The 72,089-nt window shown below is 36.8% G+C and overlaps 1 long non-coding RNA gene across 1 annotated transcript; it reads right to left on the bottom strand.

Annotated features, from left to right (window-relative positions):
- Positions 1-23,958: 23,958 nt before the first annotated feature.
- On the bottom strand, positions 23,959-57,619 carry LOC129525566 (uncharacterized). The gene is made up of 3 exons (XR_010129182.1): positions 52,874-57,619; positions 33,228-33,345; positions 23,959-25,304 (listed from the first exon to the last, which is right to left on the bottom strand). It is a non-coding gene; the product is annotated as an uncharacterized lncRNA (long non-coding RNA).
- Between the last annotated feature and the right edge of the window lie 14,470 nt (positions 57,620-72,089).

Below are 72,089 nucleotides of genomic sequence, written 5' to 3'. Positions count from 1 at the left end.
AAAAGAGACAAATATCCCATGCAGAAACAACAACAACAACAATTATGTAGCTGTCCCACTCTCAAGGAGGTGGAGTTAAACTCCATACATTTGGGATGATGTGCGCTGTGACTCCTTCCAAAGAGCATAACAAGGAAAAAATGAAAATATGGTAACTTGAGAATGGCAAAATCTGACAAACTCTCTCTCAGCCAGGTGATTAAGGTCAACATTAATAGTGATAAGCTATGTTGATAGTATGTACCCTTGCTATGATGTGATAAAAATTACACTTTTCCTCTGTGATCTTCTCCCCAAAAACCTATAATCCCAGTTTAATTATACAAACTCAAGACAAATCTCATTTGAAGGGTATTTTATAAAATATCTGACCAAGGTGCCTCAAAACTGTCAAGGTCATAAAAAACCCATCTAAGAAATCATCATAGCCAAGAGAACATTAATGAGTTATGACAACATATATGGAAAAGAAAAAGTACATTAAATACAAACTAAGAAAAACTAAAGTGTGGACTTTAGTAATAATGTACCTATATTTGTTCATTAATTGTAACGAATGTATCATACTAATATAAGACATTAACAGTAGGAGAAACTGGGGGACGGGGTTATGGGAACTCTCTGTACAATCTTTACAATATTTTTTGAGCCTAAAACTATTCTTTAAAATACTGTAGACAGTCCTATATATCTGCAGTTTCAACCAACTGCTCATCAAAAATATTGTATTTGTGTGACGCAGCACCCGTGCATACTGAGGTTCAATGTTTTGTATCTACAGGTTCCTCATGGCAGACTGCAGGACTTGAGTATCCATGAATTTTAGTATCTACTGGAGTCCTGAAACCAATTTTCCATGAAGAACAAGGGATAATTGCATTTTTAAAATGTGAATTGAAGTAGTTTCTCACCTATCATAAGCACATCAGGAAAAAAGTGTCTATTAACCCAATAAGTTATAGAGAACTAGCCTCAAATTAAGCAAATGTAAGACTCCCATGGTTTTTACAATTACAGTTCTCTCATTCACGTTAAAAAGTACAAATCCACCCTCTGAAGGCCATGTAAAATCTCTGTTAATTATCTATAGCTTTAGTCATTTCTCATACCATCTCTCAATTAGTGTAATTTCTAAAAGGAGGTAGATTAAAACTGAGGAAACCAGCAAATGGCATTCTAGGATCACATAGTTAAAATCTGGAAATGTTAAAACCAAAAGTTTGATGTCTGATAGCAGGCCTAGGCATCTTCAAAATTTTGGCCACTTCTACAGGTGATACAGATTGTCACACACATCATCAATAGGTGAAGAGTCTCAGTCATAGAAGGACTGCAGACTCATTTGTTAATTATCTGTGGATAACGAACATATTTTCTGTTTGGGGGATAATTTCAAAATCAAATATTTTCTTCTGTTGTCTTCATAAATCAATAAGATATTCTAAAATTTTAATATTTCAGCATCTAACCAATATCTTTCAGTCTTGCATCTTTACCTGGCAGAAGCATAAAATTATTTGATAGATGATATCTCTTATTTAGAAGATGAAAAGAAAGAAGAGTCACTATACTAAAACTGTACCTCAGGAACTTAATTAACTTTTAGCATATTTTCTTGTAAGAAACAAAACATTTTATGGTTAAACAGCACACATACAGAAAATACAAATGTTCACATTAACAAATTATCTTTATTACCAATATTAAACCACCACTCAAGTGAAAAAATGTTTAAAACATCAACAACATTGCAGACATCGTCAGCATGCATCTTCCCACTCATAAGTCTTCCTTTCCTCAAAAAAAATTGCTATCTTGAATTTTATGTTGATCAACTGTTTTTGTTAATAGTTACATTAGCTATTTGTATGTCACTAAGCTTAAGGATTAGTATTTTTGAAATATGTATTTTAGCTGGTTTTTCATTACAATTCTTCAGAAAACATTGTCTTTTGGATTCACCTATATTGTTGTGTGCATCTGAAGTTTATTACTTTCTTTGCTGTATAGAATTTTATTGTATGAGAATACCACTATTTAATAATTCTACTATAAAAGGACATATGGTTTGTTTACAGTTTGGGTGTTATGAATAAATTATATGTTTTATCTGTGTTTTCGTGTCTATAAATAGAAGTAGAATAGCCAAGTTACTGAGATGCATACATTCAATATTAACAAAAAACAACAAAGAATTTTCCAAAATGATTATACTTATTTACAATAACATCAGCATTGTTCATGAAAATTCTCACTGATGTGCAGCTTTGCCAAAATTTATCATCAGTCTTTTTCATTTTTAGCCATTCTGATATGTGTATACTGGTATCATATATGATTTTTATCTCCATTTCTCTAATTACTACTGAGGTTGAACAAATTTTCATTTGGCTATTTGGATATCCTCCTGTAAATTGGCTTTACATTCTTTTACCCATTTTTCTACTCTGTCCTCTCATTCATTTGTAGAAATTATGGATAAGGGTTTTGTGACAATTATATATTTTGCAAGTACTTTCTCTCACTATATAGTTTGTCGTTTCACTCAACAATGACATTTGATAAACAGAAGGTCTCAGTTTTATTACAGTCAAATTTACCAATCTTCTACTTTATTAATCTTCTTTATTCTTAGCACTTTATGTATTTTGTTTAAGAAAATTTTTCCAGCTGCAAGGTCATGGAGATAGTCTTCATTCATCTTCTGAAAACTTTGTTGTTTTGCCTTTAACAATTGGAATTGATTTTTGTATACAGTGGGAGATAGGAATCGAGTTTCATTTTTTTTCAGGTGGATATCCAATTATTCCAGCATTTTTATTGAAAAGATAGTCCCTTCCAAACTGCTATGCATTTCAACTTTTGTCATAAATCAAATGTTCATATGGCACTAGTCTGACTCTAGGGTGGTCTCTCTTCCATTCTACTATTCATTTGTTCTCTCATTGTGAGCATATCATGCTGGCTTAAGTTTTATAGATTTTTATTGAGTCGTGGTATCTACTAGAATAGCAATCTCTTGCATTTTTTCTTCTTTACTTTGGCTATATACACGTATGTGTACGTGTGTGCGTGTGTATGTGTGTGTATGTATCTTAGAATAATCTTGTCATGTTTCACTAAAAACTTCTAATAGGAATTTGGCCAGGGTGACCATTCTAGAGAAAACTGATACCATTTAATGTCTTCCAATCCATGAAAAGGATATATTTCTCTTTTACCTAGGTTTTATTTGACTTTTCTCAATAATGTTTTATATTACAAAGATAGTAAAAAAAAAATTCTATAATCATTCAACTAGTGAAATTTTAGCTATAAAAAAGGCTTTGCATTTCTCTTGAATAATCAACATATCCAAAGAAAAAGGAGCACTATGATTTTTAAGAAAAACATATTGTGACACAACAGTTTTTACCTATAAAGTTGTTATTCTTGTGGGAAAATAAAATATTCATGAATATTTAATGCCCTGAAATGATTACCCTTATATTTTATTTAGAACATTTCTTACAGATTTTCTAGCTGATTGAAATAGAAAACAAGATCAAGAACTAAGGGGAAATAAAGTCAAAATGAAAAAGAACTAATATGGAGCACTGAAGTCAATTAAACATGTGAACATAGGTACACACAATCACTAGTAATACCAGTTTAAAAAATAGAAGACAAGATCTTGAATATAATTCTTGAAATGTAAAATGTTTTTGGTAAACAATATTTATTTTAATAATAAATCACATCTAGTAATAACAGCTCTTCTAGGTATGTAAGTAAAGAGGAAAGACATAGTAAGTAAAGGCAAGACAAATTTCTCTACCTGCATATGGGTAACTAACAACTTTCAGTATAAAAGGAATGCTTCTGCTTTCAATCTTAAAGTACAATGCTGATGCTTAATTTGAGATATAAGTATCAGATTTTGAAACATTACAAAATTGTTTTTGATATGTTATTCTAAAACTTATTCTAAGAATAGATGTCTTAGTAACTGCAATCTGCAGTCCTTTAAAAAACATCAAAACCAATGTGAGGTTTGTTTTAGCCATGGCAGATGTTTTCTTTTATTGAGATATTAAATTTTACTGCATAATTTTTTGAAATGCTTTTTCAAACTGTCGATTATTTGATATAGTCTTTGCATTCATAGATATTCTCATACTGAACCATCCCACCATAGTTAAAACAAACTTCATATTGGTTGTGTTGTTTTTTGAGTGAACTGCAAATTTCAATTACTAACATTTTGAGATTTTTGCCTAAATATTTATGCATGTGATTTATCAAATTATTATCATATATTTGTGTTGTATTTGTTAGGGTTTTTAAATAACAGTAGATAGTTTGCAAGGGAATAATTTTCTTCATCGTAAAGTTAAGTATTCAGCACAGAAAATGCCTTTGCCTTCCATTTCTATGGAGAATGAAGTCACTTTTAGATAACTTTCTCACTTTCCTATTTATCTAATTTTTCTCCATGTATAAGTTTAGTAATTTATAATTTCCTAGAAATAATGTATACAGTGTGAAAGACTGAGTTGACTGTGGTTAACAACTAAACATGTAAGAGATGAGCAGAAGCAAACGGGAGATGAGAAATGAAGGATGTGAAGTTAGAAATAATAAGTAATCTAAGGATATAGATGTTTTATCCCTATGAAACAAAGAATCACAATAATATCAATACTTCTAAACACTTGGAGCTATTTTTCTTTTTTTTTTTTCTTTTTTGAGACGGAGTCTTGCTCTGTCACCCAGGCTGGAGTGCAGTGGCGAGATCTCGGCTCACTGCAAGCTCCCCCTCCCGGGTTCACGCCATTCTCCTGACTCAGCCTCCCGAGTAGCTGGGACTATAGGCACCCGCCACCACGCCTGGCTAATTTTTTGTATTTTTAGTACAAACGGGGTTTCACTGTGTTAGCCAGGATGGTCTCGATCTCCTGACCTCATGATCCTCCCGCCTCGGCCTCACAAAGTGCTAGGATTACAGGCATGAGCCACCGTGCCCGGCCATCTGGAGCTACTTTTACGTGCCAGCGACTAAGTAGGGTAGCCATTAATTATTGTTCAGGCAGTATAGTGCACAATTCCAGGGCACCATTTACATTGCATTCTATATCAAAGATGCTTCTGGAATTGTATAAGGCAAAGCCTGAGTGTCAAAAAACAGTGGCCCTCCCTTAAGCACTTTGTATATTAACACATGTAACCCTCAGAACAGCCCTAAGAAGTAACCATTATTACTATCCCACTTTACAAATAAGGAAACAAGAGGCAGATAGTAGGTACTTTGCCAACATTCCCACGGCTAGATGCAGTAGAGCCAGGCTTTAGTCAGCTCCAGACCACCATGCTACTACATAGAAAATAAAGTTTTGTTGAATTGAACCAATCTGTACAGAATTAAAAGTAAATTTTTCTATGGGGTAAGAGAAAAGGAATAAATGAGTTTGGGACAGGACGATGGGAAAGACTCAGTGAAAGGAGTAATAGAAAACTGCATCTTGAAGGAATTAGTCGAATTATAATAGATAAAGAGGCAGGGGAGGGCTCCTCAGATGGATGGAACAATGGGCATAAAGAATGTCAACATCTACTTTTACCTATGAGAGCCTGTGACCGAAAAGATACGTGGAAAGCAAGATGGGGGAATCACTGTCATCTATTCATACGTGAGCAAACTTGGAAGTACTGGCTACATGAAAGTAATTTGTAAAAAGGGCTTCAGAAATCTCAAAACAGAAACATAGTATAGATAATAACAACATTAAATTGCCTTAAAGAATTTTGCTGTGGTGTGGACTGTTGACTAGGAGGACTGGAAAAAGGTCCATCTATTCTCACTGTGGCCCATCAGTTCCAACAGGAAAAGGAGGGGGCTCTCATGGAAATTACAAATATGATGTGACAAACTGATAATACTTTTTTTTTTTTTTGAGGTGGAGTCTTGTTTTGTCACCAGGCTGGAGTGCAGTGGTGCAATCTCAGCTCACTGCAACCTCCGCCTCCAGGGTTCAAGCGATTCCTCTGCATCAGCTTCCCAAGTAGCTGGGGTTACAGGCACGTGCCACCACACTCGGCTAATTTTTTATATTTTAGTAGAGACGGGGTTTTACCATGTTGGCCAAGGTGGTCTCGATTTCCTGACCTCGTGATCTGCCCACCTCAGCCTCCCAAAGTGCTTGGATTACAGGCATGAGCCACCGCACCTGGCCAATGCTATCATTTTTTAAAGTAAATTAGTCTCCTAGGAGAAACGCGAACCAGGTGCAACCATTTTCAATATTCTCGGCTGAACCTCATACAGCATGGTGCCCACATTCTTCGTGACAAAAGTTAACAGAAGGAAACCTTGTTTTCCAAAATTGACAAGCATTTACAAACACTGGCACTGCATTGTTATGAATAAACAACAGTAAACGCACAGGAAGTGACAGTGTCACTCTCCACCACCGAGGCCCTAAGATCCTCACTACATCTGTATCTCATTTCTTGATCCAGAGCTGCAATGCCATAGGCCACCTGTTTCAGGCACACTCCTAAAGCCAGGTGAAATGGGAGAACAACAAGATTGAAAGCTTGCATAATATTCATTTATTTTCATAATTAGTGGATGGGATAAAAGGATAAACTGGAAACTCCTGTGACCTGGAGAAACTACTTGAAACTTCATAATTGGCATATACAAAGCTCTCCAGGATTTTAAGGAATTATGGACTATAACATGTATAAGGAAATGAAATGAGATTTTCACTCAGCTCTGTGGGAGTTTTATGTTCCCTCCTAAGCTGTATTCTACAAGTCTTTACATTCCACGTCACACATAAGTGAGCAAATTTATCCTGTCTTTTGAAATATATGCATGTATTTCAGCCCATATAGGGTGAGAATCTGGATTTTTAAGTGTAAGTTTGCCTTTATCCAACTCACCTCTGGTTCCAAATCTCCATTTCCACTGATGTCTCAATGTCCAATGTCATTCCATATCCTTATATCCTTTTCTATCCTTCTAAACTTTTTTGTTTGTTTGTTTTGAGATGGAGTCTCACTCTGCCACTCAGGCTGGAGTGCAGTGGCGCAATCTCAGCTCACTGCAACCTCCACCTCCCGGGTTCAAGCAATTCTCCTGCCACAGCCTCCCGAGTAGCTGGGATTACAGGCACGCACCACTATGCCAGGCTAATTTTTTGTATTTTTTGTAGAGACGGGGTTTCACCATGTTGGTCAGGCTGGCCTCTAACTCCTAACCTCATGATCTGCCCGCCTCGGCCTCCCAAAGTGCTGGGATTACAGGTGTGAGCCACCACGCCTGGCCTATCCTTCTAAATTCTTATTTTCCATGCTACTTTGCCTCATACATTGGTTCCTTTAATCTCCAAAGTATTACAGTCTGAAAACTGCATAGATAATAGAATTGACTGAGAGCTTGAGCACAGGAGGCATGCACATCACAGCACACGAGGCACAAAACTCTTCCAGCTCTTCTCACACATCCGTGATACTAGACAGATTCCCACCATGGAAAAATTGCAGAAGTCTTCTATTCACAATCACTACAGGCTTCAACGTCCTGCCATTTGAGATCTCTTTCCCTCATGATCCTCCACTTTATTCCTCCACTTGTTTACTCCCGTCACTGTGTGATTACATTAGGCTCACCTGGATAATCCAAGATACCCTTCCTGTTTAAGGTTTTAAGGCGTGTGGTTTTTGCTGTTGTTGTTTTTTCAATTAGCAGCATTAATTCCATTTGCAACCTTAATTGCCCTTTACCAGGTAGCCTAAAATGTGTAAAGGTTCCAGGGATTCAAATGTAGAGATCTTTAGCGAGCTACTCGTCTCCTATCACAGTGGATATCCTTTTGGTATGTTGCTGGATTCAGTTTGCTAGTATTTTGTTGAGGATTTGTGAATCTATATTCACAACTGACATTGGCCGGTAGTTTTCTTATGATGTCTTTATCTGTTTTTTTCTAAGTTCTTAAGGTGGAAGTTTACAAAATTGCTTCGAGAATTTTCTTCTGTCTAAATATATGTGTTTAATGCTATTTGTTCATGTTATTGTTGCTGCTGCTGTTTGTTTAGTGACTTTCCTGAACTATGTTTCTGAAGTCTATGTTCTTTGTACCGTGGGGCTATCGAAGTTTCTGCTCAGCTTACTGGTCAAATACTGACTGAACGTAAATTTCTTTAAAAGCCTGTAACCAATAAGCTCCCAGCTTTTACCAAAGGGCTGTCTGTGTATCCGGTGGGGCATGGCTTCAACACTCAAGCCCAGCAGTTTAACACTCTGCCTTAGCTTTTTTTGTCTCGCTCTGTCACCCAGGCTGGAGTGCAGTGGCATGATCTCAGCTCACTGCAACCTCTGCCTCATGTGTTCAAGTGATTCTCCTGCCTTAGCCTCCCAAGTAGCTGGGATTACAGGTGTGTGCCACCATGCCCGGCTCATTTTTTTTGTATTTTTAGTAGAGACATGGTTTCACCATGTTGGCCAGGCTGGTCTCGAACTCCTGACCTCAGGTGATCCACCAGCCTCAGCCTCCCAAAGTGCTGGGATTATAACCATGAGCCACCATGCCCAGCCAGCTTTTATCTTTTTTTTTTTTTTTTTGCCTCAGGGGTCTTTACTCTGGTTTGGGCACAAGTTAATAACGTGGCCAGCACTTAATTGTAAACTGCAGGGCTACACTATCTTTTTTTTTTTTTAATTATGCTTTAGTTCTGGGATACATGTGCAGAACATGCAGGTTTGTTACACACATATACACGTGCTATAGTGGTTTGCTGCACCCATCAACTTGTCGTCTACATTAGGTATTTCTCCTAATGCTATCCCTCCTCTTGACCCCCAACAGGCCTCAATGTGTGACGTTCCCCTCCCTGTGCCCATATGTTCTCATTGTTCATCTCCCACTTATGAGTGAGAACATGCGGTGTTTGGTTTTCTATTCCTGGGTTAGTTTGCTGAGAATGATGGTTTCCAGCTTCATCTGTGTCCCTGCAAAGGACATGAACTCATTCTTTTTTATAGCTGCATAGTATAAGAAAATGTGGCACATATACAGCTTTTACTTATTACTTGTGGAGAGTTTAAGGCCTTCTTGGGTCTTTCTTGAGTATGCACATAGCCCTATGCAAAAACATGTCTCTGCATGTGAGGGCCCTTCTAGATTCCCAGGAAAATGTCAGATCTTTCCAAAGCTTTAATAGATGGGTCCAATAAGCTTTTAAAAAAGTGTTTTGGTCAACTCATCCTTTCACTACCTCGAGCAATTGCCACAAATTATTTCAACACATATCCCTGGGCAAAAGTGTGTTTATACTGAAAGAGCTGTAACACAGGTCAAATACAGACAAGCATTGGGAGTAGGATTTTCCAAGGAATTGCCAGACAGGTCAAATAATAACAGTTAAGAATGGGGCTTTGTAGGAATTCCAACCCCAAATACATTCTCCAGTGGCTGCTAGACTGCTGGTTTTCAAGATAATTACAAGGCTGTTGATTTTCAAGGCTACCACAGATGGGAAGAGGAAGATGGGGATAGGGTAAGTTGAAACATCACAAAACTTAATGTTTTTACTAAGAATAAGTCTTTTTTTTTTTTTTTTTTTTTTTTTTTTGAGATGGAACCTGGCTTTGTCACCCAGGCTGGAGTACAGTGGCACAATCTCGGCTCACTGCAACCTCTGCCTCCCAGGTTCAAGCAATTCTTCTGATTCTCCTGCTTCAGCCTTCTGAGTAGCTGGGATTACAGGCACCCACCACCATGCCTGGCTAATTTTTCTATTTTTAGTAGAGACAGGGTTTCACCATGTTGGTTAGGCTGGTCCTGAACTCCCAAGCTCAAGTGATCCACCTGCCTCAGCCTCCCAAAGTGCTGGGATTACAGGCATGAGCCACTCCACCCAGCCCATTTTTCTTGAATAAATGTTCACAAATTATTATAAGCCTTGGTTTCTTAAAACACTGATTTTTGTTAACTTTTTCTAGTGTTCTCATTGCTTTTTATAAGAGAATTTTTTGAAAGTTCTTATGCCACTATTTTCATTGCTGTCACTTAATGTTTTCTATTGAGATACTAGACATTGGCACGCTGTAATATAAAATTAATTTTAAGAAGGTTTTAGTTTTTTTTATGAAATCCTTGTGGGGAGCATATAGAAATTGAGCTGGATAATAGTACAATTAAGTTTATTCATAGTTAGATAACTTAATATAATCAATGAGTTGATTAATAAATTGGTTTAGAACTAAAGAGAAGTCTCCAGTGGCTTGGTTTTTGCTTTCATAATTGAGGAGCTTCTGAACAATTTGGGTAAATACATAGAATATTTTTTAAATCAAACATTCAAAAGTAATTTTGATGGATTTTATTTTTTAATATTTTGATAGGCTGAAACATTCAGCAAAATAAATGTATAATAGCAAGACCCAATATAAAGTCCTGCATTTGTATTTTTTAAATTAATTATATCCTGCATTTTAGTGGAAGCAAATTTAATAGCAATTTGTAATGGAGAAAGAAGAGAAAAAAATTAAAAAGGAAGAAAAGAAAAATAGTTTTAGTTGACCACCAAAATGCTATGTCCTAATAATACAGCAAGTTATGGCCGATGCACACACATACACATCAACTGCTCTCAGAAACACTGATTAGTAATTAATTCAAAAGATGTTTGTTGAGCCCATGATATATGCAATCTACTCTGTTAGATACTATTGACATGAGGATTTATGAGAAAAATCTTGGCTTTGTGCTCAATGAGATCACCATTTAAAGAGATAAATGAAAACAAATCATAAAAAATGCAACAAGTATTATATCACAGATCATCACAAAATGGTAAGGGAACACTCAAATAGCAAGATTAATTCTGTTTGAAAGGAATAGTCTGGGTAAGTACACTTTAACTGGCACGCAAGGGTTTGAAGATCATTCCAGGGACTGAAAATAAATTGCATGTACTGAGCATTTACATGGGTTTGGTCCTGGAGTAAACAATAAAAACAGAGCAGTCATGTCTTCCCTTGAATACCATGATCTAGTGAGTCACCCCCACCCCCAGCAGAAAGAGCTTTCTAATCCCCTCCAAGTAAAAATTAACTGAAGGGTGTTATTTATTAAATCAGCAAATTACTTCTGCTGATAACTTTTCCTAGTTTCACACTGGTGACAGGTAAAACTTCAATTCACTCTGTGACAAGTTCTATGGAAATATAGTTGGGTATTATTCAGTGAATTAGAGACGAGCAAAAAGGGTTACAGTCATATGCAACTACTCATAAAACGCTAATACGAAGCTAGTATAGTCATCAGACTTTTAATTAAAGCTTTGAAAGTAGTTCTACCTCGATAATATGTTGGATTCCTCTGAACTTATTACACAAGCGTTTTTCCAGTGAATTGCTACAGCAGCTCTGAGCACTGAACATGATTTATAATATCACAGATTGGATGACAGATAATGGTGGAAGCTAAAGATAATAAATAATTATTGGTACCATCTGGACTCACTGAAAAACATCCTTTTAAAAAGTGCATTTCAGAGCTCTACAAAAATAGAATTTGTGCAAAGAAAACAAAAATGTTAAATTTAAATTAGATGGGAGCAAAGATAGTAATTAAGAATTCACAGGGGAACATAGATCTAATTTAGAAGCAATTGACACAAAATTATTCATAAAACAGGATGGTTTTTCAGATTATCATCTACATTGATGAACTAGAATAAGCTCTCTATTAATCTCTTCATGTCAAAGCCAGTAAATGCCACGTAATCTAAGCTCTGGGGTCACCCTGATAGTTTTTCCAATTTTCAACTGAAAAATCTGGTTACTATTGACATTGAGGCACATTAAATTCACTGTGAAAAATACAACAATTATATATGCATACAGGCTATTTATTCTGTTCAGGTCTTTCTGCATCAACGGGGAATGAGTTAATCATACAAAAATGTTAGTGGATGGCTTTTTAAAGATATTAGATTTGGTGATCCTTCTAAACCTGTAACAGCATTTTTTTTCCTTGGCGCCTAGCTCCTTTCTGAGAAGGGAGAGGGAACAGGCTAGAATACCTATACCTATTTCTGTCTGTGTTTCTCGTAGAAGCAGCTCACAGAACGGAATTCCAAGAAAACAGTTTTAAGGGCGGTAGTCACCACAAGTGCATGTAAATATTTGCTAAGTGCCTATAAAATACAACACACACATTTTACACACAGCACTTTACCCTATTTTATTCAACTGACAACACATGCTCAAAGAGAATACTATCTCCATCTTCCAGATAAGAAAGCTGACTTGCCCAAACTCAGATCTGTTTATACTATTTCTACAGCATCATGCAATAAATGAAGAGCTACAGGAGCAGTTAAATGGAGTCACTTGAAAATACAGGAGCTAGACCAGATTGGAAGCTGGAGAGCTGCAAATCTCATGGAACAATCAGGATACACTGTGTGTGTAAGGATAGGATTCACGAGCACTGTTTCTTTCCTTTTACAGATGCTTGGCAGTCTCCCAATAACATGAACTTAAAGTGGGAGGTCTATGTTGAACAGCTGCCATGATCATATGTTGACAAATTTGTTACCTAATAAATCTTTATTTTACTTCTCTGAGAAGCTGCTGCAATTCAGTAAATATCTTCATTGCAGTAGCTTGATTAGAAGACACCAACACCTGAAGAAGCAGAGATACCTTTTTATTATGATAAAATGACTTTGCTACTTTGCTAGCCATTGATCAGATTATTGTTACTGTGTGTTTAAAACCCACAACTTGTTTGTCCCTGCTAACATACCAAAACATTTTTATTCACAGTTTACTTCAGATCACTGAGCATGAACTGAGATTGTTTGTCATCAATGAGAAAGAGATAAGGAAATTAGCAGACCTGTCAGCATGAAAACTAAGATAGGTTTGTTTCACCTAGAATATGGATAAACACAAAATATGCCTTGCTCTGAATTTCCATAACTTATTTACATGCAAACAAATCTCAAGTGTGTGGGGAGGGGTTGAGGGAAGGAATATGTATCCAGCCCAAATTCTCCCCAGGAGTTTAGACAAGTGCTTACTGAAAATTCTCTTTAATATCCTATGTGAATCACAATCTTGATGCACTAAAAGCTGAATTTATTTTCTTCCCTTTCTTCCTATCCAACCCCATTGCAAACACCCTTGCCTCTTAGTAACTAACACTAGTAATTTCAGGCATAACTCTGAAATTTATCCTTAACTACACTTCTCCCTCTCCCTGAACCCTGTACCTCCAAAATCCTTTTAGGTTTATGCCAATCCCTTATTTCAACCCAAAATATTTCTTCAGACTGTCTACTTCTCTCCATCTCCATTACTACCCTAACTTGGCCACCTTCATCTCTTAGTGGACTTTTCAACAATCTCCTGACAGTTCCTCCCACCGAAAATGATCCTTTGAAGGTCCTCTTCAAGGAGAACTACAAACCACTGCTCAAGGAAATAAAAGAGGATACAAACAAATGGAAGAACATTCCATGCTCATGGGTAGGAAGAATCAATATTGTGAAAATGGCCATACTGCCCAAGGTAATTTATAGATTCAATGCCATCCCCATCAAGCTACCAATGACTTCCTTCACAGAATTGGAAAAAACTACTTTCAAGTTCATATGGAACCAAAAAAGAGCCCGCATCACCAAGTCAATCCTAAGCCAAAAGAACAAAGCTGGAGGCATCACACTACCTGACTTCAAACTATACTACAAGTCTACAGTAACCAAAACAGCATGGTACTGGTACCAAAACAGAGACATAGATCAATGGAACAGAACAGAGCCCTCAGTAATAACGCCGCATATCTACAACTATCTGATCTTTGACAAACCTGAGAAAAACAAGCAATGGGGAAAGGATTCCCTGTTTAATAAATGGTGCTGGGAAAACTGGCTAGCCATATGTAGAAAGCTGAAACTGGATCCCTTCCTTACACCTTATACAAAAATTAATTCATGATGGATTAAAGACTTAAATGTTAGACCTAAAACCATAAAAACTGTAAAACAAAACCTAGGCATTACTATTCAGGACATAGGCATGGGCAAGGACTTCATGTCTAAAACACCAAAAGCAATGGCAACAAAAGCCAAAATTGACAAATGGGATCTAATTAAACTAAAGAGCTTCTGCACAGCAAAAGAAACTACCATCAGAGTGAACAGGCAACTTACAAAATGGGAGAAAATTTTCACAACCTACTCATCTGACAAAGGGCTAATATCCAGAATCTACAATGAACTCAAACAAATTTACAAGAAAAAAACAAACAACCCCATCAAAAAGTGGGCAAAGGACATGAACAGACACTTCTTAAAAGAAGACGTTTATGCAGCCAACAGACACATGAAAAAATGCTCACCATCACTGGCCATTAGAGAAATGCAAATCAAAACCACAATGAGATACCATCTCACACCAGTTAGAATGGCAATCATTAAAAAGTCAGGAAACAACAGGTACTGGAAAGGATGTGGAGAAACAGGAACACTTTTACACTGTTGGTGGGACTGTAAACTAGTTCAACCATTGTGGAAGTCAGTGTGGCGATTCCTCAGGGATCTAGAACTAGAAATACCATTTGACCCAGCCATCCCATTACTGGGTATATACCCAAAGGACTATAAATCATGCTGCTATAAAGACACATGCACACATATGTTTACTGCGGCACTATTCACAATAGCAAAGACTTGGAACCAACCCAAATGTCCAACAATGATAGACTGGATTAAGAAAATGTGGCACATATACACCATGGAATACTATGCAGCCATAAAAAATGATGAGTTCACGTCCTTTGTAGGGACATGGATGAAATTGGAAGTCATCATTCTCAGTAAACTATCGCAAGAACAAAAAACCAAACACCGCATATTCTCACTCATAGGTGGGAATTGAACAATGAGAACACATGGACACAGGAAGGGGAACATCACACTCTAGGGACAGTTGTGGGGTGGGGGGAGGGGGGAGGGATAGCATTAGGAGATATACCTAATGCTAAATGACGAGTTAATGAGTGCAGCACAACAGCATGTCACATGTATACATATGTAACTAACCTGCACATTGTGCACATGTACCCTAAAACTTAAAGTATAACAATTTTAAAAAAATGTTAATACAATTAGATTGTTCTCAAGCTTAACACCCTTCTATAGCTTCCTGCTACTGTTATCATGAAGAAAATAATCTTCCTAACATTGTACCTCATATGTCATGAATCACTCAGAGATACTCCAGCCATTCAGATCACCTTTCAGTTCCTTGCTCCAAGTTCTTTCTGGCACCAAGGCTGTCATCCATCTGTCCATTCTAGTTAACAGCTTCATCCCACTGTTTCAACCTAGACATGACTTTCCCCAAAAGATTCTCCCTAACCTGTGTCCTCCCCTCCCTGCCATCATCAGATTTTCTTAGCTTTTGCTAAAATGCACCTAGCCCTCCGTGTATCTTAGCCATTATCACATTATATTGTAATTCTTCAATTGTCTCTTCTACTAGATAATAAGTTCTAGAAGGAGAAGGACAATGACTGGATTAATCACTGTTCTATCCCCTGTTTCTAATGTAATGCCTAATACTCAGTGAATGTTTAATTAATATTTGCTGAATAATTCAATGAATAGGTATTACTTGGCAGGCAAGGTATAAAGGAATCTAATCACATCGGACACTTTCAATATTTGGCTCTCCCTGCCTACAGAATTAAGCTAAACTCCTTAGCATGATCTGCAAGACCCCTTCAATTTGATTCCAACATTTTGGTATCATCTCCTATGATTTGCTTATTGGTCTGTTGAGAGTTCCCCAAACAAGAATTCCTTTTGGTTTCATAGTTCTGTTCCTTTCATCCCTAGTATTGAAATATCTTTTTTTACTGATATAGGAGTTAAGGAGAAATTATTTAGGCAGATAGTGAGGGTATGGGAGTCCTTGGTATGGTCTTCCTTTTAATGAAAAGCAGCCCTCAAATCATTTTCTTTTCTAACAAAGAGCAGCCTGTAAAATCGAGCTGCAGACATAGACAAGCAAGCTAGAAGCTTGCATGGGTGAATGCCAGCAGTTGTGCCAACAGGAAAAGGCTACCTGGGACTAGGCATGTTCAAAATGGTGGCTCCATCTTCCCTTTTCCTTTCCAACCACACATGCGGTAGGGAGCAGACAACATGGTGCCTGCCAAGTGGAAAGCCCCTTTGCATAATAAAAAGATCAGGGTGGGGTGGCCAGCTTCCCCAAGGGCTAATTAAACATCACATTTGGTCCAACCAATCTGTGGTTCCTATGTAAATCAGACACCACCTTTCAAGCCTGTCTATAAAATCCGGTGCACTCCACCACAGGCCAGAATTCCATTCAAGTGTCCCTCTCTCTCGCAAGAGAGAGTTGTTTTCCTTTCTCTTTCTTTTCCTTATTAAACTTCCTCTCTTAAACTCACTCCTTGTGTGTGTCCCGTGTCCTTAATTTTCTTGGCACGAAGCAAAGAACCTCAGCTATTACCACAGAGAATGTCACCGCTTCATTACCTTTTAACCTTCTAAATCTACTTAGTTTTCAATGTTCAATTCAATTTCCATTGCTTCTCTGGAGCTGTTTGTAAGCCCCTCAGAAAGACAATCTTGTCTTACACTCAATATGCCAAATACAAACCTCTGAAAAAGCGTTTCTCATTCTCTTGTAATCTGTTGCTTATGCATCTTATTTACCAGACTCCTGGAAAAGGAATGATACTCTCTCTGAAACGCCCCCGCCTCCATAGCCCCCAGAACATGGTGGACACTTTGTTAATTTATGCTAAGGAATAAACTTCCCACCTATGATCATTCACTGTTGTTTTTGAACTTGCACTTGAACTTTCAGTTTCAAAAGACAATAATCTTACTATATTTGTTCTTCAAATTTAAGGTAATCTAACAGGTATCTTAGGTTATTGTGCACAGCACGTTAAGTAATTAATCAACTCAACACTTGAAGCCTGAAAGGACAACCATACTCTAAACACCATTAAAATGTTTCTTACTCATCTCCTATATACATACTATGTTAAGCTTAGTCCTAGAATTTGTATTACCACTCTAGTACGTAATATCAGATTTAGTAATAGAATCTACTGTCAACTACCTAACTTTACCACTGCATGAAAATTTAAAACTTGTCATTAGCATTGCTCTTTTGTAGATTAGAAAGATGGATCATTTTTCTGCTGGCTTAATTTACCAAGATTCAAAGAAAATTGCTCTTTCTTCATTTTTCTTGTGTTAGTACCAATTATTATGAAATATATTGCCAGAAAGTAGTAATTGAGGTAGAAAACTCACATTTGAAATGTTTCTGTCAAGTAAGCAAACATGTCTGTCAAGTAAAAGTTGTGTGAAATTTCTGTCACACAACTTATTTTGCAACTTTTCCTGTATGTGTGTGTATATATTAGTAAATATGTCACATGACTTTTTAAATACACTCCACCCCCCCCCCCAAATATATTCTGATCTTCCCATTCTGGCCACATCATGGCAATACCAGTTACTGCACTTACCTCATGCTACAAGCAACTGTGAAACAGGACAAAAAATATAAAGCAAATATTTTCAGATACTGGATAGCTGGCAGCTTCGGACTCTAATACTTGAGAGAAGGAAAATGTGTCAGCCCCACTACCATCACTACATTCTTTTTGCTTTCTGCCACTTACAGGACTTCTATGCTAGGCACTGCAGTCTCACTGAGCTGAAGAGGCGAAGATAAGAGTCTACATCTAATGAAGTTGCTGGAATTTAGGGCTGTAAAGTGGGAGAAGTTTGGATGGGTGGCGGGATTTTATGTGTAGTTTAACCACACATCAAGATCAAGAATTGAATTTAGCTAGACTCTGTGGTGACAAGAATGATTGCTGCAAAGGTGAGAGCCAAACAGAAATTTTAATAAAATTTAAATCCCAACAGCACTGGGAAGTGTTAGAATTCCAGCCAAAGTGAAAAGAGCTTTCTGAGCACGCCAGGCATTCAGTTGATGGCAGAAAGGCCACATTTTAGGATTAAAGATTATTTTCGAGAGCTGTTGTTCTCAAAGTGAGTTCCCCAGCTTCTAATGGGTCACTAGAAGCTTGGGGGATACACAAAGTCACCATAATATTTTCATAATAATACTAACACATTATTCCCTTTTCTCCCATGTTAACACTTATACTGATGAAGGAGAATAACAAGTGATTAGAACTTCTCACAATTTAAAACCAACCTCAGCACCAAAATCTGCTAATAGCATTATATTCCTTACTGCAATGAAATAACAGTACAAAATTATTATTATTATCATCACTATATACATTTTTTCAGTTCAACATAAGAATATTCTTGATGAAGCAGTATAATTTCTTAATTGTATTGAATTTTGGTGCTAGGCATATGTATTTTATTAACAGTCTTTGTATACGCACAGAGCACTTCTGCTACATGCCAAAATACAGTAGCTATCTGAAGAAAAAGCATTCAGACAATAATTTGATTTGGAAGTTCACCTAAATGTTGTTTTTAAAGAACACCATTTTTACTTGAAGGAATAATTAACCAAATAGTTGATTATTCCGATTTAGATACTTTGTAGATGTTTTCTCAGAACTTTATAAAGTAAGCCTGTATCTTCAGGAAAACAACTGATAGTATTTGTAGTCAATAAGAAATACTCAGCTTTCAAGTAAAAATTATAATTTAGGAAAACTTGTATCTGCTTCCATAAGCATGACAATTTCCCATACTTAATGATTTTTCTAATGACACTGGTGAATATAAATTTCTGATATTATAGAATAAAATGTGTTAACATTTGGAAGACCTTTATAACTCATGAACCAACGTTTACCAAATTATCAATACACAGTGTTACAAAATCCTGTATGGGGGAAAAAGCTATTAAAACTACAAGACAGCCCAGTGGATTTTAACATGTCAGAAAACCAAAAGGTGTTGATATGGTTTCATATTCCATTTTGTAACCAACTTCTAAGAAATTACTACTTGTGATGTTTTGGTTGGTATCAAAGGGAAAATCTTCATTTATATGGAAAAGCTATTAAAATTCTCATCACTTTTCAAACTACATATCTGTATGAGTCTGGATTTTTTTTTTCACATATGATAACCAAGGCAACAAATCGATTGCAAAACTAGATAGACCACTGTTTTCCATAGAGCCAGATATTAAATTAGTTTTCAAAAGAGACCAATGCTACTTTCCCCACTAAATTTTTGCTTTGGAAAATATAGTTACTTTTCATTAAACTATTTGTTAACATTTAATGCATTTATTGCTGTTATGTTTAATATATTTGTAATGAAGTATTTCTAAATTTCTCAGTTTTAATTTCTAACACAGTACATATTGGTAGAGATAACTCGCATAAAAAAGCTCTTTCAAATGCTCAGTAAATTTTAAGAGACTAAAGGGATCCTAACACTAAAATGTTTGAGAACTGCTGCCCTCAAGTAAGGTACATGTCCTAGAATTAATGATAAAATGGAAACATATATTGTCTAATGGGGAATAAAACCAAGCTTTTCGGATCAAGATAATTTACCAATAATTTTAACAGCCTTTCAGAGCAAAGCCCAATAACTTTTAAAGGAAGACAACATAAGGTAGACACGCATATTTTAGTCTACAGTGTCCAGCATAAAATAAAAAATTACACAATCTAAGAAGCGGGAGAAGGGGCCAATTACCAAGAAGAATGGCAGCAATAGAAACAGACTAAGAAGACTAAGATGTTGGAATTAGAAGTCAAGAACTTTAAAAGATCTATCTAAACATAGTCAATAACTGAGACAAAAGAGACCTAATTAGTGAATAAGAGGGAAATATCAGCAGAGTAAGAGAAACCATAAAAAGAAACAAATGAAACTATTGTGGAAAAGTACAATATCTAAATTTTTAAAATAGATGGCTTTAATAATAGATTAACGATGGCAGAAGAGAAGGTCTATAAATATGAAGGCAGATTAGTAGAAATCATCCTACCAGAAGAAGAGAGGGGAAAAAATAGAAACACGAAAGGAACAAAGTGTCACTGTAGACAATAAAGGTGGTTTAATTACCCACAACTGGAGTCTTGAAAGTAAAGAAAAGCTGGAATGGAGCAGGAAAAAAAAAAAAAAAAAAAATCAAGGTTGCACTTGCCAAAATTTCCCAAATTTGATGAAAATACAATAATCTATGGATCTTACAAGCAGAAAACCACACTTTATTCATGTCATAAACAAACTGCTGAAAACCGAAGATAAAGAACAGAGTAAATCATAAAAGCAGCCTAAGCAAGGGAACACGTGTATATTACAATCAGGAGAACAATGACAAGAATAACAAATAATTCCTCATTAAGGAGGAAGAAAGGAAGCCAGAATAAAATTAATGGCATCTTTACAGCAACAAAGAAAATGAGAAAAAAACACTGTGGAGCCTAAATTCTAATGAAAATATCCCTCAAAAAAAGATGAAATAACATATTTTAAGGCAAATAAATAAAAGCTAAGAACACTTTTCATCAGAAGATATTCTAAAAGAAGGTCTTCAAACTGAAAGGGAAAGACACAAGATGGAAATTCAGATCTGAAGGAAAGAAGACAGTGCCAAAAATTATAGATGTGGGTAATTTAAAGACAATATTATTTTACTTAATTTTTTAAAAGAAAATTGGTTGTTAAGAGTAAAAATAACATCGTGCTATAGGGTTCATATGTATGTAAAAATAAAGTATATTACAAAAATATTATTAGTTTGGGTAGGTATATTTATGCTACTCAGTGTTCTTATATTTTAAGTGGTGAGGTACAATAGTAACTCTAAATAGATTATGATTTTTAAAAGAGTGCATGTTATAATATTTAGAGTAATTACTAAAAAGGTAATAAGAGGAATAGATTATAAGTTAAAATGTAATAAAGATATTGAGATAGAATATTTAAAAGCATTCAATTAAAACAAAGGCAAAAAAGGCAGCAGAAAAATTGACACAGAATGATGACAGACAAATAAAACTATCAATAATTAAATAAACACAAAAGGTAGAAATAGACTGAATACAATAATCAAGACCTAACTATATGCTGTCCAAAAAAACCTGCACTTTAAATATAAGGACACAAAAGATAAAAGGATGGAAAAACATATATTATTAGATCTTTAGAAAGCTGGTAAGCATATATTAACATCAAAAAAAAAACTTAAGCAAGGAGTACTTGCAGTGATTTTTTTAAAAGAGATATCATAATGATAAAAGAGTTAATTCATCAGCAAAACATAACAATCCCGAATATGTATACATCAGAGCTTCAAAATATATAAAGCAAATGTGACTTAAATAAAAAAAGAGATTGCCAAATCCATAAGTTCATGATTATAACACTCCTGATGAGCAATTGATAGAGGTAGAAAAAAGGATCAAGAGGATTTCAAAGATTCATATATTACTAACCAAATTCATCTAATTGACATTTATAGAACACTAAAACAACTTTTACTTTTCAAGTTAACATGGCATATTCACAAAGAAAGACTGTACTCTGACCCATAAAACATGTATCAATACATTTTAAAGTATTAAAAATCTATGGAAAAAAATTCTGACACTAAAGAACTAAATTAGAAACAAATAATAACATACCTAGAAAGCTTCAAATATTGGAACATTAAACAACATAATATTAAGTCGATAATTGCTTAGAGAGGAAATTAAAAATTAGGCAAATATTTGGGTTTATTTCTGAGTTCTCTATTCTGTTCCATTGGTCTATGTGCCTATTTTTACATCAGTACCACACTGTTTGGTGACTATGGCCTTACAGTATAGTTTGAAATCAGGTAGTGTGATGCTTCCAGATTTGTTCTTTTTGCTTAGTCTTGCTTTGGCTATGCAGGCTCTTTCTTGGTTCCACATGAATTTTAGAATTGTTTTTTCTAACTCTGTGAAGAATGATGGTGGTATTTTGATGGGAATTGCATTGAATTTGCAGATTGCTTTTGGCAGTTTGGTCATTTTCACAATATTGATTCTACCCATCCATGAGCATGGGATGTGTTTCCATTTGTTTGTGTCTTCCATGATTTATTTCAGCAGTGTTCTGTAGTTTTCCTTGTAGAGGTCTTTCACCTCCTTGGTTAGGTATATTTCTAAGTATTTTATTATTTTTTTTTGCAGCTTTTGTAAAAGGGGTTGAGTTCTTGATTTGATTGTCTGCTTAGTCACTGTTGGTGTATAGAAGAGCTACTGTTTTGTGCATATTAATCTTGTATTAATTAATTAATATTAATCTTGTATTAATCTTGTATCCCAAAACTTTGCAAATTCTTTTATCAGTTCTAGGAGCTTGCTGGAGGAGTCCTTAGGGTTTTCAAGGTAAACGAGCATATCGTCAGCAAACAAGAACAGTATGACTTCTTCTTTACCGATTTAGATACCCTTTATTTCTTTCTCTTGTCCAATTGCTCTGGCTAGGAGTTCCAGTACTACGTTGAAGAGGAGTGGTGAGAGTGGGTATCCTTGTCTTGTTCCCCTTCTCAGAGGGAATGCTTTCAACTTTTCCCCATTCAGTATTATGTTGGCTGTGGGTTTCTCATAGACGGTTTTTATTATATTAAGGTATGTCCCTTATATGCCAACTTTGTTGAGGGTTTTAATCATAAAGGGATGCTGGATTTTGTCAAATGCTTTTTCTGCATCTATTAAAGCTCAACATGGATTAAGGACTTAAACCTAAGACCTGAAACTATAAAAATTCTAGAAGATAACATTGGAAAAACCCTTCTAGACTTTGGCTTAGGTAAAGATTTCATGACCCAATACCCCAAGGCAAATGCAATAAAATATGGTGCAGTATATACTGTTCAGGTGTTGGGTGCACCAAAATCTCACAGATCACCACTAAAGAACTTACTCATGTAACCAAATACCACCTGCACTCTAATAACTTATGGAAAAATAAAATAAGAAAAATTTAAAAAAGGAAAAATTGGGAAAATATTTGTTGACATACTGAACATGCACCATATCAAATTTATGAAATACACCTAAGGAAGTACTTAAATAAGTTTAGTTTCAATGCTTATTTATTCAACACAAAGGTCTAAAAATGTGTTTCCACATTAATAAGTGAGAAAAAAAACAAACATAAAGGGGGTAGAAAAAAAGAAAATAACAGCAGAGATCAATAAAATACAAAATTCATAACAAAGAAAAAAACAAACATCATTCTTTTAGAAACATTAGTGCAATCAATATACCCCTGTGAGACTAACTAGAAAAAAAAGAGAAAACACAAAATAAGAATTTAGAGAAGAACATCATTACACATACAAAGGATATTGAAGAAGTATTATGAACAATATTCTGCCAAAGCTTAGAAGAAATAAATTCATGGAAACACTAAACTATCAAAATTAACACAAGAATAAATAAAATCTGAATAACCCTACATATACTAAGGAAATTGCATTTATTAAGACAAAAACTAAAAAAAAAAGACACACCAAGTCCAGGAAATTAATATTTTGCTATTTAATTGTATCAGTTATTCAGGAAAAAAAATAATAATATTTACCTTACAGAAGTCCTTTCAAAATAAAGCAAGACAGTTGTGTTTTGTGCAATATTATGCAATAAATAAACCTAAACATAAAAGTTTAATTTTGGAGTCTTTTCTAAGATACCAAACCCTAACATATCAATGGCATTTGGTAAACAGAGATTTCTGAGAGATGATCAAAAAAGCTTGAATCAGTTATTAATTGGCGTTTATTCCAATTAAAACTTCTGCTCACCAAAATACACCATTAAAAAAGCCAAAATGTAAGCCTTACACTTGGAGAAAACATTCAGATACTTGTATCTGACAGAATATGGAAAAAATTTCTACAAATCAATAAAAAAAAAACACAGGCCAATGTTTTAAATGGGTAAAACATTTGAACAGATAACCTGACAAAAGAAAATATCCAAATTATTAATAAGAACATTAAAAGGTTCTTGAACTCTGTTGACAGGAAAACCCAAATTAAACTATAATATGATACTATTTCACACTCACTATTATAGCTAAAATCAAAAAGGCCCACAACACCAAGTATTGGTAAGAATAGGGAGTAAGTGGAGACTCATTCATTGCAAATAAGAAATTAAAATGGTAAAGGCACTTTGAAAAACTGTTTGGCACTTTCTTATAAAGTTAAATATGCATCAACTCTATAGGCAAGGCACTTACCTTATGTTGCCAATAATTAAAAACTCTCAAATGTTTATCAATAAGAATATGAATAAACAAATGAAATACTAAGAACATAAATGAATTTCAAACCCAATATATTGATCAAAAATCCAGACACAAAGGAGTAGATACTATATAATTTCATTTATACAGTACAAGAGCAGGCAAAACTTAAGTACAGTAAGAAAAAGCAGAATGGTGGTTTTCTACGGAGCACTAGAAAATCTTCCAGAATGGGAATGCTCTACCTAGACTGAAATACTTGTTACATAAACATACACATTTGTCAAACTCTACATATTGTACATTTATCATTGTCTTGTACAGAGATTTCACTTCAGTAAGAAAATTACCTTCCTGCAAGAAGCGTCCTTTAGTTGATTCTACCCAACTCTAAATGGACAACCTGAAATTATCAGTTCCTAGTTCAATTTGCAGCTCTGCTAGAACTTAAAATTATGCTTTTGTGTGGTTTATATATGTTTTCTCATGTATGAAATTATATAATTGGAGCACATGGCTTTATAGTATAACTTGCAGATATAAAATTTTATATGTCTATACTTATTTCGATTCAAAAATTGAATAACCCAGGTCATTTTTTGATTGAAAAGTTGAATTGAAAGTTCCCACAGTGTCAGGGTCGATCATATATGCTTTTAAATTTCCATAATACTTCTCCCAAATAAGGTTTTTGTAAAGGAATCAATAATGAAGTTCGATTACAGTAGATTGTGCATTTTCATTTGCCTTTTACACAGCATCAAGATGGTGTCGACAAGAGAAATAAGGAGGGGAAAAAGAAATATATCCAAGTCAGGGATGGAAAACCAGGTTTTATATCGGATATAGTGTAACAACTTACCACTTTAATGAAAGATATTTTTCCATGATCTTGTTGATTTCAGGAAATATTTAGAAATATTCCAAAATTATCTTTTTAACACTGGTATCAAGTCCTGAAGGTTTCTGAGGCATACTTGATCAAAGTGTATATCTCTGTAAATGTTTGCCTGCCCAAAAACAATTCAGCATAATGTTAATTCTATGAGATTCAGTGTGAACCTAAATTGCAATTTTGCATCAGTTTAATTTCAATTACTGTATTCAGGACAGCATAAATAATCCTATTTACACATTTAATTCAAGTGTACATAATACACTGTAGAAAAAAATAAAATTTGATAGAGGAAATAAATTATCTTATGTTTAAACACAAAATTGAATAGGATCCTCATATTTTGAGAGCTGGGTTTTTTTTTTTTTTTTTTTTTTTTGGCCTCTAGATATATCCTGGTTGCTTTTTAGTGAGAAAAGGGCAATCTATCTGCATATCTCCTGTATTTTTGTAGAGCTCCATTAACTGCATGCCTAGAATCATTTTGATACATTTTGATATGAACACTTAAAGAATGAAATGGAGGATTTTTGCTTTATTTTAACTTGGAGACTATTCTTAAGATATTGGTATGCTCTTTCTAAATAAGTTCTAATTAGATTTCTTCCTTAGCACTTTGGATGTTCTCATAATTAGTAGGGTCTGCCTTCAACCAACCAATGAAGAAAGTATGAAAGCTCTTTAACGTTCCCAGCCTCCCAAGCCTGCTGTCTCCTTGTGATTCCTTTCCTTTTTCTAAATGAACCACTTTCTCCTTTTCAGGAATTCAAGATTTTTCTACTACTTCCTGGTATTAAAATACAATAAAAAATCTTCAGTAAAATACAAAGCAATAAAGCATACATCACCCAAGATGTATCATATGATTCTCTATCTCATTATCCTGCCATATACTTCTCCCCAGCACATTTCTGTTTGTTTATTGCATGCTTCTCACACTAGTACATTGTTTTATCTTTCAACTGTTTGTGCCAGTATATACAATGGAAATTAACTTTTGGATATTAAATCTGTGAGCAGAAAATTTGCTATATTCATGTATTAATTGTAATAGTTTATCTGTAGATTTTTAACTATGTATGCATTCGTAGTGTCTGAATAATGAATTTTATTTCTTCCTTTTCAATCTTTGTAACAATTTTTCCTTGCCTTATTGTACCACCCTCAATCATCTAGTAAAATGCTCAGTAGTAGTGCTGATTGATATGCTTGTTTCATTCCTGTTCTCATAAAAAATCTTCCGCTTACCTTTACATGGATACCCTTTATCATATTAAGTATAGAGAAGTCTGTGATATCACAAGCTTAGCCAAGATAACTTTCAGTAAGAGTCACTTTTAATAACAATCATACCATCTCTAGCTTAGGAAAGAGGCTATCTGCCTAATTTTTCAAAGACTAGATAAAGTTCTGAAAACTGTAAGTCATCTTTTTCTATATTTTTTATTATAGTCTAATGTGTCTGAGACATCAATTTTATTTCTAAATCAATTCCATTCAAAGTTCTTGGCTAAAAGTATTGGGAGAGACTTGCCTTAATCTGTCAGTCCATCATAGGATGGAAATTCACTTCTTTTTCTGTTAAAAGGTAGCTGAGCTCTTCTCCAGAGTTGTGTATCACTAAATAAGTCTAATGACACTTTGTAAATCAGCCAAATACTGTGAACTGACAATAAAATTATTTGAATAGGAAATAGCCTATGCTTTACTAAGGAAATAATACGACTAAGGAAATGGTATATAAGAAATGTGTAGCCACGTACTCTTGAGAAAAATGGTGTAATGATAGGATCATTTCTCCAACTTTTATATCCTACCACAGGCAATGGCCTATCAGCTTTCATGTTTCTCATTAATGGATGTGAATGAAAGGAACCAAGTGATCAATGTACTTTTGTTCACTTCAGTAACCAGAGTAATTCAGAGTGGCTCCGAAAGACAATCATAAAGACTTAATATATTCTTTCTTTACAATTTTTATTTAAAGCTACAGCATGGAAATTTGGCCTATAATAATCAAGAGAAAAATAATTACTCTCTCCAGGGCTCTATGTCAATTTTTCATCTAAATATGGATTTTTATTAATGTTCATTATAATTTCACATAAGCATGAAGAAACTAACATTTTATTGCAATTTTCAAGGGAGAGAAAGTAAAAACTAGTGTCTTATTCCAAATGACCTAAGAGGTACTATGAGGAAAAAGTCATTTTCTAAAACTATGCACTTATTCTCCAGCTTCCAAATTCATGACCTGGAAGCGCAGGTAGTCAGTAAAGGCTGAATAATAATGATGATGTTACATGTCAAAGAAAAGTTACTGAATTAAAGATCATACATAAAAATGTGTGTGTGTGTGTGTGTGTGGCTTGTATAAGAATATTTTATCAGATGTAGGCTCTAAATAATCAGATGAGATCTTGTCTAAGAGGAAAAGCTCATATTTTTACTTATTTTATTCACAATACAGTTTCTTTGAAAAAAAATCTCTATCAAAATCATCTACCATGTGGAATACATTCATAGTCAGAGCAGACTTTCAGGCTAAAAAAAATGCAGTACTAACAAACATTTTCACTAATAGGTTGAATCTAAGGAATATATTTAGTTTCTGAATGAAAATGGCTTATTTAGCAAATGCTTGCCAGCAGGTGCCCATTCAACTCATAAGCAACGGAGTTGAAATAAAAACTAATTTTCTGAACCCAAGTTCAAATTAAATGCATTAAATTACTCAGCCTTTGCAAAAATCCTGACTTCTTGAAAACACAATGAAATTAGTTTACTTAAATAAAGAAATAACATATTTATTTATAGTCACTGTTTTGAATCCACTCCTCCCAGGCCACTCCTAATTTTAGGGGGTAAAGTCAATAGCAGTTTCAGGGACTTTTCTATTCACAGTGATAATAAAAGAATGGACCTGGGGCACAATGGCTATCTGTACTACTGCTGTTACAGACAGCGCAGTCAAACTCTCTTAACTCTTACCCTACTGCTAAGAGGTCAAGTCCCAGTTTACTGAGAATTTGACAATGCCACCATCACTCTACCCCCAACTTTCTTAACTATCTCTCACATAACTATCACCTCTACCCCTAGCCCCACCACCCAACTTATGGTTTCTCATAGATTCACAGAAAGCAAAATTTGTATTCTCAACCACCTGTGGGTCAACACCTAAACAGGAGCGTTGTAATTTCACCAAAAGGATGCTTTCTATAATAACTTTATTTCCATCAGTTATAAAAAAAAAAGTATGGGATGAAAACAACAGAACAATAGACAACTTCACTTGTGGACACCAAAATTTGATTTTCATCCATTTCCATGTGTCTCATAATTAAACAAAAAAAAATTCCAACCATAGAAAGCACAAAAGCCAATCTTTCTCTGAGGGATTACGAAAACAGGCAGCAAGCCAAAGTTAGCTATCAGGCTTCAATTTGCCAAACCCTGCTCCAGAGAACAGATTGGAGATAAACAAATGATGAATCAGATAATCCATGTAAAAGACTACCACAGAAATCCACATAGCAGATAATGGTAGCTTGAACTCATGTTTTGCTATAGGGATAGAGACAAGTAAATGAAATTTGGGTATATTTCAGATAAAACCGATAAGACATGGTAATGTATTAACTATAAGTACACCATATTCTGCACTCTTTCTGATGACGATTCACATTTAGAAATAAGATAAAATTTCTTAGAACACTAAAGAATTTTAAGTATTTTGTTTTATTTTGTTTGCAAATTACCCATGATACCTCTGGGCTTGAAACTAGGGCCATGTTTCTCTTTTTTTGTTTTCCTATTTTAAAATTAGAGCTATAAGAGGTTTTTAGACAATTGACATATTTATAAGACAAATAAAACATACTACATTTTTAAACATGGTTTAAAATGTTTCCATGAGTTTCATAAACTAAATTTGTAAATAGGATCAAACATTAATTAAAAGCCCACTCGAGGTCCCCCTTTCACACAGAAAATATTGTTCAGAGCTACTTTGATTTTTACAATTTAATCTTCAATCTGTTAAAGACAAAATTTTTAAAATCTAGGTATCTTTTAGGTTTAATTTGCAGATATGATTAGTCTTTATAAATATAACAAATGTTACAGCCATCTTTTCTGTTATAAACCATATAGATTTAGGATTAGTATTAGAGAGAATAGGCTGGGTTGGGGAAGGTCTCACAAGGAAGATGTCATTTGGGTCTGGAAGGCTCAGAGGTATTTGTCTGTCAAAGAAGGACAAGGGAAAGCCTTGGAATTAGAGAAAATAGGCTAAGAAAATGTGTTGAGTTATAAGAATATGCCACATTGGGGAATTTTCTAGTCCTGCAATGGGAAGAACTATAAAAGAATGAGATATGAAAGAGAATATTGAACTTGATTATAGAGTGCTTTCTTTAAAGCCATGCCAAGAAACTTGTATAGTTCTCTTAGTTTTAGTCAAGTTTAAAGTGTGGAGATACACTAAATACAAATAAGGAAAGAAAAACTCTTCCTTCCCTAACTATCTACTCTGGTAAGCTAAAAATTCAGAAAGCTCATAGCCTGCCTGAAGGCAATAATAAAATAGGACAAAAAATACCATTAAGACCTTATTATAGCCAGTTAGGACCTTATTTCATGGGATGAAAATGCAGCATTAAAGCTTTACCAGAACAATCTATAATGCTGCTCTTTTTAATTCCATTTAATGCTTTTCTGACTATTTCAAAAAATAAACTAGCTGACCGATTCATGATACCAGTTGTCGTAATTTGTAATATCAACACATTGGCTCTGCATAAAACATCCCCCAACCCAAACTGAGCAGAGGGGTTCATACTGAGGAGTCATGGAAAATACGAGAGACGTGAACCAGTGCATTACGTTTAGCTGTGCACTTTTTCAAAATGTCTCGATATTGACCAAGAAGATCTCACCTGGTAGTCCTGTCACCCTTACAGCAGTTTCTGTTCAGAGTGTTTGGATATATAGGAGCCTGTGCTTATGCATTTGGCCCCAGAGATTCTGCTAAAAACTACACACCCTGTTGCTCAAAGAACAGCAACTAAACATCAAAGACAAAAAGATAACTTTGAACTTACAGATACCTGTGCTATGGATAAAGAATTCTGACCATGCCATAACTGCTCAAAGAGCATATAAATTACTCTCAAAATAATCAAAATTTAACTATATAGATAATGACAATACTGACCGTAAAATTAAGCAATCCTAGCAGTGAATAAGAACAGAATATAGGATATAGGACAGTATCATGTGTCGTAAACATAGAAATAAGTTCAGGGTAGCATATGTAATCTTAGCACTTGGAATAAATCTCTGGACAGGAAGCCTTAATACTGTTCCTCTTGAGCTTTCTATGTGTTGTCCCATTCAAGGTTAACACTCAAATTTTTAAAATCTAGAAACACACCTCTCTTCTCATACACACACACACACATAAATCCCTTCAATATTTAGTTGTCCTTCATATAGACTATGAAATTTAAAACAGACATTTATCAGCAAGAAAGATGGAAAAACAGCGTGTGTTCAAGTCACGAACAAGCATTCTCAATTTTATTGTTCCTAAATGTCAAGTAAAGGGACTAATTGGAAAGGAATGACTAGTGATGATGCAAAGAAGCCAGGAAGATTTGTGGGGCGCAGAGAGATAAGCACAGCTCTGTCAAATAAATTATTTAGGGAGTGAAGTGTTAACAATTTCATATTTCAGAAAAGGAGTATCTTGACCATTGACAGAAGGGAGAAAAATTCGGAATCTAGAAATAAAAATAAATTTCTAGGTTTCACCTTGGTCATATATACTCCAAATTCTAACTACAAAGGCCAATATATGCATTTTTGTAATGTCCTGTATTTTCAAATATTGCTTTCTGTTATGCTCTCCGAATGCATATTTTTAAGATTCCATGGTAAACTTCCCCTTCTTTTTGTATGTTTTGTTTTTCAATACATTATAATGATTTGCAACAAAATAAAGGCCTGTTTTCCAGAGTATAATAAATTCAGTATCAAATAAATATGTACCTATTCCAAAACTATGTTCCAGGAAGCTATAAACTGGGTCTTAATATACTATATGGATTACACACAAGAAGTTGCAATGCATACTAGAGTAGTGATTCTCAACTGGTGGGACAGCTGGGGAAGAGCAATAACATTCTCTAGCAAAGGAGATTTTCCAAACGTGAGTGTACACACACATATACACACACACACACACACACGAAATTAGGGAACATAGCCTCACTGTCAGTCCTTTCAAGTCTGCTGACTAAACACCTCCAGGGCAAAGTAATTCCTCCTTTTTATGAACAGCTTTAGTAATTACCAAAAGAATTACATGTTATATGCTCATATGCCCCTTTTCAAGGCTCAATATTGATACTATTTCTACATTATGGGTCTACTTGGAATGAGATCATTCTTTCTTTTACATGACTGTATCAGAAATTTTAAGAGAACAATCAGAGTGCAACAACTGCCAATTCCATCCAGTTTATTCCTTAAATATGTTAAAGGACATCAAATTATTTCTCAAAGAAGCATGGAAAATAACTTTTGAGATCTGTATCAGTCAGAGATCAGCCAAAGAAGCAGCAGATTGATCGATCTATCTACCTATATGCATATTTATATATCTATCTCTCTGTGTATATGTGTATATATCTATAGATTTAAAGAGAGATTTGACCTTATGTAATTGTGGAAGCTGGTTACGCAGTGCCTGCAAGGCTCATGCATCTATATTTGATGGAGGAGTCTGAAGTATACATATAAGGTAGTAAGAAAGCAAAGACAGACATTGAGTAAAGGACTAAATAACTCCCTCTGCGAGGATGTCTTGGAATCCACAAAGATGTACTGGAACGTCTATTGGTGTCTTGTGATCTCTAAGTTTTCAACTTCGATGATGGGTTGATCTTCAGGGGAAGGTCGCATCCTTCATCATGTTGCTAACCATGGACCTGGCCTAGAAGTCAGAGGAGCTAAAAGAGGAAATCCAGCAGGAGCTGAAGGAGCTTGGTCCAGCTGCTGCCCATGCCAACAAGGTAAGCCAGCAGATAAGTCTCAATGTAGCTTATGGCTGGTGCTTCACTTCCACCTGCCAAACCTCTCCCAAAACGTCTAGTGGCCCATACTGACCAGAAACAGTTCTGGAAAGGGAGCTGTCAGAAAATAGTTCCAGCTGAGCAAGACTGAAACAATACAAACCCACCATATTGTTTAGCCATTTTTGTCATTAAATAAAAGCATACATTCCTCATACTGAAATAATTATGCATCTATCTTCTTGCTGATTTTTACAAAAGGAATAAAAATTATTTCATGGATCTTGAATGCTGCATATTCCACAAATGGCCCCTGTGTGCAATATGAGTGTCCCCAACTCACAGAGTAGCATGAGGGACAAGGAGACCTAGAGGAGACCATGAAGATCATGTATTCATTTTACTGTGTCTGTTTTATAGTTAAAGAAACAGACTCAGCAAGGTTAGTGGGTGGAATCAGATACACAATCTTTCTCAGGCAAGAGCCGGAGCTAGAAGCCATATCTCCTTTCCATCAGTCTGGTGTTTTTATATATAATTCATATATTTGTGTAATTTATAAACAATAAATGTAAAAATAATATTATTGCTCAATATTGTTATTATTCACACTGCCATTTTTCTTTTCCTTTCACTTGGGAAAAAGCAGAGGTTGAATTTTAAGATTGCCTTTACACAGTCTCCAAATCTATGATTCTCTTAACTTCCTCTATAATAGCTTCTTCTTCAAGACTTCATAAGTTTCTGTTTTCTGTGTATTTCATTTCTACAGTTATTTGAATTTATCAGCTAAATTGACGCAAGCATTTCTGTTTTTAAATCCATACTGAGAATGAATTAGAGTCAACAAAAGCAGTATGCTTTATTGTTTATCTACAGAGGGTCTACTTTCCGATTCAGATAGAAGTTCAGCTTTCTATTGCTTTAGGCATAAAATTAAATTGGAAAGCAATACACACCTTAATTAAGTGATCTATAGTCATTCTCTTCTATGAACTATTTCAGCACCAACAGTGTTTTCTGCTGTATAAGCTGCATCACCATCCTTGTTCAATGTAGTCTTGATTGAAGAACTACCTAAACTTGACAATTAATGCAGACAGACATAAATGTGTGAGTAAATAAGATAACATCTAGGAGAGAGGAGAAATCTTATATACAAAACAAACTATAACCAATGTGCTTTTGTTATAATAATATAAGAAGATCCTTATCAGTGTTCGCTGTTTTGTTTCTAAATCCACTCTTGTCCCTGTCTACCAACATTTAAAAAATTGGTTGATAGTGTGCTGCAATTGCAAAGGTGAAATGAATAGATTAGGAGTTGCACAGCTGTTTATGGTTTTGGTTTATAGCTCTGGGACATCCCATTCTGGAGACATTCCGTTCCAGTTCATTTTAACAGTAATTAGAAGTACCCCCATAACGAGGAGTTTGCTGTTGAAAACAACTTCATTAGTTTGAGTGATTTTATTGGTTTCCTTTAGGGTGAGGAACTAGCACTAATAGTTGTAATTTAATAGGAAAATTACTGAAGCAAGAAAGATTCCACTGAATCTTAAATAAGGCATTAGACAGGAGTTTCCTTTCCAAATAATGAAATATAAGACTACCGCCTCTACCTTTAAAATTCCTATGTAAATGCATATAAATTAGCATGAAAGGACTATTTGACTTAAAAGCCTTAATATTGCTTAAATGAAACATTGAGTTCTCATACCAAAAAATACAGGTGAAATTGACATAAATTGAAAATGCTTGTGTCCATGTAAGGCATTTTTCTTCACACTTTATTTAAAGTGAGGTAGAGTCAACACAGTTGGCCTTCGTGGAAGGAATTTATTTTCCTTTGGATAAAGAGGTTAATTCACTTTTCTAAGCTTGTTCTTTTCTCTTGTTTCCATCCTATCCCCTCCCGTTATTCCCCTCACACATCATCTCCCTAAGTAGCGGCATTTTCTTTGTCACAAGAAGGATTAATGGGACAATATTATCACCTCTGGTACACACATGATTCTCTATCTACAGAACACTTTATAATCATTTAGGAATCCTTCCTCCCACTTCCAGTGAAATATGACTCAGCATTACTTTCGGTGTTTTAGAGATGACAAAATAGAAATTTATGCAAGATTTTAAAGCAGATTAGCAACAGCTTAGTAATCTGAGATGTAAGTGTCTATCCTTCTTCTCGGAGACTGTATTTTGACACTTCCATCATTTGGAAATAATGATCTTTTACCATAAAAAAGTTTTAATATTTCAAAATGTGTGGAATTTATAATGGCTGGGTGCTAAAACAAAGAAGCAAATATAAGATAAAATGTATATTTTGGCTTCAAGCTGATTGTTCGGTTACAAAATGATAGGCTTCTCATGTCTGGGCAAAGATATGCCTCAAAATCTATGAATTGTACATCCACAGAGTAGGAACTACATCTGTCATGATGACTTCTGCAGCCCAAATACACTGACTTTTATAGCTCGAATACATGACACAGTGCTTGACAATGGGGAATTTTCCATTGAAAACTGGTTGAACAAATGTTGGGCCAAAAAATAATATATAAAACAAAAAATGGTTACCCTACTGACCTTTAGAAACTAAAGTTTCTTTCACATTGTTGAAGAGTTTGATGTCTATGAACATTCTTCCCACTTTGTTTCTACAAATCACTTCTCTTTATACCAACCAATTTTCAGCTTCTCCATCCCACCTCACCTATCCATCCTGCAGAGCTGAAAAATAACAGACTCTCTCAACTACTCTTTTTCATTTCTACTGGGTGATTTCTCACTTTTAAATTTCTCAGGTCTTGGATTAACAAGCGTCACTGACAATAGGTGAGAATCCAAGGAAAACATTTTAGATTGAATGACTTAAATTTGAAAAAAAGGAAAACATAGGGAAAAGAGTGGGTATTGGGAGGGAACTAAAACCCTCCCTAAAGAAGTGGGTGGATGCATGTTCTCACTTATAAGTGGGAGCTGAGCAATGGGAACACATGGACACAGGGAGGGGAACAACGCACAGTGGGGCCTGTCAGAGGAGTTGGGGAAGGAGAGCATCAGGATAAACAGCTAAGGTGCATGTGGGGCTTAATACCTAGGCGATGGGTTGATAAGTGCAGCAAACCACCATGGCACAAGTTTACCTATGGAACAATCTGCACATCCTACACATGTACCCCAGAATGTCAAATAAATTTTTTTAATAAAAGTGGGTGGAGATTTGGAGTCATGCCAAAAACTAAAGAGAGGAGAATAGAAAGACAGAATTGGAGGCCAATCAGAAGAAGACACATTTTGTGAAGATATTAATTCCTTAAATATTTCCTCCGTGAAATGCTGGGTGAAGGATTATGTTTTCTATAACTTCAACTATTTAATGTCATGTTGTAATCCTCTTTGAAATTGACACATCTTAAATAAAGACTTCATAAAATTTCAAATACTTTTACACAACCTATTACAATAGTTCCAACATGTTCAAAAGAGGAAGATTGTAAACGGGAAAGGAAGACTTGCCCACCCCCAAGTCTACAATGGCCTCAATGGAAAAAGGATATCATCCTCAAAATTAGTCTAAGAAACAAGTGTTAGTCAACACCCTGGAAAAGGCAGTCCTCAACATAACTGGAAGAATTTCTCCAGTGTGTACAACACAAAAGAACTAATAGATATTCCTAGTTATAACTTCAAAAAAAATGATATCCCCCACCTCTGTGAAAATGGTGGCACTGTGTAGACCACATGAAAGAAGAAAGTTTCAAGTCTGAAGACAGAAGAGCTAAGAGAATTCACCAGCGGCATTCTATTTATTCACAAAACAGGAGATTGTGTATGCAACGATAATAGTAATAACAATCTCACCTCAGTATGTAATTTAACATGGCCTAATGTAAACTAAGAATATGTTTATCAAAAAAATAGACAATTGTGTGCAGTAAGTGGCTCACAGTAAGTTCATGTGGCTGTTGAATAATATAATTCTACCCTTAATTGCTGAACCACTAAAGGTTAGGTAGTAAATGTATAATTCATTGTCACACCAGACATTACAGAGCATGAACCTAAAATAAATGCCATACAAATTCAGACATTGTGAAACCGTATTTCAAGTGGTCAGTATGGTAGGCCTGTGTATTTATACATGTGTAAGAATCCAAGAAGTTTAATAATAAAAAAGTACTAAAACTTTTCATTTCCTGTCATTCCTCAGATTAACCAATAATTCCAAAATTCCTTCCAATTCCATAGATGAAATAGACTAGTCAGTTATTGCTACAATAATGTAGCATAATGAATTACCCCCAAAACATACTAACATAGAATAACTGCACATTTATTTCTTATGCACAAGTCTACAGGTCACCTGGAGTTTGGCTGTTCTAAACTGAACAGAGAGGGCTTGTTTCCAAGCTATGAATTGGGTCCAGATTAGCTCCATGTGTCTGTCGTCTTCACTTGGCAAGTGGTGACCTGAGTCATATTCTTCTCATGGTAAAGATCAGGAGCCCAAGACAACAAGCCCAACCTTGCAAGCCCTTTTAAGCTCCCATGCATGTTTCATTTTCTAACATGTCATTGAACAAAGCAAGTGACATGACCAAGCCCAAAATCAATGTGGCAGAGAAGTATATGCCTTCCATAAAGTGAACTTTTCCTGATTAATAACTTGATATCCCAAAGTGAGGGAAGAATTTAGTCTGGTGCAAAAACCTGTGTTTCTAGCTCAATAACTGAGGACACATGCAACTGCAGGAAAAGAAGGATCTTTGAAAATATCAGAGAGCAATTTTACTCAAAATAGGCCTACTTCGCTTCAGAAACATCCAAGAACATTTAGAGTAAAGGTTATAACAAAGAGTAAGTAAAATAAAATTTGGGCTAATTCAATGCATATGCAATGAGCACTCTAGTATGTGTCAAGCACTGCACCAGGCCCTGAGGAAAAAACAAATGCACAGAAACTTCTCTATGAAACCGAGAACCCAAGAGAACAGTGAATTGTGATTTAAGGTCTGGGGCCTAAAGGGGCAAATAACATGTCTCAAAGAGTAAACGAGATCTAGTGGCAGCATCAACATTAATTCTACTTGGCTCTCATAGCAGAATCAGGAGTCAAGGATGCACACCTTTGCAATAGGATAGGTGTGAGACTATGGAAGGACATGGAATATGGCCTTTGTTACTGTAAGAAGCTCCCACACACAAGCCTTTGAGCCACCAAGAGAGATTTGAGGAGGCTACAGTTCCAGGAATTTGTGGTTGCATGAGGCCCTGTTTCACTTCCCACTGGGGAACAATGACAATACCCGTTGTTTATTTTAATTTATATCCAAAAACCATTTCTAATAATTGACTTGAAAAAGATTTCAGGACAGCTTTATTAGGAGAAAACTAGAAGAGAATGTTTATCATAAACATTTAAGCAATTCGTAATCATTAAGCAATTTTCCTAGGCACAGCATGAGTTTGCTGCACTAAACCAAAGGCTCGTTTCCTGGATCCTATGTAATAATGCCTTTATCATTGTCACCATCATCATCATTACTACTGACATTTTCAAAGTACCAGAAACTGTACAAAGTGCCTGACCTATATTACCTCATTAAATTCCGAGACAACCATATGAAAACAGGTATTAATTATATTTTATGACGAAGCTGTGTCTCAAAGTAACTTGTCTGAGATTATACAGCTGATAACAGGAAAGTCGTACTTTAAACTCAGGTTTAGTCTGATACCAAAACGTTAGATTTTAATACTTATTAGACATAATGTGAACATATATGATACAATTTTGCTTGCTATTGCTTGTACTTGGTTGTTTGACCAAGGCATCAGATCAAGCTTTGACTAAATCGGCACCACACTTCAGTCGGGGGAGTGAGAGTTAATGTACTCTCTTAATTTAACATCTGATGCTAACAGAGGTTTTAAGACTATTCAATGGACAGTGAATCCACTTAAAACAATGACCACTGTTTTTCACTGATCAAAGAATATGTTGTGATGATTTACACAGGTGTCATCATGTGTTTTAGTGTACAATAAAAGTCAAGTCAATATTCTATTGAACAGCTCATTTTGATGGCTATCTCAATAATATGAATTTCTCAGCCCCTTCAATGGATGTAAAATACCAGAATAAACTGAAATAGGCCAAAACTCTAACATACAAAGAAAGTAAAGAAATTATACCCAAATAATATGTAATAAAGATTATACAAGGTAGGATTTTGCTATTTTAATAGTAAAGCTAGGCTTGAAAAGAAAAAAAAAAACTCGGAAGAATGATCTTTGATTTTTGCCCAAAAGAAGAAAATAAGAGAAATATGCAGGTCTCCTTTCGGCAAATCCTTTGAGCCTTGCAAGTACACACAAAATGTGATAATTCATGTCCGACATGAAAAGAACTGGTTCAAGAGTAGAATTTTAATTGTTTTACTCAGGCAGCAAATAATTAACATCTTTACTCCAAAAATACAATCAGTACATTACCAAAAAATTTTTTAAATTACCCATTACATTGATTTTTAATGCTTACAGAAGTTTCAGTAATAATTCTGCTATTCGCAGAATTATTCACTCATGATTCTGCTATTTGCCACTTGTCTTCTTTTTCTTTACCATTCCTTTCTTAGCCAACCTCTTATCACCATAGGCATAACTGTTACTTGAACTTCTGATCCATTTTTTCACATTTATCTTTCCAATAAACATATTTTCTGAGTTTAACCCTCAGGTATGCTCTTCCTGGTGTCTCCCCCAAATCTTATTGTTCCTTTCAGGACCACTAACCAACAACTGTAATCGTCTCATATCTCTTTCTGCCTTTTTTTCATACATAGGTTTTCCCAGTGACAATTTTTCTTGCCAACCTGGATAAATTCCACTACCATCTAGATCAAGTATCAAGGAAATCTTTTTCTATATCACTTTTCTTATTGTCTATGGATTTTCTTGACCTAAATAACTTAAAGCTACTTTAAAGTGAATTTTTCTCATCACTATACTTCTTCCCACATACAAGCTATAAACAGAAAACAAATGATCCTAGACATTCTTACAATCACAGGGTTTTAGGTTCACCATTTATAACTTTCTGTATTAATCAAAACTTATTCAGTGGCAAATGACAGATATTCAGACCATCTTAATAAAAAAAAAAAAAATGTATGGTATTGTTTAGCTGAGACATAAGGAGAGCTGGCTTCAGAAAAGGCTGGAACCAGAGTTCAAAAGATGACTTAAGGGAGCTCCCTCTCTTTGTCCATTTTCTATTTTTTTAATTGTTTTTTGTTTTCTTGTTTTTTGGGACAGGGTCTCACTCTCTCACCCAGGCTGGAGTGCAGTGGTACAATCACAAATCTTTGCAACCTCAACCTCCTTGGCTCAAGCAATCCTTCCACCTCAGCCTCCTGAGTAGCTGGGACTCTAGGAACATGCTACCATGCCTGGCTAATTAAAAAACAAAGTTGCAGAAACAGGGTCTCACTACATTGCCCAGGCTGTTTTCAAACTCTTGGGCTCAAGTGATCCTCCCACCTTGGCCTCCCAAAGTACTGGAATTACAGGCATGAGCCACTATGCCCAGCCTCTTTCTCCATTTTTAAGCTCTACTTCACTCTCTATGTTGGAATTCTTTGCTCTGACTACAGATGGATTTCATTTATGCAGCTAATGAAGATGGTCATCAGTAGTTCTTAATTTCCATTATTTATATTAACAAAAGGAAATAGAGGTTTATTTTCTAATTATTATCAGTCTGCTTGGGTCAGTGCTCACATTTTGGACTAATTTCTATTATCAAAGACACAAGACATTATAACTGGCCAATCTTAGGATCCATGCCTGGTGAGGGCAGAGGAGATATTAACTGACAATCTCATTATACTTATGGAATGGGGCTTACCAGATTCTCCACAAAAGAAATGCTGAGTTTACAAAAACCTATGTTTCCTCACTACACTGCACCTTAAGCAGCCAAGCATCTATGTACATTCCTTCCTATAAATATAGAATATTCCTGTCTATAAAAATAAACTATCACCCACAAAAGGTAATAGCAACTAAAGGGTGACAACACCAACTATCATCCATTACTGCATCCAATGGAAGTCCTAGCGTTACTTACGCGTGTAATTCATTTTTGCCCTCCTGAGTTTGAACTCAGCTGAGAGATAGACACAGGAGTTAGACAGACAGATATCAAAATAAACATTATTGCTAATTAAAATCAAATTAGGAAATGCAGCTTTAGCCCTGAGTCAAGGACTTGCTATTACTTCTCTCCTGAATTAATCAGAGTTATTCAGAGTCCCAGGGTGGGGCAGGCAGCAGTAGGCCTTCCCTGGCAGGTACAGGGCTTGTTTTCAGCTTACCATATGGCCAAGAACCAACCGAAGCAGATGTTCTCCAAAATAAAAAACATCCTACAGAGAACAGAGGGAAGAAGACGAGCCCTGCATGCTCAGTTTCTTCAACCAATCTCATTTTCATAAGTTGGTTCTTCTGCCCATGGAGGAAGTCCATGATTGAGGAGACAGAAAAACCAGGCATGTTTTACTCTAATGACAGTTTTCCACATGGGAATATGGAAGTGAGAATAAAATTGTTTCATCCTGAATAGTAAAGAACATATATTTCTCTTCCAGGAGTATCAACCTAGGATTAAATGATATCTGGAAATCAAAAGTAAAGGGAAATTATAAAAGAGGATATCAAGTGGTGGTACGTTGTTATATGGTAACAGATAACCTGAAAATCTCAATGGCTTAAAACAGTTTTTGGTTTATTTTTTACACCCTCTGAATTTCCATCAGTGGTCATCTGGGGAGTATGCAGTTGTTCTGCTCCCTGTCACTGCTATGGCTATGGGGCCCTACAAATTACCTTATAAACTTTATATGTTGAACTTTCATAGGCTCTTGTTCTCCCAATTAAGGATTTCTCTGTATTATGACTCTATTAAAAGCATGTAAGCCCATCAGTCTGTTTAATTTCTTGCAATGACATTAGCTAATAATTAAAACCATAAATCTTGGAGGATCCTGACCTTAGCAAGAAGCCATAACCTTGTTCTCATAATCCTAGGCTTTAGGATAACTACTTCTATCTTGACCTTCCACAAAACGTTGCTGTGTTGAGGCAGAGCCAATCTGCTCCTCCGTTCCAAATTTCATCCTAGTGAATGGTGCTTTATCATGAGGGTGATTATAAACTGTACCATGCAATGAGTACATAGAAGAATGTTCTTTCTTTGTGAAAGGTTCTTTAATTTATTTGGCTCTTTCTGAGTCCCATTCTTATTTCCTATTGTGGTTTCCATCTTCTATTTATTTGCACCAGCTTCTGAGTGCTAGAGAGAATTTAAATTTTGTGAATTTTGAGGGGCTTGTGATATACGACATGCAGTAGTCTGAAATCACTGGTCACTTGCAGATAGGGCTTCTCTTTATAAAGTTAAAAGCTTCGACACTCTTTTTTTTTTTTTTTTTTCAGACAGTCTTGTTCTGTCACCCACGCTAGAGTACACTGGCCTGTTCTTGGCTCAATGCAGCCTCCTCCTCCCAGGTTTAAGCGATTCTCATGCCTCAGCCTCCTGAGTAGCTGGGACTACAGGAGTGCACCACCACACCACACCTGGCAAATTTTTGTATTTTTAGTAGAGATGGGGTTTCTCCATGTTGGCCAGGCTGGTCTTGAACTCCTGGCCTCAAGTATTCCACCTGCCTCAGTCCCCCAAAGTGCTGGGATTACAGGTGTGAGCCACTGCACCAGGCCACTTCTTCACTCTTCTTTCAAGCGGCTCAGTTGTACTAAAGCTTGTTTCTTTCTTAGTGGAACTTACCCAGACTTTCAAGAATTTGCCAAAACATGCTAGCAACTCAAGGTTTTTGTAACATATACTTCAGATCTCTGGTCTCTGTAAGTCTAATTTCAAAATATGACAGGTGACTGCTTAATCTACTCCTTATTTTGTTAATCCAAAGAAGCAAATAAGTTTCCAAACTGAGGGCAGCAGGATGGGATCCTCATTGTTCATAACCCCAGCTCAATTCAGCCAGTTCTGTGTTTCAGATTCTCTTACTTGCAACACTTTTACATATCAATTTGTAAATTTATTTATAAGGGATAAAAACATAAGTCCAATGATCTAAATAATGAAGGGGTTTTGTTTGTTTGTTTTGTATACTCGGAAATTCAGGGTATTGGCAAGACTGGATCCGATTGCTCAGAACCTACCAGGGCCTCTCCATCTCTCCATCTCCCTCTCTCCTTGCATCACTTTGCTTGGTGTTGGCTTCATTCTCTATGCAGAATGCCTCCCTTTGAAGCTTGGAAAGATAGCCACCGGCAGCTCCTGTAGCTTCTTAAGACTAGCAGGTGAACATTAATTCTTGGGAATGGTATGGTACTCATTATCTTACCATGGAAGGCAGAATAATATCCCCCCAAATATATCTGAATCACCAGAACTTATGAATATGTTACTCTGCATAGCAAAGGGGACTTTGCAGATATGATTAAGATTAAGGACTACGATATGGGGAAATTAACCTGAATTATTTGGGTGGGCCTAATATAAATCAAATGAGCTCTAAAAGTGGAAGAGGAAGGTAAATAAGTGGATCAGAGGGATGACAGCATGAGAAAGATATGATGTCCCTTTGCTCATTCTGAGTTGTAGGGCACTATGTGCAAACACTAGAAAGAGGTCTGTTGAGATAAGGGCAGCTCTCAACTGACAGCTAGCAAGGGAACAGAGAGCTCAGTGTTACAATCAGATGAAACAGAATTCTGTTAAGATCTGAATGAGAAAGGAAACAGATTCTCCCCTAGTCTATATGAGAGAACACCTTAATTTTAGCCCAATGAGACTAATATTGGATTTGTCACCTACAGAGTTGTAAAACAATAATTTTGTGTAGCTAAATTTGTGTTAAACACAAGCTGTGAAACTTTTGTCATTTGTTACAGCAGCAGTAGAGAATGAATACACTTGCTTAGGTCACAAGCCCATCACATGGGCAATTACTGTTTGCCATACAGATTGCCCAAGCCTAGATTACCTGCACCAGAAAGAGGAAGAATCTTATTACTGACAGTGTGACTAAAAGTACAAGGAATGGGAAAAGTAGAGAAGAAACAAAGCCCAAACAAAACCAGGAAATATCTCCCCACTTTACTATGTTTATGTTGTCACTTAATCCAGTACCATATTTTACTGCTACCTTCACAGTGTTTTTTTTTTTTTTTAAATATAGCTTTGCCTTTTCATCTCTACCAACAAACAACTGGTCTGCCTTTGTTAGCAGTGTTTTTGCTTTGGAGTGTGTGTGTGTGTGTGTGTGTATGTGTGTGTGCGTGTGTGTTTAGAAAAGGGGTGTCAGTATGTTGCCTAGGCTGAAGTACAGTGGCTATTCACAGGAGCAATTATAGGGCAATACAGCCTCAAACTCCTAGGCTCAAGTGATTCCTCCCACCTCTCGCCTCAGCCTTGCAAGTAGCTACACTACAAGCACATACCACCATGCCTGGCTGATTAGCAATGGTTTTTAAAAGAGCATGAGAAGAATGGTCAAAAGACAGAGGATTGTTACACAGTATCTAATTTTGGTCCTAGTTTAATATGTAAAACAATCTTCATTTATAAATATTTTATCTATTTTCAGACACCAAAGCAAAGCCTTAAAGGTAGAATAATCAATCTTGCTTAGAGTCTTAGATCATTCATATTTATGAAGAAAACACAGGCCTGCCGATACTAAAGCTCTTGTTGTAGATCAGCTTTGTCAGTGGTTAAACATTCAATAGTGTGCACCAACCATCTGCTACGCTTCATTCCTGGTGCCCAGTTTACACAACAAGACCAAATAGAGTGATACAAATATAGCTGGAGCTCAGCAGGCACAGAAGATAAAGATAATGATGATAATAATTATAAAAATCAAAATAGTCATGTCTGCCATATTGTTCCTTAGCGGCAGCTGCATTTCAAATTCTAAAAAACTTGAAGTCTTGCTTCACTGGAAAAATATACAGCTATGGATTTCCAACTGCAGAACGTCAAAAGAATTATCATCACTAGTGCAGAACTTTTTTATGTTGTCATAAAGCTAAAAGAAGTCAATTAGGTCTAGTACTTCATTAATGGTTTCCACAAATCACATTTATAGCAAACCCTATATCCAGTGTGATACTAAGAAATGCCGTTTAGAAAGACAAGTTTTGACACCTTTATATTCTGGTATTGTAGAAACTGTGGGGGTAATTAATTTTTACTTATACTGCAATGAATCCAAGCAAAACTCTAAAAGCCATTTGGCCAATTACTGACTCTTTAGGGCAATGAAGCCTTTGCAGAAAGCTTGAGTTTATATTACTGGTATGATCAAAGCTTTAGTGAAATTACTGCATGGCAGAAACTACTGGACTATTAAGAGAAAACTACAAAAATAAATGAGTGCCTAGCTCTGAATCTACAAAAAATGGGAGCCTTCTGGTTTTCTTTGATTGTCTATTAATTTCTCATGATATAGCCCCATGTGGCATTCCTCTGACAAATTTCACTGAAGCATGTTTTCTCTTCTGCAAATTAGTAAAGCAAAGTCCTGCATGTGATCTTCTTAATGGGACTTCGTATCCCACTGTTCTTTATTATTATTTTAAGGGGAGTAGGTGTTTTCTCTTTCTCGAGAGTAATGACTGGACTAGCTGGAATTCTTTTATGGGTACTGCAGTATATAACCCAAGAGGTGTTAGGAAGAATTCATGCTGTGCTGCAGCTCCACAAGCATTCATCCACCACTAACGCTTGTGTTGCGATGTTGTAAAACTCACAATGATATTTAAATAGTACAGTACCAAGAATTCAGTGAAAGGCTTAACTTTCTATTCTTCCTGAATAAACCATTACTGACTTGGATGTCACATAACTCTTCAACACAGGCATTTTAACAGCTCATTCACAGGCCCAGCTTAATCAGTCATTTCTATTCTCATGCTTTCATTGAGAAATACAGGGGAAGTATAATTAAGAATGCAAAACAGTGAGAGGACAGTATGAACCCATTCACTTGAATTTGTTTATTAAAGCTTTAGGTTTTTCTTGGCTGTACTTTCAAAACAGATCCAGGATTTTGCCATTTTTCACAACCTGCTCAGATACACCCCAGGTACAAGCTGTTGTCATCAATTTCTCAGCTTGTTTCAGCGGCTTCCTAACAGATCCCATGCTTCTGCCCTGCTTCTCAACTCAAACCCTCTATTCTCAGCAGAGCAACCAGAGTAATGCTTTTAAAACTTAAATCAAATCATGTCTCTCCTTTTCCCAAATCGTATGATGGCTTATTATTTCACTGGGATAAGAAGCCAATGTCCTTAACTGACCTGCAAGCCTCTATCTAATCCAGCCCACGTTAACCTCCTATCACTGTCTTCTTCAGTCCGTCTGTTCCAATCAAACAGGTCTCTTTTCCATATATCAAACAAGCAGGCATGCTTCTGCCTCATGGCTCAGGATTTTATTTTCCCTGTAACTAGGAATTTTACACATGGCTCATTCCCTCACTTTCTGAAGATTTTTGCTCAAATGACTTCCTTCCAATAATTAAGGTACTCCTGTGCATTCCTTTAAATTTTTCAGCTTCCAGCCGGGTGCGGTGGCTCATGCCTGTAATCCCAGCACTTTGGGAGGCTGAGGCGGACGGATCACTTAAAAGTCAGGAGTCCGAGACCAGCCTGGCCAACTCGGTGAAACCCCGTCTCTACTGAAAATACAAAAAAAAAAAAAAAATAGCCAGGCATGGTGTCGCATACCTGTTATCCCAGCTACTCAGGAGGATGAGGCAGGGGAATCGCTTGAACCCAGGGGGCGGAAGTTGCAGTCAGCCAACATTGCACCACTGCACTCCTGCTTGGGTGACAGTGAGACTCCATCTCAAAAAAAAAAAAAAAAAGAATACAGCTTCCTTCTTTTCATTTTATCTCCCTCAACTCTGCTTTAGTTTTCTCCATAGCACTTACCACCACCTGTCATACTATGTACTTTATTTATTTATTCTGATTAGTATCTCTCTCCCGACTGCCCCACTTGCATGTAAATTCCACAAAGGAAGGGTTTTTGTCTATCGTATTTAATGTTATTAATTCTATAGTGTCTAAAAATAGATGAAATATTTATAAATGAAGAATGTTTACATATTAAACTAGGACCAAAGATAGGAAATCTGTAACCATAGCTTCTTCCTAAATGCAGACTTTTTCCTTCACTGCAGATTTGTCTATGTACAAGATAAAAGCAGCCTAAAGAAAAGCCCAACATTCAACCTAAGTATTTGCTAATGCCTACAATGTACTCAACAGTTCAGAAATGCAATGGTTAGAAGGGTGAAGATGGTGTAGTATGATCTACTACATGTGTTCATGAAAACAAGTGCAATGAATTAATACTTTGGTAGGAAAATGCACTAAATTTTTAATATTCACTTCTTGTCATTGAACAAAATACAAAAGAGTGAGAAATATTTTTCCCTTATATATGCTAAAAACTCAAGGTTCTCTCCTTCAGACACTGTTATTAGCTTTTGGATTCCAAGTGAGAAACAGAAGTTGCCAGTCACCCAAAGGAGACATCTGCTGTATTGTTTAAGACTAGGGTCCTCTCCTGTAGAGAAGAAAGTGAAAGAGCCTGATTCTAGGAGTTGAGAAGCAAAAGGAGATTTAACCCTGAAGGAAAGGATGAGTTTGGGAAATTTGTAGGTTTCTATGAATAGTAGAGACCTAAACCTTTTTTATATTTAATCACCAACTGTAGGTATCAGATATTAGCTGTAACCAGTAATTAAGCACTGCAGTTTGAGAATCAATGAAATTCTCCACAGCCCAGTCATCAGGCAAGGTAGAGGACTACCTTAAGCAGTGTTTGTGATTCCACCCAGGGATTAGTGCCCAGATAATGGCAAAGAATCAGCCTCGACAGTAGCATCAAGCAACAGATGGAACAAGACACCACCAAGGACAAATAAGTCTCTCATTTGTTTTATAAATTCTCTGCTAGCTGCCTCCAACCCCCGTATTATTGTGAAGTGTAGACTGTGAAAAAACATTTCCAAAAATAAAATTGAGATTTGACTTATTTCACCATTTTAGCAAATGGAGGTTTAGGGACAAATTTAAATTAATTTATAAGAAAATAAACTATATTTCCTCTCTTGTCCTCAAAGATTATGGAGAATTTTATACTTGCTACCAACTGAGATCTTACTCAAAATTACTAAAAATATTTTTACAGATCATGGCCGCACTATGTACCGACTATTCAAAACTCCAATAAATCAAGCGTATTGTTTTTAAACCATAGCCAAGACTCTGTAGAGAAAAATAGACAGATGAAAAATGTTAATAATCATTTTTAACTTTAAGAATAACAACAATAATGAGAAAAACAACAGTGGGCAATACTAAGTCTCCATTTAAGGAGAGATTTTGCAAATGTTTACAAACACTCCTAAATAGATAGAAACTGAGTGGAAGAAGGTTCAAAAAGAAGAGACAGCAAACATATCACAGAAGGTTATTTTGAAGGTCCTTTTTATCAGGCTCTGAACTTCTAAGAGAGAACATTTTCCTGAAAAGGGACGGGCATTTGGTAGCAGGTGTGGGAATATTATAATATCCTAAGCTTGACTATAAACTCAGATATGGTCTAATGTTTTCAGACAATTTGTTGCAAAAATACCTTCAGCTTCCAAAAGAAGCAATGAACTCCTTGAAAATGAAGGTATTTTCTAGGGCTAGAAAGTTTTAAAGAAAGAGATACTAGAATTTTGGAGCAGGTCCATTACTCAGGTGCTATAGCAGCAAATCTTACCCCAAACCAGGCAGATCTTACCTTTATAAAAAGATCAGTTGAGGGACCCAGTCCCTAAGAGTATTATGGCACTCAAAGTGCATGGCTGAATTACCTGAGCACTTTTAGATTAAGCTTTGGCTATGTTGAAAACCAGAGAGCAATACAGATCAGCTTCTTGAATATCCATCCAAATGAAAATGAAAATGTGTCTGCATTTAACTAAAGCTAAAAACTGGTTCAGAAGTCTGGTCACAAAACACTCAGAACTGTTTAGCCAGAGAAAGAAAGGATATGTGTTTGGGAGCAATAACCCAGATTCTGCCAGCTACAGCAGATGGCAACTGAGCAGGGCAGTAAAAATGCATGGCTACTCTGAATGTCCTTCTTCTGTAGGTCCCTTAAGAGCTCACTACAGAAGCAAGGCAAACCTGATACCTTGCAAAATAAAGACTGTCTGTTAATCTGCTATCAATATTGTGCCTGGAAAATACAGGCAAGGATAGGGTTGGTACAGGGCATGAAAGGAACTGGGCTGGTATTGCTATGGGAGATGCTCTTGGAGTTCTGCATTCAAGGTACCAGGGTGAAGTGCACTGCCCTGCAGGCTCCCACCACGGGCTGAAGAAGAAAGAGTTTAATGACACAGACAACTAAATTTCTTTGTTTGGAGTATACATTATGAACCCTTTCCAAAGCACATCTACAATCTCTGTACACAAATGATGTGATGGTGAAGGCATTAATGGGGGATGTAAAAATCAGTCCTCCTTACACCACTTCAAAAAAAACCAGCTGCCTTCTATTCCCAAAAATGCTTTTTTCTTTTTTTTTAATAACTAAGCCTGCATATCCTGCCCCAGCAGCACAGTCAACAAATGGCACATGCTTCTGAGGAACTATTCTACCTGGAATATTTACTTCTTGCAGAAAGTGCTGTGGGTGTGCAGCAAAAGTCCAGGTATCTATGTGCAGCCATCTTACTGTGTCCAGAATCAGTTCCTTCTGGTGGGTTCTTGGTCTCACTGACTTCAAGAATGAAGCTGCGGACCCTTGTGGTGAGTGTTACACTTCTTAAAGATGGTGTGTCCGGAGTTTGTCCCTTCAGATGTTCAGATGTGTCCAGAGTTTCTTCCTTCCGGTGGGTTCGTGGTCTCGCTGGCTTCAGGAGTGAAGCTGCAGACCTTAGCAGTGAGTGTTACAGCTCTTAAAGGTGGCGCCTCCGGAGTTGTTTGTTCCTCCTCATGGGTTCGTGGTCTTGCTGACTTCAGGAGTGAAGCCACAGACTCTTGTGGTGAGTGTTGCAGCTCATAAAGGTAGTGCGGACCCAAAGAGTGAGCAGCAGCAAGATTTATCGTGAAGAGCAAAAGAACAAAGCTTCCACAGCATGGAAGGGGATCCAACCAGGTTGCCGCTGCTGGCTCGGGTGGCCAGCTTTTATTTCCTTATTTGGCCCCGCCCACATTCTGCTGATTGGTCCATTTTGCAGAGTGCTGATTGGTCCATATTTACAGAGTGCTGATTGGTGCATTTACAATCCTGTAGCTGGATAGAAAAGTTCTCCAAGTCCCCACCCGACCCAGAAGCCCAGATGGCTCCACCTCTCATTACCATTCTGAGTTAATGTGGCTCAGATAAATATTGATATATGACATGGACTTCTTCAAGAGGGCATATTTATGTTTACAGTTTACATCCCCAATAACTATTCAGATAGTGATTATCTATGATTGGTGTTTGATATTCCTATCATACACTGCTAGTTGATCCCACCTCAGGTGAACCGGATATAAAGAGAGCATTTGCAAAATGGAGGTGGAGCCATAATTATATCTGGCAAGTATTAATGTGTGCAAGGAGAGTTTTCTACAAGACAGATATGGAAATCCCCCAAATCCCAAAGCTGCAGTATTATTTCATTTTTTGAAAGGAAAGTGTTAAGGTGTGCACTACTCCTTTGTTTGACTAACCTACTATAAAAGACCCTCACACAATTAGCTTTCCTCCTTGGAATCCTTATGTACATAACAAAACCGGAGAGAAATGCTGACTCAGAAAAAGCCTGAAGAACAGCACAATAAAAGTATTCATGTTACCAGCTTGGCATGGGTGAAGCCTGGCTCAATACAACCTTCAGTAAAGAAGACAACAATGGCAGCTTAACAGACGGTGAATCTGGTGTCCCACACAGTTTCCTGCTAGACTCCGGCCTAAAGCTGACCAATAGCAAAGGACTGCCTGAAGAGTAAAACTGTGTGAACAATGAGTGATTATCAAAGTTTTCCACGTATGTGTAGGTTCTAACAGCAGGTTTGGGGAACCTGTGTTTAAATAAAGCATTACTTCTGTCAGATGTGTCTTAGAGTAGTTATCTAAGTCAGTACTTTAAGTTATTGGAGACTTTGAGGCTTAAGAATTTTTCTGAATATAATGCTAAAAGTAAATTGCATTTATTTAAACTAATGGAGCAGAGTCTAGCACTATTTAGTAGTTTTTAAATCAGTGCGTTTAGTTGTACATATGTTAGGATATGGAGAAGCAAAGCATAGAGAAAGCCAGTTCCATAGCTCAGCATTTTTAAGGGGAAGGTCATTTGAATCTCAGTCTTCAGCCTACTGTCTTACTGGTTTACAAACTGTTATTGCTGAGGTACATAATCGTTTAGTGAGAGGAAACCATAATGTTCGTTTACAGTTCTTTTTAAAGCAAAGTACTTACCATATTTTTAATGGCAGGAGAGAGAAAAGTTTTTAAAATAGTTTTTAATAAAGTCAGATATTTAAATGACGTTAAAAGAAAAACGTTAGACTAATTAAACAGAGCTTATTTAAGCAAAGGGCAATTCCCGTACAGGGCAGAACTCAGAACCAAAAGAGATTTAGAGGGCTCCACGCAGCAATGTGAGCAGCTAGCTTTCATAAGCCCAACACAGAAGCTAAATACAGAAATCACCTGATTGGCTACAACTAGGTTTCTGCCTTATTGGAACATGGTGTGATAAGGCATTTGCTTTATTTGAGCATGGTCTATTCAGCTGGGTTGCCTTTGAATGGCTGAGCTCAGATGTTACCGATTTGCTGAAGACCAACTATCTGTTACAAAAAATATACTTCTAAGATAGGTTTCAGTTTGCTTACCTACTCAGTGAGGTTGTAGCTTGTTACATAAAAACGCAAAGTACAAGACAGCCTCAAGTTAATGGCTTCCTGCTTATTTAATTTATCAATGATAATGACTAATGTGCTTAGTAGAGACTAAATAAATAATTTAAGATGAAAAAGAACACACATACAGAAATACACATATACACCCACAAATACACACCTATAAATCAAAAGACAACAACTAAAGACAAAATGAAGCTAGAAAGCGCATTGCCAGGTACAAAGGTTAAACATTTCAGAGATAACCACGTGTTTTAAAAAGATAAAGCACCTCTTCGGAGTTGTGTGCTCATAAACAGATCCCCAAATAAGCACTGACAAAGTTATGACACATTTGATGGATTTTGATAAACCTGAGAGGAATAAAGAAAATGACCCAACCTGGTCTTAAAAGAAATTAGACTTTCTGACACAATTCCTCTTGTAAGTGTAACCCAAGTTAGCTGTGACCAAGGAAATAGAAAAGGAAAGCACCAAAAGGCCCATTCATTTTTTTTTAACTGCCAATTTGAGATAAAGACCAACAATGGCAAAGATCTTTCCCTCTGGCAATTAGATTATGACAAGACACTCAATGTCAGAGTCTCAGAGGATAAGAAATGAGGTCTTCAAATACAAGCAAAAGCCCAAAGAACTTAAACAAGGTTAATGAAGATGAATTGGACATAACCAGAAATTGCATCTTAATTTTTCTTTTTACGGTTTTTAAGCCTAAGACATCCACGATTATGAAGGAGATCTCTTCTAAGGCAATCAGCTAGCCTAACTTAATTATTGAAAGCAAGCTCACATGAATGCTCAGGGAGAATATAAAAAATATCTGAGACACTGATTGAATTATGAGAATAACTGCTCAGGGAGAGAAGATACACAGGTACATGAGCTACACTTATAAAGAGACACTGCAATGGGGAAAAATATTTCTTAAAAACAAAAATTTACTGGAGGAAGAAAATTCAGAGGATTATTTATTTAGACAATAATTTGTGGAGGTTTTCTTTTCCTCTGTTGTAAAAAAGTCAAATAAAGAGAAGTATTGGACCCTTCCCATTCTAAGACAGTGGTTATGAATCCAGAATCTAGGCTTCCTGTCCCAAGGATTGTAATGACTTATGTGACAGAACCTGAAATAAGAAATCGCCAAACACCATGGAAAACAAAAATTCCCCCAGTTGCTGACATCAAATCTTGAGAGGTAGTGACTCACCAAAAGTATCTGGTATAAAAACTGTTTAAATTTTATGGAAGAAAGGAGCTCAAAATTGGAGAAAAAATGTTGTGTTTCTCAAGACTGTGAGGAAAGAAGGAACTAGACTTCCAGGGAGTAATGAAGAACCACACCCTCTCTGCAGAGGTGAGAGGCCAATGTGGGAGACTGGTGAGGACTTGTTCCTAAACACAAGGTCTTGAGCATATTCATGGTGTCTTACAATAAGGAGTTTATAATCCCTGGAAAAGACGTCTTTGAAGGATACCTTTAAGTCTACCATCAGGAACATGGAAGATTCACTGAACCATGGCACCATCAAGAAGGTCAGAGTATGGTCATATAAGTACCATAACATATAGGTTACAGTACCTGTATGGCCATTGCAGACTAACAACCAGAGACTTTTCACTTTCCTGACACATTCCAGTAGAGCCTCTGAAAATAAAAGGAAGAACCTTAAAACATGAATGAACAGATCAATTTTTAAACTGTTGGTTGATTCCCTCCTCAAGTAGGGGACAGCAAATGGGTAACTCATTCCCCATATTCTGTAGATAATAGCTCCAGCTTTGGCTAATATATTCCTACCTAATAAGGGTGTGGGACTTTCAGGCATAACAAGAAAGGCATGTGAAAAGAGCAAAGTCTCCCAATTACAACTGAGGAGGTGGGAGAAATACCTGGTTACAGGTATTTCTGTACCATTCCTCAGATGGTAACGGACCTTGAGGACAGTCTTCCAGGACAGGAGATTAACACTGAGAATGCTGCACCAGTGTCCAGGAGGAAGTCGATTTCCTGGCCCTCAATGGTTAAATGTACCCGGGGCTCAGTAAGGGTGATGACATGAGCTGGCACTTGCCCCAGGCACCCTCAGTCCTGTTGTTGGATCATCTGGTTGGGGGCTTCTGACCCAGAGAACCTTTCTCTTCTGGGGCAGCACCTTCCAGTGATTGCCTCGGCATAGTGGACATGGACAAGGGGGCAGCTTGTTTCTCGTTGGACAATCATTTTTAAAGTGTCCTTGTAAACCACACTGATAACAAGCCCTACTGGATGATTGGCCTGCTCCATTTTCTGTCCTCTCTGAACCACCAAGGTTTGTTCGTCTGAGAGCCATGACTAAGGCTGCAGCCTTTCTCTGATTTTGCTTTTCCTTTTGGGCCTGTTCCTTTTGGTCCCTATCATAGAACACCAAGATTGCCAAGTTTAATAGTGCCTCCAAATTTTGTTCAGGGCTGAGGGTTTGCTTTTGGAGCTTTCTCCTGATAGCTGCGGCTGATTGGGTAATAAACTTATCTTTTAGAATCAATTGACCCTCAAGCAATTTGGGTGACAGGGGAGTATATTTTCTCAAGGCCTCCTGTAACCACTTGAGGAAGGCAGAAGGATTTTCTTCCTTTCCCTGAGTTATGGTGGACATCACTGAATAATTCCTGGGCTTTTTCATAATTCTCCTTAGTCCTTCTAGAACACAGGTCAACAGATGTTTACAACTCCATTCCCCATGATCTGAGTTGAGGTCCCAGTGGGGATCCATACTAGGGAGAGCTTGCTGACCGGAAGGGAATTTGTCCCTTTCTTCAGTTGTCATTCTATCATTCACTTGACTAAGATACCAGGTATCTCCAAACTCTCAGGCTACAGCTAAAGCCACATTCTTTTCATTAAAGGCCAGGGTTTGATCTAACAGTAGCATGATACCTTTCCAAGTGAGGTCAAAGGTTTGCCCTAGACCCTGTAGGACATACCTATCAGGATCATCTGAAAACTTCCCCAGGTGTGCCTTGATCTGCTTTAAATTAGAGAGGGAGAAGGGGACATGTACCCAAGTTGGGCCAAATTCCCCACCCCCTACAGCTTGAAGAGGACATATCCAATAGCCCAGGGTGGGGGGGTTTATGGTCCTTTGGTGATTTCTTTGCTTATTTCCTTCTTGGTAGGGGAGATTAGAGGAGGCTTATCATTAATAGGAAGGGGAGCTATAGGTAGGATAGGATATGGGGGTAAGCTGAGAGGTCCTCCTGTGGGATGTAAATTGCAAGCTTTGCAAAGTTGTGTATTATCCTTCAATGAAAAGAAAGCTAGGACATAAGGTATTTCACTCCATTTGCCTTCCCTCTTACAGAAAAGGTCAAGCTGCAGGATAATATTGTAATTTGTACTTCCCTCAGGTGGCCATTTTTCCCCATCAGAGAGAGAATATTGGGGTCAGGCTATAGTGCAGAAAAAAATGAGCCACCTCTTTTTCAGGGTTTGTAGATCAAATTGGTCCCAATGGCTTAGGATGCATTTCAAGGGTGAGCCTGTTGATGCTTCAGTGTTTCCCATCTGAAAGACAAAACTGCCCACGGTTTTGATTTGTTTTGTTTCTCCCCCTGCCCAAGAACCCACAACAGTCCCTGGACCCTGCTGATCAGAATAGTTGCGCCCACCAACACAGCAGCAGAAACAACCCCTGCCCAAGAACCCGCAATGGTCCCTGGACCCTGCTGATCAGAATAGTTGTGCTTACCAATGCAGCAGCAAAAACACTAGTTTTCCTCCCAGACCACAAGGAGGATTGAGGAAGGTCAGATTTAGTGGCCCTTACTGACGCATTCTCAAAAACCTGTTAGAGTCCTAAGCATTCTCCTGTTACTACTGGGACCTTACCCCTGACCTATAAAGATGTTATGCCCCAAAAATGAAGTGGAGGGCCATACCCTGTGGGAGGATAGGGTTCTCCAGGGTTGGAAGAGTGACACCTTTTGTCCTCACTTATATGAATAGGAATGATACAATTTCCGAGGCTCCCCATATCCTAGCTTCAGGAATAGCTTTTGCTAGGCCTGCTAGTCTGAGAAGGGATACTAAAATTCCAGATCGTCCCCACTACAATGGTGCTTTGGGAAAAATTATGTCTTTCTGATTAGTGAACCCAAGCACCTAAAGAAGGTAACAAAGTCCTGGAATTTATACTAGAAATCATTCTTATAGGAGAAACTAGAAAAGCACCAGAGACAGGGAGTGATTTTTAGAAGCAGGACTAGCCTCGGGAAAGAGAAGTGAGAGGAAGTTTGCCTGACATGCATTAGGACCTAGGAGGGTCAGGGTAGATAGAATAGATGGGCAAGTCTCACTTGGGCAACATGCCTGTGAGAGTTCCGCTCACGGCTGCAGAGTCAACCAACTTGTTCTCAGGACCCCAGAGCTGAACGGCTTTCCTCTCTGTTGACCCTCGCCTCAGCCCGGAAGTACAGGAAAAGTGGAAGATGGTTCCAGGCAAACCAACGCTCCCAACTCCGAAGAGTTGGGGGTTGTTAGAGAGCCCTTTCCCAGAAAGCCTGACACTCGTGTCTTTAGTCCAGTGGCCGCACTAGTTGCTTTTAACTGGCTAACAGGTGCCCAGTATTTAGCCCCCCAATTCTAAGGAAAAAATAGGACAGAATAGCAAGCGAAAGGGGTCCAGTGGTACTCACCGCTTGGCAATAGGCGATAGTCTCACCGCTTAGCGATAGGCGATGTTCTCACCACTTAGCGATGGTCTCACCGCTTGGTGATAGGCGATAATCCCACCTGGGTCACCAAATTTGGTGGGTTCTTGGTCTCGCTGACTTCAAGAATGAAGCCGCAGACCTCATGGTGAGTGTTAGAGTTCTTAAAGATGGTGTGTCCGGAGTTCATTCCTTCTGATGTTCAGATGCGTCAGGAGTTTTTTCCTTCTGGTGGGTTCATGGTCTCGCTGACTTCAGGGGTGAAGCAGCAGACCTTCGCAGTGAGTATTAAAGCTCTTAAAGGTGGCATGTCTGGAGTTGTTCATTCCTTCCCATGGATTTGTGGTCTCATTGGCCTCAGGAGTGAAGCTGCAGACCTTCATGGTGAGTGTTACAGTTCATAAAGGTGGTGCATCTGGAGTTGTTCATTCCTCCCCTCCAGAGTTGTTTGTCCCTCCCCGTGGGTTTGTGGTCTCGCTGGCTTCAGGAGTGAAGCTGCAGACCTTCGTGGTGAGTGTTAACAGCTCATAAAGGTGGCACAGACCCAAAGAGTGAGGAGCAGCAAGATTTATTGAGAAAACTGAAAGAACAAATCTTCCAATGCGTGAAAGGGGCCTGGAATGGTTTGCCGCTGCAGGCTAGGGTGGCCTGCTTTTATTCCCTTATCTGGCCCCACCCACATCCTACTGATTGGTCCATTTTACAGAGAGCTGATTGGTCCATTTACAGAGAGCTGATTGGTCCATTTTGACAGAGCACTGATTGGTGCATTTACAAACCTTTAGCTAGACACAGAGTGCTGATTGGTGCGTTTACAATCCTTTAGCTAGACACAAAAGTTCTGCAAGTCCCCTACCCTTTAGCTAGAAACACAGTGCTGATTGGTGCATTTACAAACCTTTAGCTAGACAGAAAAGTTCTCCAAGTCCCCTCCCGACCCAGAAGCCCAGCCTGCTTCACTTCTCAGTGGCACTCACCATGGGACTTTGTCGCACCTAGCCAGGCAGTCCAGCAGCCCAGAGGGAGCTTGTCCCCCGATCAAGCCCAGCAGGTGCTGGCTGGCCGCACTGAGGGGCCCACCGAGCCTGTGCCCACTCGGAACCTGCACCCGCAGCCCCGACTCCTGCCCGAGCCTCTCCCTCCGCACCTCCCCGCAAGAAGAGGGAGCTGGCTCTGGCCTTGGCCAGCCCCAGAGAGGGGCCCCCACACTGCAGCGGTGGGCTGAAGGGCTCCTGAAGCATGGCCAGAGTGGACGCCAAGACCCAGGAGGTGCTGAGAGTGAGCGAGGGCTGCTAGCACGTTGTCACCTCTCATTAGGAAAAAATAGTTAATGTATGTCGGGCTTGTAAATACCTAGGTGAAGAGTTGATAGGTGCAGCAAACCACCATGGTGCATTTTACCTATGTAACAAACCTGCACATCCTGCACATGTAACCCAGAACACAAAATAAAAATTTTAAAAAAACGAATGAGATGGAATTTCCCACTATCTTGGAGAGTGCAGAATAAAAAACAAATCTCATTTGATTCAGACCAAAGAAATATGACATTTCTTTTTCTGAGTTTTGAGTAATAAATTCTACCATGACAACATTGATTGGCGTTCACCTTTTAAGCAATAGTCAAGTTTATTTCATATTTTTTAAATTATTTTTCTCAAAATTATACTTTTCCAATGGGAGAATAGCCTTAATTGACCTTACATCATATATATATATATATATATATATATATATGTATATATAAGGACCTTATATATACATATATATATATATATGTATATATAAGGTCCTTATATATACATATATATATATATATGGTCCTTATATATACTTTATATATATAAAAGTATATATATACTTTTATATATATAAAAGTATATATATACTTTTATATATATATACTTTATATTTATATATACTTTTTATATATATGTACTTTATATATATATATATATAAAGTATATATATACTTTTTTTATACAATGAATGATTTTAAGCCGCTTCTGTATGCCAGACATTGTGCCCCATCCCAAGAATAAAGGTGTGGGCAAAGCATATTTGTCATCTGCCCACATGGTGCTTTCAGTCTTACTAATTGCCTATACACATGAAACTTCATGGTTCAAATTTCTCAAACATTTTTCACGAATGTTTTCTTCACTTTTATTTTTTAATAGGTGAGGTTGAATGTTGCCTGCAGGGCATTTGGGTCCTTACTATGAATAATGATTAAAAAACAAAAGCAACAGTAAACTCCTCTCAGTTCCTTCAACATTCAATAAATATTTACAGAGAAACTATCTGGTGACAGGTACTGTTTATGGACAGGAGGTAGACAATGAACAGCATGAAATTACATTTCTTCGTAGGGCTTATATTTTAGTGGGAAAGTACAGATGTTAAAAAAATAAATAAATAGGCAGGATGTGGTGACTCAGGTCTCTTATCCCAGCACTTTGGGAGGCAGAAGTGGGAGGGTCACTTGAGTCCAGGATTTCAAAACCAGGCTGGGCAACATAGTGAGACCCCATTTCTACAATAAGCTTTTTTTAATTAGCCAGGTATGGTGGTGCATGCCTGCGGTCCCAGCTACTTGGGAGGCTGAAGCAGGAGGACCACTTGAGCCCAGAAGGTTGAGGCTGCAGTGAGCCATGATTGTGCTCCAGCCTGGGGACAGACAGAGACCCCATCACAAAAAAAGGGAGAAATAGGTAAAATAAAAGAGAATATTAGATGGATTAGATGGTGGTAATTATAAGAAAGAACAAAATAAGCTTTTGACTTTTAAGGGGAGAGAGGTCTGGGAAAGCCTTTCTTGGAGGTAACATTTGAGCAATGATCTGAAAACAAAACAGGGTATACTAATGCTGAAAATGTGCTACTGATAGTGGTAAATGCTGCAACACTTAATCTCTTGTCTCCCTCTTCCTTCACTGATTTTTCTAAATAAAAATATTTATTTATTTAACAAATATTTATTGAAAGTATAATATATGCTATATAATACTCTAGGCACCAGGAAGTATCAACAAGAAAAAAAAAATTGTCTTAGAGGATCTGACATTCTAGAAAGTTGAAAAAGTTTAAGTACCTTGACCAAAGGTGCCTAATAAATAGCAAAGTCAAATTCAAATCCAGGTATTTCTTTTTCTTTTTCTTTTCCTTTTTTTTTTATTCTTTGAGATGGAGTTTCATTCTTGTCACCCAGGCTGGAGTGCAGTGGTGCCATTTTGGCTCACTGCAACCTCTGCCTCCCAGGTTCAAGCAATTCTCCTGCCTCAGCCCCCAGGTAGCTGGGATTACAGGTGCCCACCACCACGCCCAGCTAATTTTTGTATTTTTAGTAGAGATGGGGTTTCACCATGTTGGCCAGGCTAGTCTTGAACTCCTGACCTCAGGTGATATGCCCACCTTGGCCTCCCAAAGTTCTGGAATTACAGGGGTGAGCCAACACACCCAGCCCAAACCTAGGTATTTCTTATTCTGAAACTACTCTTTTCTTCCTAAAAGCATACTTCTCTTATTCTTTTTTTTTTTTTTTTTTTTTTGAGATGGAGTCTTGCTCTGTCACCCAGGCTTTAGTGCAGTGGTGCGATCTCGGCTCACTGTAACCTCCGCCTCCCACGTTCAAGCAATTCTCCTGCCTCCGCCTCCTGAGTAGCTGGGATTACAGGTGCACGCCACCATGCCCAGCTAATTTTTTGTACTTTTTTAGTAGAGACAGGGTTTCACCATGCGTGAGCCACCGTGCCTGGCAGCTTCTCATATTCTTGATGATATGGAGAGATAACAGGAACATTTGAGATGTGGCAAATCCTTGTAATCATCATTATAATATTTCTTCCCAAAAATGGAATTTATTCGTTAAATATTTGGTAAATAGTATATCAAAGTTGGTTTATGATGTAGAAAAAGCATTAAAAGAACCATTGGTAATGATACCTTGTTTAGGTGGATTTTCCACTGGAGCAAAATGACATTTGACTATTTTTCTGTATCCTGTAAGTCACTACTAGGAGTCCCGCATACTTACAGATGGAGGAGCATTTTGTAATCCATAGAGAGTGATGTACCATAAAGGAATTTATAGGGACAGAATGCATTTTAGTTAAGAGTTCACAACTGTCTTTACCTCCTCTGCATCATTTTATGTACTTCCCTTTTCTAATAAAAGTTTGATTTCAGTCATAGTCTTGACAGACGTGATGAAATTCACCTATATAAATAAAATTTGTTAACTAAATCATAGGAGAGAAATCAATGGTTCTAGACTCCAGTTTACAAGTACAGAAAACCTAAAATGGAAATTGAATCAAAATCTTCCAGTTGTAACAATGCATTCAAACTATGTACAAATCAATTATTCGTTCATTCATTTACCGAAAGCACTAAGCCCTCTTGAGTTCATCCTCCTCCCTTGAATGGCAATTCAGGGTTCTCACAGAGAGTTAACTCCTGATCCCCATGCTACAGATATTTGTCTATGGTAGCACAATAAGGATTTGGCTTTTGACTCTTTGTTTAAGTACTCTTTCAGTTTGATTTTGCTGCCAGGTTTGTTTAATCTCTGTACTACAGAAAATTTTCAATCCATTTTTAAAAACCTCTGCCAATCATAAACTCTGTCATTAACAATTTAGTCCATTATTTCTGAAATTGGCTGAATTTAACTAAGGACAGTTTAGACTCCAATGGCCCCTTTGTGGCAGCCTTGATCTCCCTAAACTTGTCCAGTTATGAGATCCCCTTGAAATTCAGGGCTTTAAGACCTCACCATTTGTCAGCTAATTTTGCTTGGCACAAAGAAGCTTTAAAAATAAGAATATGTCCCTAAAATATCTCAAACTGTACAGCACCTTAAAGACTATCTCACAACCAAACTCTTCCTCAGCTCTTCCTTTATCCCCCCAAACACCCTCAAAACCCTTGTCTCACTGATAGCCCTCCATGGGTACCACCGTACCCGTTTTCCATACATGCTACTCCTGACTCCCCTTGGGCTGCTAATTCAAATCTGAGAAGCTGACCTCTCAAAGAAGAAATAGTCTGTTCCATGCCATTCACAAGATGGCCACAATATCCTCTAAACTAGAACCCCTCCAAGGTCTTCAATTATAAGTCAAGGTCTCTGACAAGGACTCTTAGGCCCTGCACCCAATCCCTGTAATATCCCTATCCTCCCAAAAAGTAAGAATAATGTCAAAGGATACCAGTTAGTCCAGGACTTGAGAGCAATAAACAAATAGTCATTCCAGATTTGCTCTAGATTCTAACTCTAATACATTCTGGCTTCTAGCCAACTTAATACCTTTCACTTTATAGTCATTGACTGATAGTCTTTTTTTTTTTTTTCAATGTAGCTCTTCAACACAACTCACAGTATCTTTTTGCTTTCATATGGAAATCAATAGTTTACATTATGCTTCAGGGGTTTACTAAAGCCCCTATTTGTTTCCCTCAAACTCTACACGCAAATCTGAGATATTGGACCTTATCCTGAAACTCTTATTTAATACATAGATGACCTTCTCTGCTTACCTGATTTTGACACCTTGCTTGTCTACAGCCCATATTCACTACAAGCTCTTGCCCATAAGGGGCATAATGTCTCCAAAGACACGCAATTATGCAGCCCTCAAGTGCATTACCTAGAACATGATATCTTCCTTGAAGGGAATAAATTATTCACTAAATGAATTAACACCGTCATCAATTTTCTCATCCCTGAGACCAAAAGAACTGCAAAGATTTATAGGATTTATTGCCTATTGCCAGAACTGAATTACTAATTTCTATTACCACCTCCCCTTTTGAAGCCACAGCTAAGGAGTCCATTTCCAAACCCCTTAACTGAGATTCCCCTCCCATGTTTGCATTTCAAAACCTCAAATCCTCTCTATCATTTCCCCTGACTCTTGGACTCTATAGTTACTCATTGAGTTTTTCCATTTTTTTATGCATAAAGGAAAAGGACATGCTTTAGATGTCACCATCCAAAAATACAATGGAAGCCAAAGTCCTGTTGGATTCTTTAGCCTCACTTTTGACCCTGTGGCTCAGACATTTTCACTTTGCTTTAGTTGTTGTTGCTACCAAATTGGTCAAGATCAATACTAACTTAATTCTGAGTCATGCATCAACCTTTATGTGCCCCAAGTAGTTAAGACCCTACTACTAACTGAGAATATTCAACACTCTTCCACTTCCATCCTCACGTCGTATGAGATCCTACTACCTTATTCCTCTCATATTGCTACTTATCACTGTCTACACCTCAATCCTCTGCTCTTCTTCCCCTACTATCTGAGGAAGAACCTGATGACTGTATCACTCTCACCCAAACTTCACCAGAACTCCCAAATACTCAGATGTCACCTCCTTTGTGCACAGTTCTTACCTCAGGCATACAAATGGGGAGTTTTATGCAAAATATACTATCCCAGATTTTGAAACATTTGTTGAGTTCAAACCCCTACCTAAAGTTATATCAGCCAAGCAGTTAAACTGATAGCCCTCGCCAGACTTGCATACTAGCACAAGATAAGAAAGATAACATTTGCACAGGTGGCAGATATTCAATGGAACTCAAGTAGCTAACCTCTTAGAAGCCTTGCTACCCAAGGAATTAGCTACCCTCAAAGCTGAAGCTCACACTAGACAGACTCCTGATGCTAAAGGAAACCCGTGGGCAGACAAATACGTCAAGACAGCCACTTTGCAAGAAAATTCTTCCTCAGTTGCCTGCACCACTCCCCTTGCTCAACCTCCTTTACAGATAGAAACTCTAATTAAGGAACTTCTGGGACAATAATTGCTAGCATCTAAGGCTGAGAAAGCTCATTGAAAACAAGCTACATGTTTTGTACATGTGAAGACACCCAGATGGCTACTTTTCATTCCTTGGTTTCATATCCAAAATTTAATCCACAACCTCAGCAAAGCCCACAGCAAAGAATATCTTTAAAATATCCTTCAGAAATATTGGTAGGGTCACATCAGCTTCATGGTAAGCAAATAACCTCAACTTTCTCAATTTGCCACAAAAAAAAAAAAAAAAAAAACAATCCTGGCAAAAACCTAAAGGTAAGGCAAAGATGAGAGACAGTTTCCTCTGTTCGCTTCCTCATTGGCAAATGGATTTTATTCCACTTTTAAAGTATTATAGATATGAATAGGTTCTACCATAGTCTGCATGTTTTCAGGATGATAAGAAGATTTTACCTACACATAGGATACTGCCACCACTATATTTAAGTTGCTACTAGAAATAATTTTCCCCACTTGGAGAATCCCTTTATTCCTGTCTATCAATAGAGGAAATCCCTTCACTGGTAAGGTTACTCAGGATATTCAAACACTACTTCCACTCTCATAAGAACTCACTATTCTTACTACCTTCAAACCTCTAGAAAGATATAATGGTCCAATAGTGCTTTTAACTTCATAGTAGCAAACTCTTTGAGGAACCTAACCTGTCTTTGCCCAAAGTCTCTCCTTTAGACCTAATGATCCTTTGAACTCCTCACCACCCAGTCAACTTTATCCTCCTGTGGAATTATTACTAGCAGGCCAATCAATGAGATATTACTCTGGACATTGCTTTGGAATGAAGCAGACATTGCAATCTGCTACAATATATTATCCCTAAATACTGCTAAGCAATTGTTAAGTGCACTTACACTCTCCCCCAACAGGTCAAGTTGTTTCTCCCAAGATATACCACCACAGCTTTAACATCATCTTCAGATGGGAGACCTAGTCTTCTGGAAGACACTATTGAAAGACCGATCCTGAACCCAAGTATAAGAGGCATTACGCTGTCTCCTAACTATCAATACCACTGCAAAGCTACAAGTAGTACAAGCTGGGGTTCATGTTTCACAATTTTAAAAATAAGCTTTATTACAAATGGAAATCCACACCAACAGAATACCATAAAGAGAGGATCTTTTAAAAGTCCCCAGAAGAAGATGACAACATGAGATACACTGCATTCCCAAGAACTTGGCACCAAGCAGATGACATCTCAAAGTGGTCAGCTTCTACCCAAGGCACTGGATCAAGATCCCTTAGGATTCTTATACTTAATTTCTTCTATAAACCTCCTTTGTAACCTACTCATCATCCTTCTTTTATTTGTCTTATTGAGATATAATTCAACATGAAGTTCGCCTTTTTAAAGTATATGATTCAGTGAGCTTTAGTATATTCACAAGGTTGTGCAACCATCATGACAATCTAATTCCAGAATATTTTTATTAGCTCAGAAAAAACTCCATTCCCATTAGCAGTTACTCCCCACTCCCCCCACCCCACCCCACCCAGTCTCTGGCAACTACTGATATAATTTTTGTCTCTATAGATTTTCCTATTCTGGCCAATTTACATAAATTGAAGTATACAATATGTGGCATTTTGTGTCTGGCTTCCTTTATATGTTTTCAAGGTCCATCCATGTTGTAGCATGAATCAGCACTTCATTCGTTTTTATGAATGAGTAATGTTTCATTGTATGGACATACATATTGGATATCCATTTGTCAGTCATGGATATTTGGTTTGTTTCCACTTTTGGGCTATTAGGAATAATGTCAGTATGAAAATTTGTGTATATGTTTTTGTATCAATATATGTTTTTAATTCTTCTGGATAGGGACTTATAAGCAGCACCTCTGGATAATATGGTCATTCTAAGTTTAACTTTTTGAGGATTTGTCAAATGGTTTTCGAAAGCAGAGAGACCATTTAACATAGCTGCCAGCGATGTAAAAAGGTTCCAAATTCTCCACATCCTTGCCAATACTTGTTATCTGTCTTTTAAAATTATAGTTATCCTACTAGGTGTGAGGTTGTATATCATTGTGCCTTTCATTTGCATTTTCCTAATAACTAATAATATTGTATGACTTTTCATGTACTTATTGGTTACTTGTATATTTTTTAGAGACTAACTTCTTTTAATTTTCTATCATTCATTGGTTTCAAAACTTCCTTGATTCATGTCTTTTCCTTTTCCTTTTGGCCTTCCCTACTGTTTCCTTTTTCTATATTCTTCATTTACCTACAAATATTTAGGACCTCAAAATCATTTGAATGGTATCTGCAGAACTGATTAGTCTTGTAATCTTTCCTATAAGTGTTGGTTTTGTTGTCCCTTTTCTCTTGGTTCCACCACCTTTCCCAAAATTCCTCTTCTCATCCTTAAAACCTCTACTGCTATTAATTTAGCTGTTTTCCCATACACAATATTGGGAAACTCTTCTTATAGTTTATTTAGGTTAAATGAAGATCTAAATTCAATCTGGACCACTTTTAGAGGAGGTGGTGTTTGCTTCTCCCACAATTTTACAGATGACCTATTTCTCAGTTCTTGTTTCTGCAAATACACCTTTCATGCTGCCAACTCTCATTACAATTATTTGTAATATTCATTTTTTTTCACAGAAGATATAACTTTATATCAAACAACTCCACCATGGGGTGTTGCCAACAGAAGGTACTAAAACATTACATATGGAAAACTCCCAATCAGCATATTACAGCCATATAGTAGAAAACATAATCTATAGCAAACAACTACTTCCCTCCCCTTTTGATAGTTCTAAAAGACACCCATTTCATTTGTGGAAACTGAGTGTACTTTCACTTCAGAAAACTGAACAGACTTATGTTATTTAATCAATGCTGCCAGTTCTTATCAGATCTTTAACTCAATTCCCTTTTAAACTATTTAAATTAGTATCTATCTCCTTTAATGCCCTATCATCAGTCTCAACAGTACACAAATATGAAGACTGACACTAAATATGGGCTGCAGTCTTTTCTTCACTTTGGATCTGAAGACATCTGCAAAAAGGAAGCTAAGTGCTTGAGAAGAATTGACTGCTGCATCCAATCATATTTGGACCCCCATTGGACATGGAGCAGCTGCAGTATTGTAATATGAACTACTCAAGAAGTAAAATAAAACTCTTGCATCCCCCATGCCCCACTAGAGGAGATAATTATAACTCTGGACAATGTGACAAAGAATACTGACTTCCTCACCCTAACTTCAAGAGCCTCAATGTGCAGGTCTCCACAACCAACCAGCACTTCAGATAATCTGAGCATCCAGAAAGAGAACATGTATTATGGTCAGAAGCAAAGGCTTTGCCACAGTTGTTCACAAAAACTTCTCTGACCTCTACATCACACCAAGAATATTTCATATACTAACCAAAAAATTTGCTGCATCACCACCACAGTTGTTATTCTATCATCAAAGGACCTTTCCATGTCAATCTCCTAGAATCCACTAGACTCATTGCCAACTGGCTGTTAAGTCTTGATCTTACTCCTTAAGACAATCTCTAATAAATATTTTTCTGCTTATTCTTATAGGTATGCACCTAATTAAATGCTGTGCAATCAGAACCCTTTCTAAGTTCCAGACATCCTTCATGTCATAACAGATGGTTGAGTTAGTTCTCCAAGAACAGAGCTAGCAAGAAACTGCTGACTCTATGGACTATAATACAAAACCTTGATATAAAACCCTACTGAAATTACTCTTATGCCTAAGATTGTTTTAAGACAACTTTTGTCTTGAACAAAAGAATGGGGAAAATGAGGCCAATACATTTCTATCTTCTTTTCCCTGAACCTACTGATAAGGCCTGAGGTACACTTTCCAACTTCCCATACTTTGTCTCATAATTGATTAGCTAAGATTACAATGGCATGTCATGGTTCAGTCAGTAAGTTTAGAAATATTTGTTTCCTAAACACGAAGTAAAACACTTCCTGTTCAAATAACTTACTGAGACTTCCCCTTCTTGAAAAATAGCCCCAAATATAAATTTCCCCATCTCCTACTTGTTTACCCCTCCTTATAAAAATCTAATGCAAAACCACCCTGCTGAGACACTCGGATTGTTGGATCTGAGATTTTCTCTTTATTGCAATAGACTGAACAAAATCAATCTCCTTACTTATCTGATTTTGGTTTTATAGTTATAATTTACAAAATTCAACCAATATAATTAATCAATGTAAGTGATCATACCTATTAAAAAACACTTTCTTAACTTCAATCCAGTTATAACTAAGTAAGAAGTTGGCTCAGAAGAAGAGCAAACTCATGCTACCACCTAATACAATTCATTATAATGGAGTAAAACTAAAGCATACTATTAAGATGAACTAAGTTGGGGACCCAGGAATATTAAAACTCTGCCTTGACCATCTCATCCCTCTTCCTCCAAAATCCCCAATGATGATACATTCATATAGTAAGCAAACCAAAGCAGAAGGAAATATTATTATCAGAGGAATGTTTGAACCATACTCTATTTTAAAATTCTAGTAGTTTGGCTGACTATGTAGAAAGCTTCTTTGTTTAAGTATAAGCAGCATCATAAACCAAAGTAGGCCCTAAGGCTGCTGTTTTGGCCACCAATGCCTAAACCCTACTCTCTGAAATTTCCATTCAAGTGGAACACCCACAATGCATGAACCAGTGGAAGAGGGAAAATGATTGTCTCATAAAATCTTATTTGTAACTTTAAGACTGCAACACCTTTAAAATTTGGGTAGAACAAGTGCCCTAGAAATGAAGTAAATCCAGATCAACACTTCTTTTTATAAGGCATGAAGAAAAGGAGAGTAAGGCAAATAGGATCTTCACTTTCCTCACACCAAAACCAGCAGTGAACAAGAATGGCTCCTAAAGATGGACTAGAAAAGACTTCTACCACTGAGCTTCTATCTGCTAAGTCAGTAAAGTTAACAGGATGACCAATACACCTGAGAAACTGAAGATTCTTATAATGTAGTGAGAACTGCAAAGTCTAATATAGTCTATATTGCTTTGGCTAAGAAATAATTGTTAATATATATTACATATTATGATATACATTATTAATATAATAAACGTGTGTTACTTTTTATCAGATATCTAGTCAGTTTACATAGGAATTGATTTAACTAAACTGTCATCCTCATTGCTTATAAAGACATACACTTATGAAAAAAAGGATAAAATCAATAGTTTTTTATTTTCCTTCATCTAAAAAATGGTCTTTAAAAGGCTACAAATCCATAAATCAGGTAAATAAAACAAATCCCCTTGTATTTTTTTTTTTTTTTTTTTTTTTTGAGATGGAGTCTCGCTCTGTCGCCCAGGCTAGAGTGCAGTGACGCAATCTCGGCTCACTGCCAGCTCCACCTCCAGGGTTCACGCCATTCTCCTGCCTCAGCCTCCCCAGCAGCTGGGACTACAGGTGCCCGCCACCACGCCTGGCTAATTTTTTGTATTTTTAGTAGAGACGGGGTTTCACCGTGTTAGCCAGGATGGTCTGGATCTCCTGACCTCGTGATCCACCCACCTCGGCCTCCCAAAGTGCTGGGATTACAAGCGTGAGCCACCATGCCCAGCCAGATTCCCACTACATTTCTTAAAGAAAAAAAAGAAAATTGTTGTAATTCATCTTCTTTTTATTGATCTTGCTACTTATTCATTATATGGTCCTTAATAGGAAAAAATATTTGCATTTTAGAATTTGTTAGATTTTTAAGTAATCATTTTGGAGTTTTTAGGGGGATTTTGTTGTTTGTTTTTTTACAGGAAATCCTGTAGAACCAAACATTAATATTCATTCCATCTTGGAACAAAATTTGGATGAGAAAAAGCAAGAGAGTTCTAAGTTTCCCCTCACCCTAGGAACCATGTAGAAGAAAGTCTGAACTCGCAGGGATGTTTACAGCAGGAGGCTCTTAAGGGCTGTTTCTAATCCAACCAACAATAAAACAAGTTTAAAGTCCAATGCAAGACTTTAAGTGTGATGGGATGATATAGAATAAAAAAGGATTTAAGTAGAAATAGAAAATGGCAACTGAGCTCCTGAGGCAGTAAAGAAATTTTTCTTTGCAGATGAAAGAGGATGTCTTATATCCTATCACTTTTCAAGTGGTATTCATAAAGCAAAAGCAAAAAACACTCAAAAGAAAAAACAGGAAAATGCCTCCTGTGCAGATGGAAAGACTCTTTTGTAAAAAAATAAAAATAGAAAGCCTTTATTCCTCTCTAAATCAAAGTCAGAAAAGAGAATCCCATAACCATGTAGACTATTCAGATTCATACCTTCATCCAAATGAATCAGATACTAAGAAAAAGCAGTCTTGTAACCCTTGTAACTTTGTAAATTGGAAATCTAAAATTCTGTCTCTAAAGTTTGCTGTAACAGAATATTTTAGGTGCTACCATTATACTGTAGTATCTTTACACTCTACACGTGGTTCTACCTACATGTCCACCTTTAACCACCTCCATGAGGAAGTGAGGCATCATCTATGCAGGCAAATGGCTATTAGCCCCCTTCATTTCTTTTAGGAACACTTTAAATCAGCCCTTTCCCAGCTAATTACCAAAGCTGGGAAAGGTTGGTTGAATCCTCGGATGCAGGACCTGCGGATACAAAAGGTTGAATGTACTAATCTGTACTAATCTAAATTCAGGTTTTATTATTTTTCTATTCATTTGTTTCTCTTTGGCCCTATTCCTCTTGTTTTTAGGTATAAGGTGCAATATGCTCCTTAATAGTAGAATTATTATTATTATTGGTATATCCTTTATTAAATGACATATTGAATAGTAATTAAAGAAGACTTCTGGCAGGGTGCAGTGGTTCACGCCTGTAATCCCAGCACTTTGGGAGGCCGAGGCAGGTGGATCACGAGGTCAAGAGATCGAGACCATCTTGGCCAACATGGTGAAACCCCATCTCTGCTAAAAATACAAAAAAATTAGCTGGGCATGGTGGCACATACCTGTTGGCCCAGCTACTCGGGAGGCTGAGGCAAGAGAATAGCCTGAACCCGGGAGGCAGAGGTTGCAGTGAGCCAAGATCGCGCTTCTGCACTCCAGCCTGGGGACACAGTGAGACTCTGTTAAAAAAAAAAAAAAAAAAAAAAAAAGAAGCTTTCTAAAAATATAACTAAACTTCATGGAAATATTCAGAAATACAACTGATAAATTATCATTGCTCATGTCTACTTTCAACTTTACCCTTTAATTAGCCAAGCACTTAGGTCATGCTGATTATATTACATTGTTTTAATGCCAATGCTCTTGTGCAATTTATATTTCAACACACTGAGAGTAAAGGTTTCTTCTTTAACAGTGCTAAAAATATTGTTTCCTGGTGACATAATTAATGAGCCACCAGAAAAGCACGTCTATAACCAGGAAGGACATTAAATAAGAACTGACAGAGTCATATGATAAATTGCTATATTTTGACATCTAAAGGATTATTTTCAATTATTTTTCTTGGACAATTAAGCTTATTCAAATTCCATAATGGGTTGTGTCAGTCATCATCATACATAAAACACTTTGATGGTGTACACTAAGTTTTTTCTCCTCATACAAATATCTTAAGACCTGCAATTACACCTCATTAAACCTTGGCACCATAATTTGGAAGTCCCATTCATAATATTTACTCTAAAATTGTACTAAATAAATAACATGTATTATCTCTAAAGCATTCATGAACTTGTCTGCAGCAGAATATTTAAAATTGCATAAATTAGGTAGGGTTTCAACTGTCAGTAGAAGTTGATAAAATAAAATGATGAAAATTTTTTCCTTTTTCTGCCATAGAGAACATGTACTAGATCAATTTATTTCTGTTTTTATTGATGCATAATAGTTACACATATTTTAGGGGTACCTATGATATTTTGATACATACATACAATATGTAATCAGACTAATTGGGATATCCATCACCTCAAACATATGTCTTCACTATATGTTGGTAACATTCTAATTTTTCCAGCTATTTTGAACTATACATTATTGTTAACTATACCATACTATCAAATGCAGAATCTTATTGCTTCTAATTATTTTATTATACCCTTTAAGCAACCTCTCTTCCTACCTCCACCCCCACCTTCCCAGCCTCTGCTAACCACCATTCTACTCTTTAACTCAATGAGATCCACTTTTTTACCTCCCACAAATAAGATGACAACGGCAATATTTCTCTTTTTCTGTGCCTGGCTTATTTCACTTAACATAATTAGACCTCCAGTTCTATTCATGTTGCAGCATATGACAGAATGTCATTATCCTTCATATTTTTGTATTTCTCTAAAACAAGCAGATAATTAAGAAGCGAGAGGAGGAGGACAAGAAAATAAAGACAGGAAGGAAGGAAAAAAGAAAGAGAAATTCTACTATGTTCCATGTCAGATAAGAAATACTAAATTTTTCTCTTTGTTTCAGCTACCATACAAGCTGGCTAGTCTACCCATTCTAAAATTGCATTCATGTTCAGAAACTGTCTGAATGATGATAGCTTATGGAACTTTAAAAAATGCAGGTTTCTGAGTTCTATGCCTATTCTGTTACAGCAGGACTGTAAAGGGACCTGAGAATCAGTATTTTGAAGTTTTCAAGGTCAGTAAACACATGAAAAGGTGCTCAATGTCATTAACTATCAGGGAATACTAACTTGAAAAAATACAAAACCATTATATATCCACCAGATTGTTTCAAAGAAGAAAAAAAAAGATAGAAACCAGAACTCACATACATAGTTGTTACAAACAAAAATTGGAACAACCAGTTCAGAAAACTGTTTGGTAGGATCTTCTTCTGAACACTGAAAATGGCAATGCCCATGACACAGCAATTTTACTCTTAGGTATGTAACCACAGAAATGTGAGCCAATGTTTTCCAGAAGACATAAACAAGTATAATAATAACAGCACTATATGTAATAGCCAAAAACTAGAAACAACTGAAATGCCTACCAAGAACAGAATAGGGAGATAAGTTTTAGTAGTACATAGAACTATGTTCATTAAAAATGTATATGGCAATGAATAAATTGAATAAACTACAACTAAAAGCAAGAACATAGATGAATCTCACAAACATAATGTTGAGTGAAATAAGCCAGATGTTGAAAAACTATATATAGTATGATTCCATTCATATCATGTTCAATAATATTTGTAGAAAATATAACTTAGAGGAAATTACTATTTATAATTTATAAATGTATAATTTTTTATGATTTTAAATTTATATTTATTTTGTAATTTATAT

This window comes from Gorilla gorilla, chromosome 9 (genome assembly GCF_029281585.2).
Source record: "Gorilla gorilla gorilla isolate KB3781 chromosome 9, NHGRI_mGorGor1-v2.1_pri, whole genome shotgun sequence".
NCBI classification, from domain to species: domain Eukaryota; kingdom Metazoa; phylum Chordata; class Mammalia; order Primates; family Hominidae; genus Gorilla; species Gorilla gorilla.
This window is presented reverse-complemented; position numbering and strand designations above follow the sequence as displayed.